Source organism: Magnolia sinica, chromosome 5 (assembly GCF_029962835.1).
Source record: "Magnolia sinica isolate HGM2019 chromosome 5, MsV1, whole genome shotgun sequence".
NCBI classification, from domain to species: Eukaryota; Viridiplantae; Streptophyta; class Magnoliopsida; order Magnoliales; family Magnoliaceae; genus Magnolia; species Magnolia sinica.
In genome coordinates, this window is record NC_080577.1 from 3516333 (window position 1) to 3588421 (window position 72089).

The 72089-nt window shown below is 39.6% G+C and overlaps 6 protein-coding genes across 8 annotated transcripts; 3 read left to right on the forward strand and 3 right to left on the reverse strand.

The window, feature by feature from the left end:
• Positions 1-6056: 6056 nt before the first annotated feature.
• Positions 6057-24186, forward strand: LOC131245150 (beclin-1-like protein). 3 transcript variants are annotated; one of them, XM_058244405.1, is made up of 10 exons: positions 6058-6424; positions 8848-9203; positions 9337-9507; positions 10048-10172; positions 10507-10555; positions 18437-18595; positions 18741-18826; positions 20942-21013; positions 21606-21755; positions 23766-24186. In XM_058244405.1, exons 1-10 carry the CDS (start codon positions 6259-6261, stop codon positions 24022-24024), a joined length of 1593 nt encoding a protein of 530 aa, XP_058100388.1. In that variant the 5' UTR covers positions 6058-6258; the 3' UTR covers positions 24025-24186. The 3 variants fall into 3 exon arrangements, with proteins under 3 accessions (XP_058100390.1, XP_058100388.1, XP_058100389.1); XM_058244406.1 differs by having other exon boundaries at positions 6285-6424; positions 8397-9203; XM_058244407.1 differs by lacking the exons at positions 10048-10172; positions 10507-10555 and having other exon boundaries at positions 6057-6424.
• Positions 24187-26331: 2145 nt separating this feature from the next.
• On the reverse strand, positions 26332-29944 carry LOC131245151 (rust resistance kinase Lr10-like). Its single transcript, XM_058244408.1, has 3 exons — positions 29133-29944; positions 27972-27998; positions 26332-27872 (listed from the first exon to the last, which is right to left on the reverse strand). The coding sequence occupies exons 1-3, from the start codon at positions 29803-29805 to the stop codon at positions 26734-26736; spliced, it is 1839 nt and encodes a 612-aa protein (XP_058100391.1). The 5' UTR covers positions 29806-29944; the 3' UTR covers positions 26332-26733.
• A 9289-nt stretch (positions 29945-39233) lies between these two features.
• LOC131246689 ((RS)-norcoclaurine 6-O-methyltransferase-like) lies at positions 39234-39608 on the reverse strand. Its single transcript, XM_058247041.1, has one exon. The coding sequence runs from the start codon at positions 39606-39608 to the stop codon at positions 39234-39236; it is 375 nt and encodes a 124-aa protein (XP_058103024.1).
• Positions 39609-39635: 27 nt separating this feature from the next.
• On the reverse strand, positions 39636-40004 carry LOC131246712 ((RS)-norcoclaurine 6-O-methyltransferase-like). The gene has a single exon (XM_058247062.1). It carries the CDS (start codon positions 40002-40004, stop codon positions 39636-39638), a length of 369 nt encoding a protein of 122 aa, XP_058103045.1.
• Positions 40005-60242: 20238 nt separating this feature from the next.
• LOC131245153 (uncharacterized) lies at positions 60243-61386 on the forward strand. Its single transcript, XM_058244410.1, has one exon. The coding sequence runs from the start codon at positions 60243-60245 to the stop codon at positions 60996-60998; it is 756 nt and encodes a 251-aa protein (XP_058100393.1). The 3' UTR covers positions 60999-61386.
• Positions 61387-61673: 287 nt separating this feature from the next.
• LOC131245152 (rust resistance kinase Lr10-like) lies at positions 61674-63283 on the forward strand. Its single transcript, XM_058244409.1, has 2 exons — positions 61674-61863; positions 62043-63283. Exons 1-2 carry the CDS (start codon positions 61680-61682, stop codon positions 63107-63109), a joined length of 1251 nt encoding a protein of 416 aa, XP_058100392.1. The 5' UTR covers positions 61674-61679; the 3' UTR covers positions 63110-63283.
• The last annotated feature ends 8806 nt before the right edge of the window (positions 63284-72089 follow it).

Genomic DNA, 72089 nt, shown 5'->3' on the forward strand with positions numbered 1-72089 from the left:
AAGTCGACCACAAAGTGGGGATTGAACTTTCACCATTAAAAACTTATTAGAGCCGGAGAAGTTTCGGATTAAGCTGATATTTGTGTTTTCACTTCATCCACGTCTACGTGACCTTATACATAGGTTTCATGGTAAAAAAACATCACGTTGACCCTTAGAAAGGTTTCAACTGTAGATCCCATTATCAGTGAAGGTTCCTTTAGTGTGGTTCACTTAAGCCCTGGACCTGCCCCATTTTTTGGTTCACATGTTAAATTTACGCGAGAAAAAATCATTAATTGGGGTGGATAAAACAATTATATCACGGTAGATCTCACATAGCTCTGCCCGGACAGATAGGCGTCGAGGCAACCCAAAAATGGAAACGAATTGGCTACTCCACCTGCCACCGACCAATGGCTGGTGATCGGTGCTCTGTGGGCCCCACCATGATGTATGTGTTTCATCCATACCATCCATCTATTTTTTTAGATCATTTTATGACATGAGACCAAAAATTCATTATATTCCACTCTCATGTGGACCACGTTACAGGAAACAGTGTTGAATGAACGTCAACCATAGAAAACTTTTTGGGCTATAAAAGTTTTCGGTCAAGCTGATATTTTCCTTCTCCCCTTCATCTGGGTCTGTATGTCCTAATCAATAGATTGTATGTCAAGTAAAAAGTACAGTGGGCCTTAAGAGGATTTTAATGATGGATATCCAATCACTATTGTTTTTCTGTGGTGTGGTCCACCTAAGATTTATATTCATCTAAGCTTTGGGAACAATACCTAAAATGATCTGTAAAAAATTGGATAAACGAAATGGATGAAACACATACATCATGTTGGAGCCCACAGACCACCAGCCACCAGCTGGTGGTAGGGAGTAGCCAAGCCATTTCCCCCAAAAATCACGGTGACCAAAATTCGCCACCAAAAGCAACGGATGCGAATTTGGTACTACTCCACCAATACGGAAGCAGATTGGGTGGTGTTACAGAGCTGGGCATCGGACCGAGTCGGACCGGATTGTGTCCTACTCGACCAGGACCGAAATATGGAGGGCCGAACCCGAACCCGATCAGATCCGAAGCCGAGTCGGGGTCATCTGACCCGAACAGATCCTAATCCCTCCTGGCCTGAGTCGATCCGAGTCCATTTCGGTCAAGACAACCGAGTCGGATCAGATTTGTCAGAGGTCGGATTGTCGTTCTTTTCAACGGTGTGAAAATCATTATTCATACTGTTTCGTATGATGTGATCTACTTAATTATTAGAAATATTTAAAATTTAGCATTAATCCTTAAAATCATCTGAAAAAACTAATGGACGGTTTGGATAAACCAAAAAATTCAAGATGGGCCACATAGTTTACTCGGCTAACACGGTACGAAATCTACTTTTAATTTTACAAGTACTCTTATATTGGCTATAACTATAGGCTATAGCTCTTGCTGTCCTGTCTTAGAGGATATAGCTCCTACCAGGCTAGTTACCAGCTATAAAGCTACTCTATGTACAGTGCGAACGGACTAGCTACTCCGGTCGATGATCTGTGGGCCCCACCAAGATGTACGTGTTTCATCCATACCGTTCATCAATTTTTACAGATCATTTTAGGGCTTGGTACAAAAAATGATAGGGATAAAAATCTTAAATGGGCCATACCACAAGATAAATATAATGAAGGGATATTCACAATTAAAATCCTCGTAAGGCCCACTGTACTGCTTATTTGACATACAATCTGTTGATTTGGTCATAAAGACCCAGATGAAGGGAAAAAATAAATATCAGCTTGATCCAAAACTTTTATGGCTACCAAAACATTTTTAACGGTCAAAATTCATTCAACACTGTTTCCTGTAATGTGGTCCACTTGATATTGAGATATAATTCATTTTTTTTATCATATCATAAAATGATATATAAAAATAGATGAACGGCATGGATGACACACATACATCATGGTGGGCCCCACAGAGCACCGACGACTAGCCATACAAAGTTTCTTCGAGAAGCTATTGCTATTGTAACCGGTGTAAAGCTTCTTCAAGAAGCTATCTACCAAGCTTCTCTAGGAATCAAAGGAGATCAAAGCTACATGGCCCACAGTTATGTATTTAGTAAATCTATACCATTCATCTGTTTTTAGAGTTCATTTTAGAGCACTATCCAAAAAATGAATCATATCCGAAGATCATCTGGACCACACCATAAATAAAAGCGGAGATAATGATTTTCACCGTTGAACAATTTGTATGGCCCACCATAGCGTTTATTTTCATCCAATCTGTTCGTAAGGTCACAAAGACCTCAGTGAAGAGGAAAAACAAATTTCATATTGATCCAAAACCCCTGTGAACCCAATAAGGGTTTCAATGGTGGACGTTCAATCCCCCACTACTTTCTGTAGTGTAGTCCACTTGATAGTTAGATATGTCTTAATTTTGGTCTCAAGCGTTAATACGATATTGCCAAATGAATAGACAGTTTGGATATAATACATACCTCGTAATCGGACCCACAGAGCTTGCTAACGTTACACCGGCAGATCCACTTTGTACACCAGCCAATATGCTTCCGAAAACCAGCAGCTAAATCACTGTATGCCAACCATGCCTGCTACTACTCTCTCTCTGTTTCCCTCTCCAGCGTAGAAATTGAGCCCCAAAACCCAACAGCTCTCCCTGTATATTTCTCTCCACCAGAGAAATCCTATAAAAATTCCAAAACCCACCGCAAGACATCTGGCTAACCTTCTTCTTACCTTCTTCTTCAACAAAAAGGGAGCGACAAAGAGACAGATATAAAGAGAGATAGAGAAATAGAGTTAGGGCTCAGGTGTACATTGGGCGGAGTTTTTTGGCGCCAAACAAAAAGCCAAAGATGCATGGAGAAAGAATTTTACAAAAATGAGGGATATTTATATCCCGGGTCGGGTCGGGTCGGCTCGGACCCTTTCGGTCCGGGTTTCGAATCGGTTCTGTTCGGATACACCCCTATCCGAATCCGATCAGCAAAATGACCGGACCTCGATGGACAGATTCGATCATGGCCGATCTAGACCATTGGTTCTGTTTGGAACGGTATCGAGTCGGGTCGGATCGGGTCGGATCCACCGGATCGGATCCAACTTGCCCACCTCTAGTGGTGTACCATACACCACAAGTTCTATGGCCCCACGGTGAGGTATGTGTTATATCTAAACCATCCATCAATTAAGCAACATCGTTGTAAGGTTTCAGCCAAAAAATAATAATGATATAGATCCAAAACTAAAATACCCACGGACTGCGTAAAGTAGTGGTGTCTATCGTTGAAACCTTTTTGAGTCATAGGAGTTTTGGATCATTCTATTTGTTTTTTTTCCCAACATCCAAGCTTATGTGACCTTATGGACAAGTTGGATGGAAAATAAATATTTTGGCGGGCCTTATGAATGTTTTAATGGTGAGAATCATTATCCACTGTTATTTGTGGTGTGGTTCACTTGAAATTAAGATATTACTCTTTTTTTTGGCTAATACTCTAAAATTATCTAACCAAATGGGCAGAGGGTGTGGATATAACAAAAACATCAGTGGAAAGCCATGAAAGTCTTAGATCAAGCCAATACGATATTCATGTTTTCATTTTCAATGGTAGGAGCTCAATTCCTATTCCCTAATGCGGTACACATGAGCTTTTTACTTCTCTAATCTATGCATTCTTTTTTAGTATCCTTACCGTTGTACCGACCTCCTTAAAGGTCGACTTGTCTTCAGATGTAGACGCCCCTCGTGGCCCAAACCTCATTGGGTTCATGCTGATTTGTAGAGTTGCTCCATTCCATAAGTTAACCTATTGACTTATTTATTTTTTCCCCAACAAGCCATAAGTTTTTTTATTAAATTAATACCTACGTGGTATCTTCATCCAGGTCTTTGTAACCTCATAAACTGGTTGGATGTAAAATTAATTTACCAGTGGCCCTAATAAGTTTTTAATGGGAGTGTTCAATGACCACGTTTTATGTGGCATGGCTTGCCTAAGATTTGAATTGCTTCAATTTTGAAATCATGTGTTAAAATAAGCTATTAGAATTGATGGACCACATGAATGTAAGGCACACACATCACAGTAGGCCCCATGATAAGGGATCCACTAAGGTCATGTCAATGGCTACCATTGTGAAACTCCTTCATTCTCTGGTTATGATAATTGTTTTCCGTAAGTGTGCAAATCCATCCCATCCATGATGTGGGGTTACCACGTGGATGCCGGGGCATGAAAATTAGGCCACTCAGGTCACCACGGGATGTGGGTCCAACCCATGACATACTTTGGCCCTGGACCATGTGCGTCTTTAAGTGGTCAATGGACACGCCGGTAACTTATGTCCCTTCATTCTGATAGTAAGAAATTGTACATGTCACATGCATGAACTCAAATTAAACTTATTAGACTGTGGAACTTAACATCGTTAGGCTATATTCCTAAAATTAGGTTGGTTGAACAATCTTAACTTCTGATTATGGCCCATTGAATGGTTTTCATCTATAACCCTTCAATAAATGCTCGCCTATCCAATAATCAGATAATTATACAAGTAGGATCCTTTGATTATGTCTACTCTTGGACCAATAATTGCAACAATTTATAATTTGAATTATTTGTATTCCACCTATGCATTTTCTAATTAATAATCATTTATGTACTGTCCATCATCTTCTACCAAAGCATGGATTTATCCATTGTGATGTGTGGATTTTATCTACATCGTCCATCCATTTTCACGTCTCATTTTAGGTCGTGAGCATAAAAATGAGGTAAATCCCGGGCTCAAGTGAGCTGCTCCATAAGTAATTGTGTTAGAAACTGCCATTGTAGAAATCTTCTTTTGAGTTTGGTGTGATATTTATTTGCCATCAAATCTCTTCATAAGGTCTTATATGACTAGGCCAACGAGAAACACACACATCGCTTGATACTGATGTGGGCCCAAGAAGTTTTCAATTGTAAGAAATCACTTGTTACCATAGATTTGGATGAATTTGGGGATTTTAAATCCCCTTATATGTTTGGCACCGTGAAGTAATTGGGGTTTCAAATCTAGGAGATTTCAAATCCTTTCAAATAAGGGGTTTGAATTCAATCTAAAAGTTAGGATTACATTTTAAAATGTTACAAGAATTGCACGTGCAATATGTGTGTCACTAGGCTACTAATTTATTGGGCACATGAGCCATTAAAGATATTCCAAAATTGTTTGATTACCAACTACATCACTAAAAATACTTTAATACGGCGACTCCATCCAAATATCATACATGTAAATCAAAGGTTAAATTGATTAGTCACTTGATATAAGCCTATGCTTGTGGCCATCCAAGACTTAGAATTTCATCATTTTTGCCCAAAGTGTATGTTCCATCCAAATTATTACAACCACCCTGTCAAACATGACATAAGTAAACTAATTAGAGATATTAAAGTTCATTTAGTAATTGAATTCAAACTCTTAGGTATTCCAAATCTAGGGAATTTTTAATCCACCGTGCTAAACAGGCCTAAGAGTTTGATCCCCACCGTGTGGTCCACTTAAACCATGGATTTGTCTCATTTTTTGGGCTCATAATCTATAATGACACGGCAAAGTGGACGGACGGTGGGGATAAAAACCCATAGATTACGGTGGCCCCTCAGAGCCAAGCCTGTCCCCATTTGTCCCTAGCTGGGGACAGGTGGGGCAGCGCCCAAGCCACGTCCGTCCGACAGCGGGGTTCCTCGTTGATTATATTCCTCTGGGCCCAAGTAGGACATTCACATCCACAAGATCTACCCCTTTATTCCCGCCCGCGTGCAACGTCTGTAGGAAATCCGATCCTTGTAATAGGTGGGCGCTATCATCAAGATCATTTTCCACAAAATCCAAAGCGATCCATTTATCAGGTGGGCCACACTCCTACATAAGTCATAGAGTCGGTTGTCTATTGCTTCCGATGTTATTTCCCCACCTGATGAATGAATCTGCCAAAAATTTGAAATAGCTGATCATCCCGGTGTCAGTTACTCTTTTTCACGGCTGTGATATTCTACACATATATTTGGCCGGAAAGAAAGGGTTGTATGTGGAAGTTCACCTGCAGGGGATGTATCTTCTTGCTGTAATTTCAGAAGTGATTGTCTTCCCCAATGGCAGTCTCTCTTCCCTTTCTCTCCCGTCTTCCCTCCAAAACCAGTTAGAAGAATAGGAGAGAGAGAGAGAGAGAGAGAGAGAGAGAGAGAGATGAAGACGGAGGATCCTTGTACTGCAGCAGATAAAGGCCGCGGCAGTTTTCCTGTAGACCCGAATCTCCCTCGATGGGTTTGCCAGAACTGTCGCCACTCCCTCTGCGTCGCTGGCGTTGATTCCTACGCGGACAAGTTCTTCAATGACTCCTCTTCTCGCTCCGGTTAGGGTTTCGATTCCCCTCTCTCTCTCTCTCTCTCTCTCGAATTTCTCGTTGCTTATCCGGTTAGGGTTTTGATTCCCCTCTTTCTTGAATTTCTCGTTGATTACACCCATTTTTATTAAAAATGTTGAATTGATGATCGCCTTCATCCAATGATCCACTTCAGACGATTTTTTCTTCCAAAGAAATGGATCCCTCGATCTTGTATATTGTCCTACTTCAATAGTTGGGTGCCGAATACTACTTTTTGCATGAGCGGTGGGGCTGTGGATCCAGACCATCGACGGCCATCAAAAGGATAGTGAAAATTTACACAGGCCCTTTGAACAACATAAGGGCCTGTTTGGTAGCCACTTAAAAAAATGAGTTCATCTCATTTTATTTAATATCAATTATGTATTAGAGATTATGTACATTGCCAGTTCTCAGGATTATTTTAATCCCTAGCAAAAAGAGAGATATCTAATACATTATCATGATTAACTAAAAATGAGTTGGAACTCATTTTTAAGTCAGTACACCTCATTTTTAAGTCACCACACGCCTGAAGATGGTTCATCTCAGTTTTGTTAACTATAATAATGTATTAGAGATCATGCTTTAAGATACATAATCATGATGAACTAAAATGAGAATAACCCATTTTCAGGCGTCTAACAACATGCCCTAAGTTGTTCAATCTAAATTATCTATTTAGATATCTTTGCAAGAACATCTCCGAATGGTGATCCCTGTGGATTGTGCCATTTAATAAGTGCACAATCATCTCACTGGGCATTTAATACACTATTGTTGATCACCATAATTGCGGAACAACCAACAAATGAAGTTTGAAATTACTGAATATGGAAATGTGAAGGGAAAAACTGAATTTCTATTCAATGGCTAAGAGGTTTAATCAAGGAATTACATCCTTTACGGAGGATAAGCCTAGTCAAAACATTCTTCCAGATTTTATGATCTTTCATCAAACTTTTTAGATTATCATCATAAAAGCCTTTAGATGAATCACTACAGTCAACAGCCACCACTCTACAACCAAACCCTTATTCGTTTCTCCATCCAAGAAATAGAACAAATAAACCTTGTGAAACAACTAAACCCTTGTTCTTTATCGATGTAGCACACATGGTGAGGCACATTTTTGTTACAAATGGGCACATCTGCAAGACGTGATAGGGCTTGATGTGTGTGATTTGGCAATGACACGTGGTTGGAAAATTAAAGACTCTAAAGAGAGTCAAGCCATTCTTCACTGTCCATATTCTCAATTTCTTCCATTTTCACCTTGGAATCCAAGTATCTTGGTTGAAATCCATTTCCATGTATCAAAGTCACCCATATACATGGATTTTCACTTATTTTATAGCTAATCTATTGAAAAAATGAATCCAGAAAAAAAGAAAGGAAAAGAAAAGAAAAGATTTTGCTCACATTTAGGGTTCTGGCCAGAAATCCCTCCCAGATAATGATTTTTCACCAAATTTATGTTTTGTATGGGAAACAACTCTAGTGGAGTTGTTAAAACACAATTATGGATGGGACTAAACAAAATATTTTGAAAAAAGAAAACTGTATTGGTGGTTAACTACCTCATCTCTTGTGTGTAAGGTATTAACTGAGTATTGAGCAAGTGGTTCAGGACAAGCACACTGGCTTATATCAAGTTTCACTTCTGAAGTTAATTCTCATATTTGTTTCAAATAAGCTTGCAACTCATTCAATCTTTATATGGCCACAACTAAGTGTGTGCATTAACACCACTAAGACTAAAAGTCAAACTATCTGTCACCTCCCACCATTTAAAGGCATCGGAGGGAATTTAATGAGCATTCATCAACCCTTTTTAAAATTTTGGAGGCAGACATGCACACGGTGCTTGCAAACATGTCCCCTTCTATTTTAGTTTCTGCTGTGAACATAGAATTCATATTACTTCATCATCATCATAATTATAACCTTGTTCCAACAGTTTGGGGTCAGATTGATTCTATCACAATTGCTTTAAAGAAGTTCAATGATTGGCTGCCTACTGAACATCAACCCTCTTTTACCCGGGATGGGGACCAGCCGGCATATCATCACCAGGCAAAGCTGTACATAGAATTCATATTATTTGAAGGAAAATTTTCAGATAGCAGTTTTCTATTTCAGCTTTGTACTGCATTATTTTTAATAATTTCTTTTGGGGTTTGTAAGTTGGAAATATTTAGAGCATATTGATCAATGCTGTTACAATTCCATCACTATTTTGTTGCAGAATTTTCATTTTCTTCTTTCGTTATTTCTTCTTATGTGGTATGTTCAGATCTTGAACATTTGAGAACATAAATGTTATTGGTTTCAATTTCTTTGAATTTTGTGCATGTTGCTATTGTTTTGTCTCTCTCACATGCATTAGCTATGGATGAGTATTTATGCAGGTATGCAGGCCTCCTCGGTACATGGGGCAGGAAGTGTGTTGGGTTCGACCCGGATGGACCATTCGTTTGTTGTGCTGCCGAAGCAAAGAAGTCAGCCTCATGGGGTCCCCCCTCGTCCTCGCACCGGAGCTGCACAGCCTGATGCTAGCCAGTCTGGGAAGACGATGGAAGAGTCATTTGTGGTATTGCCTCCTGCTGCTGCTTCCATGTACAAGCCTGCATCTGAAGGGGGTGGTACCCATTTACTGACTCCTGGCGGAAGCCCCAGTGGTCCTTTGCAGGCGAACAATTCTGGGTTCCACTCGAGTATAACTGTATTGAAGCGTGCATTCGATATCGCCACTGCCCAAACACAGGTGTGAATTGCTTCCAGGTTTCATCTGCAAATTTTAAAGGTCATTTTTTGGCATCCTTGCTTGGGCTGTAGATAAAATTTCAGCCTCTGAGCATTTTATGTTTATGCGCATGAGCTTGTGCATGTCTTTTCAGGTTGATCAACCTTTATGTTTGGAATGTATGCGTGTGTTGTCTGATAAACTCGATAAAGAGGTCGAAGACGTGAACAGGGACATTAAAGCATATGAAGCCTGTCTTCAACGACTTGAGCTGGAGTCCCGTGATGCTCTTAGCGAAGCTGATTTCCTTCGCGAAAAAAAGAAGGTGCCTGTTTGATGAATGCTGCTTTCATTTTATTTGAATTTGGTAAATGCTTGGTCATGGCTAGTTCATCATTAGAAACAAATGCTTTCCTTCTGTTATTAGTAGACAAGCTCATCTGTTTATTTGAAAATGCAACAGACTCCGTAATGAACAACTTGAGGCTACATACACCTTGATATTTTTATTAAGCTATGGGATTTGAAGGGAATATTTTATCCTTAACTCAGAGTGAAAAGATCTGCAGTTTCCTGATTATTGATGATTTCATTCCTCTGTCGTTGTTAGAAGCTCTGGAGTACCCCATCTGAACAACACTTGTAGAGATGTCATGGAAATCACATGCTTTTAGAAATTTACTTTTTGTGTATAGTTGTGGTCCATTGCTCTAACTATAACTAAATACTCAAACTTGAGTGAGAAAAACTGTATAAGATAGACATCTATTCTTCTCAACATCTTTGCCAAGTAACACGAGCTTAAGCATCTCTATGCACCCCCATTCCAAGATCTTTAGTTTATTTATTTTTTATGCTACTGAAGGTTGAAGAAGAAGAAAGGAGGCTTGAAGCAGCCATTGAAGAAGCTGAGAAACAGTGTGCATCAGTAGATACTGAGCGAATGGAATTAGAATTAAAATCAAAGCGCTTCAAAGAACTGGAGGAACGGTGGGTGCTCAACATTTTTATGGTTATGCATGAGTCATGCCTTTGCATTAACTGTTTCATGGACTTGATGACAATGAGCACTTCCAGTGACTGCAGATTTGTGGAACTTTTTACGTAAAGTGGATTAGAATGATCATCTTTTCACAACATTCTTCCTGTTTACAAATTTGCATATCGGAGGATACTTCATTATTGCTTTGTTTTAAAAGTACTTTTCATGGATTTCTTTTTCATTTTCTTTTAAAATTTGTGAACATGTATTTTGTTTTTATCAATCCATCATATGGAAGTCTTAGATGCTAAATAGTTACCTCTATGAGTTCAAATGTTGCAGGTACTGGCATGAATTCAACAATTTTCAGTTTCAGTTAACTTCACATCAGGTGTGTTTCTTATCATAGTTCCTCACCACCCCCCCTCTCTTTATACATTCCTTATTCACTTCCAAAAGTCTCTTGTAACTCCTTCAATTCATGGACCCAGCATTCTTCTTCCGGAACAGAGGATAAATTTGACAGAAATGCTATAAGTTTTGAGTCCTTACTGTTTCGGTTGGTGTATAGCATTTGTAGTATGTTGCTATACCTAAGATGTACATAATTTTGTGATAATTTTCCATGTTGTTTACGACCATTCTTGGAGGACGTGATAATCATCATAATCTAAGCCTTATCCCAACTAATTGGGGTTAGCTACTCGAATCCTGTAATTGCTATTCCACTCTATCACGGACCATATTCCCAGTTAAACCATGTCCCATAGTCTTTCTTACTACCTCCTTGCATCCTTTGGATTTTCCTCTTGCCCCTTTTGAGCCTTCAACTTCAACTCACTCCTAGCTGGTGCAGTTCTTGCCTCTCGATGTCTCCATCGCACATAGCCAAACCATCCAAGTCTACTTACATCATCTTATTACCTATTGGTGCTACTACTAGGTACCTTTAGCGCATTCATTTCTAATTGTACCCTTACTCGTTTTGCCACAAATCCATCTCAACATCGTCATTGCAGTTATGCTCATCCTATGAGCATGCTGTTCCTAACTGCGCAACATTCTGTCCCATAAAGCATGGCCGGTCTAATAGCTATCCTATAAGATTTCTCCTTAAGTTTGATTGGTACGTGACGATCACATAAAACTTCAGTTCGGAGGGCCTGATAATCATGAAAACAAAGACATTATGATGTGAATGCAAACATATGAGTGTGTGAGTATGGATATGTGGTTTGTGTGGCTTTATGCACTAGTGTAAGAATAAAACAATCTTAAGTAATTAAAACATGTACAGATTCCTTAATGAACCCCAAATGGGTGGGACAAGGTTATGATGATGACAATGAAGCAATAAAATGCTAACCAAAAACTTGATAATGGCTTTTACTAATTTCAAGCAGTGTTTAAATTGTCAGCGAAATTATTGAATTGTCGTCGATAATTTTGCTATTGTTGGCCCTTCAAAACCGAAAACTCCAAATTTCTCTCCCGGATATCGGCGAGATTTCGTCGATTTTTTCGAATTTCATGGATTTTTTTTTTCTTTCAAATTTTCGCCGATAAAATCGAGTGAGGGTAGAGCATAAATACTAGAAAAAAATAGAAATACCTCTTTTCGGAAGATGAGAAGTGATTGGATTGCGTGCCAGTCTTCTAAAGTATGAAATAACACCCAAAAAAAAAAATCCAGGAATTTCGGTGAGCTTTTCCTAAATTTGTTGGGGTTTTCCATCAAAACTTCCTCCCATGCAATATTCTCATTCATGGAAAGAATCGGCGTTGGGAAGATGCTTTCTAACGTGATTTGAGGGTGAAAAAAAATCAGGATTTTATTCCCCTTTTGTTTACGAACGCAAAACAAACTTTAGGGGTTAAAAGACATCTTGGGTTCCTACTTTCCCTTTGCACGGAACTTAAGTTGCGCTTCGTGATTGTGCGTGACTCTGTTGTGTCCACCTCAATGCATGCTTTTCATTTCTCCATGTCATTTTAGGGCATTGGACAAAAAACTAAAGTAGATCTAGGTTTTAGGTGGACCACACCACAAGAAACAATGGTCATTAAATACCCACAATTAAAAACATCCCAAGGTCCACCATAATGTTTATTTGCCATCTAAACTGTTCTCACAGTTTTCATTGCCTGATGGGAATTCTTCCGACAACGTTTGTTGGTCTTCCTTTATGCATTGGGAAACCCCAAAAATGCTTATGGGACAAAGTTATCGAGAGATTTGAGAAATACCTGGCCAGATGGAAGTGCAGATATTTATCCCTGGGAGGTCGTCTCACTTTGATAAAATCAGCATTGTCTAACCTCCCCTTGTATTTCATGTCCTTATTCAAATGTCTAGCGTCGATCTTGGTAACTCTCGAAAGATTAAGAAGAGATTTCTTGTGGCATGGAAAGTATGACAAGAAATTCCATTTGGTTGAATGGAAGGAGGTATGCAAGCAGTTTAAAGAAGGTGGTGCAAGGGTCAGAGATCTAAAAATTATGAACAGGGCCCTTCCAGGCAAATGGACGGGGAGGCTGGGAATAGAAAATGGGACTTTGCGGAACTCGCTTATCAAAAGCAAGTATGGTAGTTCAGAGGGAGGTTGGTGGCCTAAAGATTCCTCTGCTTACAAAGCTTCGGCTCTTTGGAGAGGTATTCTATCCTCAAAGAGGGAGGTTCTAAAGGGGATTGACATTGCAATTGGTAAAGGTAAAAAACTCGCTTCTGGAAAGATATATGGGTGGGGGACTCATCTCTTAAAGAAGACTTCCCAAATATGTATCGACTCATTCTGAACCTTTCCATCCTGGTGGCTGACTGCTACACTAAAGTTGGGGACGAAAATGTCTGAAACACCTTTTGCAGAAGAAATCTTCATGACTGGGAGATCGACGAATTTGTGGCCCTTCAACGTCGCATCACCACTTGTAAGCTAGGTCAGACGTGTGAAGATAGACTAGTTTGGAGGTGCGATAGATCAATTCCGTTCTCGGTCAAATCTCTTTACATATTTATAGATACAAACATCTCAGCGGTGGAAAAGTTCATGACAGGGAAAGTGTGGAAATTCAAAGTCCCCCCAAAAGTTTCGGTTTTCGCTTGGCTAGTTGGAAAGAAGAAAGTGTTGACTGTTGACAAGTTGAGGAAGAGGGGAATGCTAATCACAAACATCTGTCTCTGCTACATGGCCGAGGAGGAATCGATGGATCACCTATTCGTTCATTGTCCCTACACTGCTCGGGTGTGGACAACTATCCTGAGTTTCTTCAACATTTCCTGGTGTCTCCCGAACTCTTCTGATGGTCTGTTAAAAGCCTGGTATGGGCCTAATATAGGAAAACAAAGAACCACGATATGGAGAATGTGCTTGTTGGCTGGTTGGTGGTCAGTACGGGAAGAAAGAAATGGGAGATGCTTCAATGGCATTTCAAAACTGCCGGGATTAGCAATCCAGAAAGTTCAGCAATACTTAGCAGAGTGGGCTTCTAATTTGGTTAATATAAAGGATTGTAATTTGTTTTACTTCGGAGGTCTTCCCTCTCACTAGCTTAGCGGGAGGATCCTCTCTTTTTGTACTTCGTTTTCTATCAATATAGTTCCTGTTATCTTTTTTTTTTATAAAAAGGTCACATCAACTTGGATGAAGGGAAAACACAAATATCAACTTAATCCAAAACTTTTCTGGCCCACAAAATGTTCTTAATGGTCAACAACTATTGTTTCTGGTGGTATGGTCAATGGTCCACCTGAGATTAGGATTTGTTTCATTTTTTGACCCATACCTTAAAATGAGCTAGCAAAACAGATGGATGGTGCATATATACAACACATTTATTGAGGTGGGCCCCATGGCTAGGTCCCACCCACATCGCTGGTTAGGGGCGACTTGCGAAAGCCTTTGATAGGAACTTCTTGCGACAGGAAGCTAGGTGGGGCCGCGAGGGCCACCGTGATGTTTGTTAGAAATCCACCCCATTGGTTTGATTTTTCTAATGATGTTAGGACATGGGCCAAAAAAAGAGGCATATCCAAAACTCAAGTTGGCTGCATGACAGGAAAAAAGTGGGTAGTTAAATGGCTATTGTTGAAACCACCCTGGGCTCCATTGTGATGTTTATATGCCATCTAAACCATTCATAAGGTCATCTTTTTTGGGATCAACTAAAAACACAAAAATATTAGCCTGGTTGGATATACTTATGTGGCCCCACAAATGTTTCAACGATGGACATTCAATCATCACTATTTTCTATTGTTTGGCCACTTGAGTTTTGGATTTGCCTCATTTTTGGGCCCATCTCCTAACATGGTTTGGCAAAACGGATGGATGGAGTGGATATCTCACAAACATCATGATGAGCCCCATAGTTTCCTGTTGTAGGATGTTCGTGTCGCGTGTGCAAAACTTTAGGGTTGTGTAAGTCTAAGCGACAAGAACCAACGATTTCGGTGGGACCTCGATAGTAGGGCCCACCTCAATGTATGTATTGTATATCTACGCCATCCATATGGTTTGCTAGCTTATTTTAGGGAATGGTCCCAAAAATGAAGCAAACACAAATTTCAGGTGGACCACATGGTCCACATTGTAGGAAACAATGATTATTGACCATTCGAAACCTTTTGTGGGACACAAAAGTTTTGGATCAAGCTAATATTTGTTTTTTCCTTTCATTCAGGTCTGTGTAACCGTATCAACAGGTTGGGTGGTCAATAAACATTATGGTGGACCCTAAGAAGTTTTCAATGACAGGCGTTCAATGACCATTATTTCTTGTTGTGTGGTGCACCTGAAATTTGTATGTGCTTCATTTTTGAGACCATGCCCTAAAATAAGCTGGCAAAACATATGAACGGTGTGGATTGATGTGATGGTTGGATGGCTGTGATGGTTGGTTGGATGGATGGATAGATTAGATGGTTCAATGGATTGGCACGAGTAGAGGGGATGACTTGTGAACAATATTGCCACCATGGTAAGCAGTGCCAAACAGGTGTATATTTTAAATTTCATTTATTTTTACATGTCTTAGTTATTGTGTGATAGCTGCATTTATATTATATAATTCATTTTGGTTGCAATTGAAGTGATTTCATACGACATTACATGCTTTTAGCCCCCATTAAATGAAAAGCCATATGTATGCCTTCCTTTTGCAATTTTTTTTTCCTTTTAATTTTTAATTTCTTAAATATGCAAATATGTGTAGTTAGGCATCCGTTGAAGTTTCACTGAAAAATTCCATCATATTTCCATGTTTTCCTCTGTTTCTCTTGCACTTCCGGTTATTGGCGATAATGATGTTATATCTTTATCCCCGGACAGTGAAACTTGTAGCGATACCGGCAACTCAAACACTGATTTCAAGTATAACAAAATTGATATTGTGTCCTATAAAGGGGGTTTCTATGAATTGTTATGTGTATGCATCTTTTATTCTTATATTTTATTTTGGAAGCCCTGGAGTTTCTAATTCTTAATTATTAGCCATGTGTACTTTTGAATTAGGCAGTTGAGCACAGTATGGTATAAATTCTTGAGATCGGTATGATTCTACTTTTGACGGTTTGCGTTTCTTCCTGTTTTCATGTGTTCATCTTTGTCTGTTTGTGACACTTCCGTCAAACAGGTAGACTAATAATTTTGATTAGATGAATTGTCACATTTTTATCCCAGCACTTGATCTGTTTCGTAATATCTACGGCTTGATGTTTCAGTTGTGACTTCGGAATAGTTAGAGGATGATTTACCTCCACAGGAGTATCCTCTTGTGAGGTGTATGTTCTTTTATTCGAGTCATATAAATCTGATTTGACACAACTTGAAAGTAATGGACCAGGATAGGTTAGTTACTGATGTGAACAAGACAAGTATTTCTAGGCAATCCTACTTCTATTTCATGGCATAATAGGATGGGGCACTTATTCAATCAAAAGTCTCATAATATTCATTCGTAATAGTTCTGTACGTAGGCTGTGTATATCTAGCCTTCTCTTTGATGTTCCTTATTACATGTAAAAGGGCCTATAAAGACTTGAAATAATAAGGGAAATCAAATAATGGCTAAATGCTCCTCTTGTCCAACCGTATGGCCTTTGTAGCTTACATTGTTGTACATAACACCCCAAACTGCCACCCTCCATAGAGAAAGCCCTGAAAGAAACAGCTGATTAGATCTGTGGGTTCCACAGTCCAGCCGATTATTAATATGGCCATTCGATTAGATTTGTAGGTCTTGTAGTCCAATTGGACCTTTTATCTGAAATGACTGTCCGGAACTTTTGATCTGACCCATATAGTTATGTCAATCTGGCCTCGATGTGGCAGTTGGATGGTGCAGATGTTCGATCCAGACGTTGGATTGGCCCAATCCATATTTTGGATCCTTGGATGGATCTGATCTGTGCCTTACATGCAATCTGAACACTCAATTGAGCCTGATCACACAATTGGCCACATGTGGTCCTTGATCAGATGGCCTTAGTGCAGTAAAACATAAGGGTGGCAGTGGGATGGGTCAGGTTAGGCCCGTGCCTGGCCCGATGCTTAAGACCCAATGACTGAGCCCGCCACAGGCCTAGCACAGAAGGCCCAAGCTCGAGTGCAGAAATTGGTTTAACCTGGGCCATACCCAACCCATCTTGGCCTGAAAATGATGAAATCTCTGTGTCCCGCTTGAATGTTCCTAATCTAATCATTGGTCAACTGGGTCACATACATCATCATCTAAGCCTGATCCCAACTAATTGGGGTTGGCTACATGAATCCTTGTCTGCCATCCACTCTTGTCATTTGCATTGACATATTATTCGGATTCATGTTGGAAGTTATGCTATAAGTTTGGCGCGACTCCCAACCTTACACAACCCTGCTTCATTTGGGCCGGGGACTGACAATGAGAGCACACAACTCTACCACATGCACAATGTAATTGACTATTATGTAGGTTGATTACAAGCAAGCACAATCTAATAGTGTGTGTGTGTGTTTATATATATATATATATATATATATATATATATATATATATATATATATATATATATATATAGGGAAAAGGTACTATGCGCTCGACCTCACGATAAGCTCCCGTTAGGTCGAGCTGTGTGGGCCCCACCGTGATGCGTGTCGACCATCAACACCGTGCATTTGATGGTTCCCCTCTAAATTATGGGATATCCCAAAAATCAGCCGTATACGGAACTCAGGTGGGCCATACCATCTAAAATCATGTGAAGACACCGTTAAAACATATAAAAGCACTTGGTGGGGCCCACCTGAGTTTTGAATGCTGCTGAAACTTGGTCTGAACCCTCATGCAAGTGGGACACACATAATGGATGGGCTGGATTTGCAAAACACATCTCGGTGGGCCCAAATGGGATGGACTCGTGAGGTCGAGCGCATAGTACCTTTTCCCATATATATATATATATATATATATATATTTATGACAACAGGGTATCCCCACCCATTTTTAAGGGCAGACTAATCCCTGCGGATGCACACAATCACCCGCATACCACGTGCATTGGATAAATCAAGGGGAGGGGAATCAAAGTCGCATCTGTGGGGAGCAAACCCACGACGCTAGCCATTCACCCAAACCCCGGGCGGTTCTAATAGTCTATTACATAGGCTGATTACAATCAACAAGTTGATAACAATCAATGAGTTAAGTGGATCACATATGCGCAAAGAAATAAACATTTTAGAGGAATAAAACCAACAGTCTACATTAAGATGGATGGGTTGCCCAACTGAGGATTGGAATGGCATATTTGTAGGATATAACACATGCGCTGCGTCAGGCTAAAATGACTTGAGACCAAGCTCTGCCCGGCCCATGGGCCAAGTAGTAGGTCCAAGCCAGGCCCAAAGCCAGGTTAGGTGGGCTACCCCAGCCTGTTGCCACCCTTTAAAAAAAACATTTTTTTAAAAACCTATTGGGTGGTGGAATGAATCCTGCCTGACTTCCAATTTTCTTTTGCTTGACATAGCCAGAAGTGTTATTTCAATTTATTTGAAAGTTTATAAATGTCAAGAAGAGTGGCAGTTGTCAGTATTATTGTTTCGAAACTGTGCAGCTTGTGCTTGACCAAGCTGCTGCCAGGATGTTGCTTCCCCAATGCAGTGTGCAGGGATTCTCGGCTGGGCACTGCATGGAAATGCCTTTTGATGCGCACCTGATTTTGACTCCCAAATGCCATTTTGCTGCAAAATCTGCATGAAGCCACAAGTTATAATGAAGAATTTTCTCTGATTAATAGGAAGAAAGAGATGCAATCTTGTCCAAGATAGAAGTTTTACAAGCACATCTGGAATTGTTGAAGCGCACCAATGTTCTGAATGATGCCTTTCCAATTTGGCATGATGGAGAATTCGGAACCATTAACAATTTTCGACTTGGCCGTCTTCCTAAGATACCGGTATGCTCAGTGTCAAAACTAGCCCTACGCAGATGAATAAACTTGCTATTTGTTTGCAAAGCTCTAGTGTCACTATTGCTCATTCTTTTTCCATTTTTCGATTGGGTTTGGATTCTCACATATGATTTGGCATCTCTCTCTTTAGGTTGAGTGGGATGAGGTAAATGCTGCTTGGGGTCAGGCATGCCTTCTCCTCCACACGATGGCTCAATATTTCCGGCCAAAGTTCCCGTATCCTTTGTAGCTTTATACCTTGTTCCTTGCTTTGGTACTTTGCCTTAATTTTGTTTCTTCAAAGGACTCCTTACTGATTAGTCTGTGCATTTACTCTTCAGCCGAATAACCTCAAATAAGTTGTGAATAAGTACACCTTGGCTCGAGCACTAACAACCTTGCTTTACACAATGATTTAAAAGTATTCACTCTTCAAACTGGTTACACGGTTCCATGTATCATATATTTTAAGAATACAACCTTACATTGAAGCAATGTGTATGGTGTTTCACAAAGCTAATGCTTCACATGAACGGGCTAATCACTGATAATTTTTTATGGAAGAGTTTTTCTTTTCATTATGCATTTGCATTTTTGTCTCAATGAGAAATTTACCCCACAATTGACCAGGAAATGTAAAAATCAGAAAGATTTTGGTCTTTCAACAAAAAATCTTCCCATAATTGACAAAGAAGAATCACTACTCCAAAAGCTGTGATCTGTTGGAAATGAATCAAAATGTGGTGGAACTTCTTTATGTGAAATCTGTAGATATAATGTTTTAAGAATTTTGGCATTGACGGAAATTTCTATGTTTTTTAGGGTACATGAAAATGTAATTTTCCAGCATTCTTTAGGAGAATAGTCGCTTGTTTGCACTTGCAGTCAGATCTAAGTCAAGCTTTTCCAATGGTCATAGTTTTGTGCTTCATATTGCTGGTTTTCCATTTAATTTTTGAGATACTTTTGTCATTATTTTTTCATGACTGTTGCAATTTTGAAACAAAATCAGCTGTCTTTTCAGCTTATCTGATCTGATATGTTGGATTTGAGTCTTTTAACACCAATCAAGATCCTATAGGGTTTTCCAGGCTGGAAAACTCACTGTAACTGCAGTTTGATTTCCGGCCGGCAGTGTTTTCCGTATCGATATCGATGATGTATCGCACCCTGGGGATATGGAAACATGTCGGGTATCGCATGGGAAATATTGGATGTCTCACATAATGTTTCGTTGTTTTTGCAAACATTGTGAACTTGGTCAAAAATTTTAATGAAACTTTAGGGGATGTTAACAAGCCATCAAATACACACTTAGAAATCAAAAGATCACAAAAAACAAGTGCACATAATAAGTTTCCTTTGTACAGGGTCCTAAACTAGATAGAAGTGATGCAACTATATTCAAAATCAATATCATTTAAACTAAGAAGACGTATGGAAATACAAGCAATTTCCCCCATTTTCCCCAAATCCCCAAATCATAGGTTGAAATCCATGATTAAGCATGCAAAACATGTAAAATCATGGATTTCCATCTTATTTCTACTGATTCCAAGTGGTTAAAAAAAGAAAAAGAAAAAAAAGTATTAAAAAAAAAAAACACACCATTTCAAAATCCGGCCCACTCATTGTCTGATCTTGATTTTTGCAAAAAAAAATAAAAAAAATCTGGTTTCTCCTCCAAATAATCAAAAGGACTTGGTTGGAGTCACCCAAGGAAGGGATTAGAATAGAAGAACTAAGAAAAACCGTGAATGTTTTTTTTTTTTTAAAGAAACAAGAGGAAGAAGGATTGATATCGCTTTCTGTATTGAGAATATTGATGATACATACCGATACATTTGAATGTATTATTGATAGAAGCTTATATATGTTGACAATATTTTGAAAATATCACATCGTATCGATGGTATTGTTGTTAAAATGCGATATATCGCAATACTATCATGGACATGCTGAAAGAGACGTATTTCAGTGGTGTTTCATATCACTGGAATGCGATATTGATGATATCAGCCGATATACCACAAACACTGTCATTTAGAAACCAATATTCTGCTCCACACCCCTGGAAATCTCATTCTTCTTTTTCTGTCATGAACATTGTTGTCCAGTAGAAAAATGCTCTTGCAAAGGTAATCATATACCTTTCACTTGAAAGGCTATTTCTGTCCTGTCCACAAACTGTTGCTAATCATTTCTCCTTCATATGAAGTGCTGCTGTTATGATAGTCTGCATTTGTATTTGTGCATATGAAGTCTGTTAATAATTTCTGCAGGAATCATCCTTAATTGCAACCATTATTTCTGTATGAAGTGGTCATTGGAAATTCCTATACTTTATTTAAGGTATCGAATAAAGATTCTTCCAATGGGAAGTTACCCCCGCATTATGGACAGCAATAACAATACATATGAGCTGTGAGCAACCTTTTCATTTTCTTTTGAAATCTTTTACTTTGAGAAAAGTTCACCATTGTTGTAGTACAAGCGTTCTTCTTTCTAACAACTCTATCCATTGTGGGATGTCCATTCCAAAGTTATTGTAACTTGTTACTTTGGCATGTAAATTGTAAAAACCTTCTGTTATGGTGTACATTCATTTTTATGTATCGGATTTTTTTTTTTTTTTTTAAACCTTGAAAATACAGTAGTACCTAAGAAACAAAATTCTGAGTTTTTTTAAACCTTAGCCGGCATGCTAATTTTTGTTATCCTAAAGCTTACATGTTTTTCTAGTATATGTTTTATCTTTCATTTTCAACAAGATAATGCTTCATTTCTATCATTTGGCTTTTGTGCTTCTCGAACTCTCCACATTCTTTAAACTTTCCCTACTTTTGGTAATGGTAAAAAAAGGAACCGGTTATTGGTAATATGGTTCTTTCTGTTATATGGATGTCTCATCTCATGTTGTCACAAGGTCTTACCAAGGTGGATTATTATTATTTTTCCATGGAAATAGATTATGTTTTATATGACATAGAAGCATAAGAACCATCTTGTGTTTCAGATTTGGTCCTGTGAATTTATTTTGGAGCACTCGCTATGACAAAGCAATGACCCTGTTCTTGGCATGCCTCAAGGACTTTGCCGAGTTTGCAAATTCCAGGGATCAAGAAAACAACATACCACCAGAAAAATGTTTCAAGCTCCCTTACAAGTGAGTTTTTTCTTCTTCCCTCTGTTTTGTTGGTGGTCGTTCTCAATAGTATCTGAGGATCTGTTATGATCACAAGGTCCACAACTCGATTAAGCAACACTAAGGATCATCTACTTCCATTACCTTTCAAGAACTTGTGTTGATGTCGCTATAACATCCTGCCACTGATTCTATTATCAATCTTCGTGTAAATCTAGAATCTTGCTATTTTGACACCCTTCTTGATTTAAGCATAGCGTGGATATATTGCCTTTAGGTATGATGCCTGTATACTGCTATCGGGCTGAGGTATTTGTGCATGTATGATATTTAGGTTCACTAATCCCATATCGTGTACAGACCCCCTTGCACACCTCCATGACCATGCGGCACTGGTGCAGAACATCTGAGCCATCTATCAAGCAATCTCACGATGTAGATGCCCAGGCTCAAAATCAGTGTGGTCCATTCCCCAGGTGGACCATATTGTACAAAATAAATGGATTGTGGAAAAAACTTGATTTGGCTGTAGCTCATGTGCTCTCACTGAATGCACGCCTCTTTTGACTTGGTCTGGCACAAAAACAGGGTCAGCTTTAGCAAGTCATGGTTCAACTTGTCGACTTGGCTAACCTTGGTCCACAGCTTATTGCCAATATGAAAAAAGAAAGAAAAAAAAGAAGGAAATGAAAAAGAAAAGAAAGAATCCAAATTATAGAACTGCTTGTGAATTAATTTGGGATCATCAGTTGCACCATTTCTCAATGATTGCTTTTTATCTTGGCGATCTGTTTGAGATTTCTTTCTCCCATGAATGGGAATTAGGTTGACTTTGGGAAAAGTTTGGTACTCCATGAAAACTGTAATCCTTACTGTGCTGTTGGTGGCAGTCATATTTACCACGTGAAAAGTGATGAGACCCTTGATATTTCGTGTGGCCTCCTATTTCCTATTTCCTTAGCCAATGGGCAGCCATAGAGGCAGGGACTGTAGTTCTCTTCGATCACTGAACGAGGTGTCAACTTATTCCATGTTTTTTTCCTATCCATTCCCAGATGGAGCTTTTGCCCTCACCAACTTGTACTCGTAGTAGCTTCCTGATTTTCTTGAGAAGAGAAACCATCTTCTTCTTCTTCTTCCCCCCCTCAATTTATTGCATACCTCTGCACACGTTTCACTCTCATCTTACTGTAGCCTAATTGTACTTTCTCAACTTTTATGAGCTGGGTTTGGCCCGATGCATCACAAAGATTACTGACACCACATTGAAGTTGCAAGCCTCCACTACCGCTTTCGACCAATGTATTGTTCAAAGCGTAGTTGGCAGGAAATTCATTTAATGCCACAAATTAGATATTCTTCTTGCTTCCCTATTCATGCATTTTTTTCATGCCTTCAAACTGCTACAATAAAATTCTGTAAGATGCGTCATTTCTTGAATTGTTTCCCACACCTGTTTCTTGTAAGGCAGCTGTTGGCTTAAAGTAGTAGAGGTTATTTACTGACTTCATTAACCAAGGACTGTAGACTTGGAAATTTGCTAAGCCCTCACTTCCCCATTCACATGCAAGTACACATGCCAATATAGCACATATGCGCAAGATCTGAGCTTTCCTTTAGGTGGGCCACACTATTTATCCTTTCTTTGATAAAATGAGGCCGTTTCACTCAGGTGGGGCCACAAGGTACAAACAAATGGATGGCTAAAAGACTTGTTTTATCTGTCCATTTGTTGTACATCAACCCACATGAGTAAAATGGCCTGTTTTCCATCTCTGATGGAAAGCTGGAATCTCATGCACAGGCCATTTGCCATGTGTGCTTGCATGTGGATGGGTAGGGCTGCATGCGTTCAAAACAAAAAAAAAAAAGCAACTCCAAATGCATAGAGTTATAGATCAAATATTCTCATGCATTTCTCTAAATGAATGCCAATGAACTAAGCGCAGAGATGCTTTCTCCATTTGTTCATGAGCATGATTCAATATGCATATCTATTTCTAAAACATTGTTTTTGCACGGATTTTGTAGGATTGAGAACGACAGGGTGGAGAATTACACCATCACACAGAGCTTCAACAGGCAGGAGAATTGGACAAAGGCTCTGAAGTATATGCTCTGTGATCTGAAGTGGGCACTGTTCTGGTTTGTTGGTAACACCAACTTTCAGCCACTTCCTGCAGCAGTTTCTTCTCAGAGCGAAATCTCCCTGCCCGTAAGTTCTGTGTCTGTGAAACAACACAGCACGGATTCCAAGACCCAATCTAGAAGAAGCCCGCCCAAGACCTGACATGGTGGTAGGATGCTCACTCCCCCCTGTATAAACGGAGGCCAGACATCATCTTTATAGCAATGAAAATGCAGGTATCAATATCACATAATGTTTATATTATATTGATATCTTGTTATTGATGTAATAAGCACTGACAAGTTCATCGAGCGTGATTGTTTATTGGGTGGCTTTGCATTTGCAGATGAATAATTATAGGATCCCTGACTGGTTTTCAGGGGCTCATGGTTCAGTAATCCAGACCATTGGTCTGCTGCATCCAACTGGAGAGACCACGCCCCAAAACTTCCTGGTTGGAAAAACCTAGCCATCAATCATGGCCCTTTTTCAATTGAATGTGGACTTTTGGTCTATTTCTCTTTTCAACCGTCCATTACTGGGCCAAAATTAGAAAGCGTATAATTATCCTATTGATGATTTTTTGAGGCATAGTCCATTATCAATGGCCTGGATCACTGAACCGTAGACCCATCTCATCAGAAATGAAAACCCCGTCTCTAGGATCCTATAATTCGTTTCCTTTTTTCCTGTTTGTTACCAACTTTGCTTTTTGGCATGAAAAGGAAGAGAGCAGTTAATGGACAATAATGCTGTAAGTGAAAGGGTGTCTTGCAGGGAAAAAAAAGTGTGTTGGATGATACGTTGGCACTTCAAAATTGCATACGTGGAATACTGATTCAAATTTAACTGTCCAAAATTATGGGTACCAGTTCAGCTGTATTATTAACCAAAATTTAGGGCTATGGTAAATGACGATTGATCAGGTACAGCCCGGAGCACTGAAAATTATCATCCAACCAGGCCATTCCTGTCAACATGACACCTCTGTTGAAAGGCAATGCCATGCAAACAGTAGGCCCACCACCAAATCAGCTGAGTCTTCTCATCTGTCGTTCCATAGTTCATTATTCACACAGTTTGGCCCACCTGATGGGTGGACCGGTTAATTTTTTTTATTTTTTTGCCAGTTGATCTTCATGGTGGGGTCTAGTGGTTGCATGGTTTGGATTTCTCACACAGCTGGCATGTTTACAGGGGAACCTGCTTGGACGATAAGTCACGGTATTTCCAGCTGTACGTTATCTCAAGCTACAGATGGCATCATTCGGTGGCACTCAGTACCCGAGTTCGGCCTATTCAACCCTGACTTAGGTCCCGACTCGAATGCTGAATGAGTGCGTCCGAGTAACCAAGTTTTTGAACCATGTTTATACAATCCCAGTTTCGGTTTTCAAATTCCTACAAGGCCCACTGTTCAGTGATCCAAACCGTTGAACAAATTTTCGAGGGCGTGGCTCATGGACTCACATAAACAGAGTTGGAGGGTCAGACAGCAATCTGCTGCAACACCTGCTTGATGCAGTGCATCAAACACCCAAGTTTTTGGTGCTAACCATGTTGTAAATGTAAGATCCACTGCTATCAGGATCTCTCCTCGATGTTAGGCCCTTAGGTAATAAAAAAAGAAGAAGAGTTCAGCTTGATAAAAAAACTCAAGCGGGCCACACCGGTAATTAGCAATTTTGGGAGCAATTTTATATTGTCTCATTGCGGCCCATGCGAGTTCTTTATCAAATTCTCCTTTATTTTTTTATTTTTGGGTTTTTAATACGTGCTGTTCAAATTGTGATTTCCATATGATGGACGGAGTAGACAACTCCAGTCCGTTATCCATCTCATCAGCTACATTTATGGGCAACACGATAATGAAATAATCCATAAATGTAGCTGAAATAGTACATTAAACAGACTAGCTACACCATTTTTCCCATTAATCAAATATATAAAGCCCATCTCACGTGTGCATTTTTCATTCACATAGTAATACTAGCATCATCAAAGGTTAAGATGGTCCACACCGTAGGCTTTATTGTGATTCTCTGGATGGTTGGTGGGCCATGACCAAAATCCGATCCTGAGATATGTGAGAAGGTAGTGAATGTGCTGCCCCCATGGCTATTCATGATTCCACCACCACGGTGTTGCCATGGGATAGACAGACCATACACGATATATGACAAAAGGTTCCCTTGAACCCTAAAAATGGCCGGTTCGGCCAATGGACTCTTAGACACCGCTTGAGTCCAGCCCGATTAATAATCAGGCTTTAGTGTTTTGGTCCGGACTGGCCCACAGGCATTCGACATTAGTCCAAGCTCTTTCAGAAAGCCCAGACGGTAAAGCTCTGTCCAATGACAGCTCTAGGGCCATGACCTCATGTTGAAACTCCAAGACATGAGTAAGGACCCAATTTCCTCTATCTTTCTCAATGTATTAACTTACTCATGAAAAATAATCTTTCCTTCATGAAGCACACAATAATAATTTCTATTTGCATGTAGAACTTCGTTCGTAACAAAGATTATCTTCTACACGTTTGCTAAGCCAGTATCCGTGTCTAAGGCATCCCATCTAGAAACCACCACATGTGCCAGCATGGCAGACGGGCATGAGATCCAAGCCATGCATCCAGTAAGGTGAGTCCCTGAGCCTGATGGCAAAGTCCCTATCCAATAACATTATACATGAATTGGACCGAACAAGCCTATCCTGTTGGACCGCCCAAATAGTTATTTTTCCGAAGTACTACTAAGCACCATCTGAAAATTACAAATTACAAATTAGCTTAATTCCTCATAGCATCATCTAATGCCATTATCATATTTCAAGTGAGTATTTTCACCGTCAAGGTGACCAGATTGTACGCTCTTACTCTATTTCGGAAATCACCGTTAAAACCGATTGATGAGGGTTTTCATGGGAAGGTGTGGTCGTCTTTGGTGGTGGAGGTGGAGCATTGGAAGGAAAAGGGTTGGGCGGCATGTTCAAGCTCCCTAGGCCACCTTCCAACATTTGGATCACATTCTTCATAGAAGGGCGATCTACAGGATACCACTGTATGCACCAGAGCGCCACAACCGTTAGTTTCTTTGCTATCTCAACATCACCCTCTACTTCTACTCTAATCCCCATTTCTTCTCCTTGGATTAGACGATTATAGATCCATTCTGGGAAATACACTTGGCTAGCGTTTTCCACCTGAGCATCAATGTTCTTCCTTCCTCCAACCATTTCAAGCAACAACATCCCAAAACTATAAACATCTGATTTATAAGAGACGTTTCCAAAGTTCCTTGAAAACACTTCGGGCGCAATGTAACCCATTGTCCCTCTGGCTGCAGTCATGGACACAACACTTTCTACCTTGGAGCATAACTTGGCTAGGCCGAAATCGGAAATCTTGGGATTGAAGTTATCATCCAGCAAAATGTTGTGGGGCTTGATATCAAAATGAAGGATGCGTTGGTCGCATCCCTGATGAAGATATTCAATTCCTCTACCAATGCCAATAGCAATGTCACAAAGCTTCTCCCAACCAAGCAACACCCTTGTATTTTCCACCACCGAGAAAATGAATTTATCGAGCGATCTGTTTGGCATGAATTCGTAGACCAGGGCTCTGTTGGATCCCTCCGCACAGAAGCCGAGAAGGCTAACCACATTGATGTGGTGAATTTTACCAATGGTACTCACCTCATTAATGAAGTCTTCTCCATTGCCCTTGTACTTCTCAAGTACCTTAACTGCAACCAAAGTTCCGTTCCGAAGTTTCCCTTTGAAAACGCTACCAAAACCTCCTCGACCTAATTTTCTCTTGAATTGTTTAGTCATCCTTTTAATATCCGCATAAGTATATCTCGTGGGCTTGAGATATTTGTACTCTTTTAAGAACTTTTCAATCTTGATTTGATTTTCTTTTTCCCTCTTTAGATCTGTTTTCCACATACTGTAGACCTTAATAGTTGCAACTGCTGCTGCTAGGATAACAAAACCTCCTATGCATACACCTGGAAATATTACAAAGTTATAGACCAAAAATCCCTAATAAATTAATGATAGATAAAGCGTCTATATTAGTAAATTAATGATAGTGTTGAGAGCTTTACCAATAATTAACGGCTTTAGCCACCCACCTGAAAAAATAAAAATAAAATAATCATGTAAAGGAAAGATAGGCAACCTTTCGGTATAAAAGAAGTACTTAAACAACACAACCACCCACACACGCCAGTAGTGGGATTTCACCACCTATGGGTGTCAAACCCAAGACCCTATGTTGAAACTCCTCAGAGTCTATCACTGATGTAAGGACTTGAACCCTATTTAACAACTTTATATATATATATATATATATATATATATATATATATATATATATATATATATATATATATATATATATAGCAGGACAGTTGGTATCCTCCACATCAAATTTGCATCAAAGAAGCGGCTTCTTTCACTTAACTGAAATCAAGCGCCGTGCTTCCATATTGGGAATTTGGACATGGAGGTTATGGGCCCATAATGATATTTTGGTAGATCTTTAACCAAATGGAACCTTAACGATTGCCTCTCAATATTGTAAAGTTCATTCCACTTATTAAGAAATCTTAAATACTTGATGATTTTTTATGTATTAATAATAGTATTATTATTTTCATATTGGTGCCTCCAATCTCCTATCTCAAGCTTTTTTGTTTTGTTTTGTTTTGTTTTGTTTTGTTTTGTTTTTTTTAAAATTTTTTTTTTCAGAGTAATGTGGGCTGTTGTTGTATTTTTCTTTGTAATTGTTTACATATCTGCTGTGGATCAAATAAGGTTAGGATTGTTTACATATCTACACTGGTTGGCATCCACGGACAGGGTCCGCTTGATGGATGGTCTGTCTCGGAACGCCCCATTCTGATCTAGCTATGCTGTAGAGCGCAGAGCAGAGGCACAAGGTAGGAGTTTGTTTTGCCTCTGTTAGGATTCAGGGTCCGGCGTGATAGACACACACTGGAGCGGACATGCTGAGTGCTCCGCCGATCAGAGCAGTTCATGTCGCGTGACAGATGCCATAAGAAACTTACGGTGAATGGATGATTGCGACCATCACCATGTGTAGATGAATCTAAAACTTTGAAAAATAAAATTTTAACAGCTGGTGTGATTATGGGACAGTATCCTACTTCTATGGTTGTAAAGAACTATGGACAGTTAAGAATCTGGATCTTGAGTCGCGAGAGAGCGGCAAAAACAAAGTTGAAAGGTAAAGAGAAGATTACCTTTGGGTGGCCAGACGTAGCATTCTGTTTCATTACTGGTTCCACTGCTTTTGAATCTGCATCGACGGTTCTGAAATTCACACTCTCTGCATCTGGGTATATCGTTCCGTGACACCCATGTCAAACCTAAATACGGAATATCAAATGCAATGGTTCCAGTGTTATTGCAAGACAGATTGAGCATCTGTCCCATTGTATTCCAATCATTAATGGCGTAAACATAGTGGCCAGGGCTATTCAGGCAAGAGACTGTATAGACCATTTGGTTAATTGAATGTGGTGATGGACAGTTCATGATCGTGTAATAATAGTTACTTGAACCGTAGAAAATAGAAGAAGAGAGGTTGAGAGGGCGAGAGAGAAGGCGCCTTGCAAGGCAGCCATCTGGGTCTTCGATGTATAGCACCCCGAATTCGTAATCGATGCTGTTCAGGTAGAACTCTCCCGAGTATGGAAGGTCGAGGACGGTATGATTTCCCTTGCAAGAGAGCTCGAACCCTGGATAGCCACAGTGCTGGGGCTGGCTTTTTAGCCGGAAGGGGAACCTTATCTCAGGGCCTGAGTCGCTGCACTTGGAATTCAAGCAATCGCCTTTGCTGGCTTCCGCGGCGTCTATGGAAATAAGGAGGATGAAGAAGAAGAGGAGAAATGTTTCTTTTTCTAGTCTAGCCATCCCCAGTAGTTAGAGAGATTGGTCCTGGGCTAATCTAACTAAAGGAAGAAGAAGAAGAAGAGGATGAAAAGCTTATAACGGTTGATAGGCCGGCAGGAACGCGGTTTCGCTGGTGACCCGAAGACCAGTCAGTTGGCCGGTGTCAAAGCTCTGTGGGCCCCAGGCTATCTATCCATTTTACCAGCTCGTTTTAGGGCCTGAGCCCATAAACAGGCAGATCCAAAGCACAAGTAGACCACACACAGTGGGGATAATGATGTCCACCGTCAAGTCCTTACTTAGGGCCCACATTGATGTTTATTTGTCATCCAGAAGAATACATGTGGGCATGTGCGTACTCATAACTATGATCATAGTCAGGTGAAAATTTTGAAACACTAGTTTATTTTAAAAATAACTTAAAAATACAACATATGAAATGGTAGAATTATTACCACCTTCAACTGCATCACTTATGCGCCAAATATGTAATTTTTAAGTTATGTCCGAGTGCCTATGTGTCAACCATTGCACAAACTGGCATGTGTCACAACATCGCCCATAGCCACAGTCACAGATATCCAGATAGTCATAACCATCTTCTTGCTCACGCTATTTGCAGAGCACTCTGCTCGTGTAACTCCCCTGTGCCTACCACTTACGAAGGACCACGTTGTGGGCGATGTGCTTGAGATTCACAAGAAAAAAAGGAAAAAGAAAAAAGAGAGACTGATCAAGAACCCAGGTAGGCAACAATGGAGGGAACGGTTAAGATGAGACGCATACCTTGTGCATTGGCCACCATGGTGTTTATATGCCATCAAATCCACACATTTGTCATGCCACACCTGAATAAATGTATTTTCTGAGACTCGTATGTGCAACACCACGTGGATTTAGAGGTTTTATGCATGATTTTCATCGTTTCCTATAACCTTGCTTGCCTATTTCATACAAATCTATGGTGGAAATGTTGTTGATAGACGTCTTGATGTCATTGAGCAGACCTTGATGTCATTGAAGTCGGCTCGATGCCATTAGATTTTTCATACTTCCTTTGGTTGGTTGTTGAATATATTGGGTGCTTTTTCGATGACATCGAAGATCAAAGTTTGATGCTATCGAAGGTGGTTCAATGCAATTGAGAAAATTCGATTTTCATGTTTGGTCGCCAGAACGTTTTGGTATTAGTTTGATGCCATCGCAGTGTTGTCGATGTCAATGAATGTTAAGTTTCGTTGTCATTGAAGTATGTTTGATGTCATCGAACGATTTTATGCAGATTTACATAGAGTTGCAAATTTACGGGATTTGTTTCTTATTTCGATTGTGATTCTTCCAAAGGTTATATATTTGAGTGTAATCGGGATTAGGAGGTATCTAAGGCTTTTTAATTTATTCCTAGGGTTTCAAGGGCTTGGAATGGAGATTTGAGGCTTGTTCGATTGGATATTCTCTCCATCTCTTATAATTTTCTACTTTCACGATGTTTATTGTCGCTTTATGCCATAATTTTTTTGGCAAGAGTTTTTCCACGTTAAATTGGGTGTGTTTGCATTTGGTGTGATTAAATTACTCATCTTGATTCATTTCTGTGTGCTTTTGCAGTCTCCCAACAAATGTAATAGGCGCATCCGATGAACTGTGCGATCCGATTCACATTCTCCTGGTGAGGCGCTCGGTTAGTTGTCGGCACCCCTCTGTATGAATTAACCTAGTGAGTTTAGGGAGTCCATTCCTCTGGTCAAGTTTTCTACTTTCGCTTCATTTCTTTATCAACCTTTAGTTCTCAGTGATAGAATCGCTGTGCAAGGGCATCTCTATCTTATAGGGTTTCGAAGAATCCCCATCTAAGGTGGTACACATCAGATCAACCGTGTAAATCAGTGAACTGTACTTAGCGCATTCCAACAAATCGTCATTCTTAGCCATTAGCCATAAACCGATATCCACGTGACGTTGGCCCTGCAGAGCTACTCGTTAGACGGGCTGCTTGTTGCAGGAAACTGACGTCCCTTTCCTCCGGCCAGAGAATCTCGTTGATAGCAAACACGGACGGAAGCTACCTTGCACCTTCCTCCAGGTCTCAGCAAGTCAAGCACGCTTCGTTCTGGAAGTTCTACGGTCTAGCTGGTGCGCCATCTTGACCGGACCACCGTGATGTAACTGCAAAGACCGGACCACCCAAACGGACTTCGGTTTCTTGTTACACCTGTTACAGGGACCTAAAGCTGCACATGGCCTACTTACGTGAAATCCAATACTTTCATCAGTTTCAGAAGCTCGTGTTATGTTGAGAGCCTAAATACAAAGTAGATTCAAGACTCAAATGAGCCACACTTTCAGAAAAAGTGGGGATTTAATGTTCACCATTGAAACCTTCCCATAGACTTACATATATTTTGGATCAGCCTTATATTTGTGTTTTCAAATCATCCTCTTGGGAATAACCTTACCAAGGGTTGGGTAGCATACAAACATTAGGTGAATTCCAGAAAAGTCCAAATAACAAGTATTTACGTACTCACCCTTTCCTGTGGTTCAACCTACTTGACACAAGTGGGCTCTCACTCAACTCGCGAGAAATTTGCGACTGTGGACCCCACCTTTTATCCAGCCTGTTTTTTGAAGCAATACATACTTAACTTGGGAACATAGACCTTCTCGTACGGACAGCGAATTTGAGAACGGAAATACCCCTCCCTTCCTTTCGAAGACTAGCGCTGACGCTCCTCCAACTGAGTATGAACGGCTCAAAAGAGAACAAAGTTACATGGCCCCACAACTATGTATTTATTATATCCACAACGTTCATCCATATTTCGAGATCATATCGGTGCATTATCCAAAAGAAAAAAAATCATATCCAAAGATCAATTGGACCACACCACAAAGAGCAGCGGGAAAACTGATTTTCACCGTTAAAACTTCTGTAGGGCTCACCATAACATTTATTTTCCATCCAATCTATTCATAAGGTCACAAAGGCCTGGATGAAGAGGGAAAAAATAAATAAATTCTTAATGATCCAAAACTTCTGTAACCCCTAAAAGGGTTTCAATGGTAGACGTTCAATTCCCCACCGCCTTTTACAGTGTGGTCCACTTGATAGTTAGAAATGTCTTATTTTTGGTCTCAAGCTTAATATGAGCTCTCCAAATAGATAGACGGTTTGGATATAACACAGAGCTCATGATGGGACCCACAAAAGGCGGTGGGGATTACATTAGCAAAAAAGTAATAATAATAAATAAAAAAGGTATCTATAGCTATGGTGCTTTTTATGGCTACGAATTATAACCGTAGCCATAGCCACAGGCCCTACTTTTTCGGTATGTCCTTTGATATGTATTGAAGGTCTTTCGATATGTACTTTGATATGTATTGAAAGTCTTTTGATATGATTAAAAAAGGTTCAGAACTGTCCAACGAGTTTGCCTTAAAAATCCTGCAATTTTCGATACGTATCGAAGAGTATTTGATATTTATCGAAGGTATTTTTACCTATAGCTACGGATTATAACCGTAGCCATAACTGTATGCCGTGCCAGTCTATGCAATTTTTTATAAATTTTATTTTTTTACATGGAGAACTTTATTCTACCAACAATTTTCTCTAATACATATTTATATAAATATGTATATGTAAGCATATAATTTTTTTTTTTATCTCTTTTAATTTATTTCTTTGTCTATTTATTCAACAAGTATATCTCCTAAACTAGAATGATTTACTTAACGTACCACATATGATTTTGGGGTAGGAGAAGCTAATTTATTCAAAAAACCTAGTTATTTTCCAAGATTCCATCGGGTCGATGGTTGAAAATCCATTTCATTCACTTCGTGGTTAATTTCAATCACTTCACGGTCAAACTGGAAATTTAGTTGGGCAAAAATGAAATTGAGCGAGGCAAACATGAAACTAGAAATTGATCGGGGCAAACATGAAATTCAGCGGGGCAAACATGAAATTGAGCGAGCGGGGCAAACATGAAATTAAGCGGGGCAAACTAGAAATTGAACAGGACAAACATGAAATTGAGCAGGGCAAACATGAGGTCTGTGTTAGGGACCAAATGCATTTTATATAGGGGAGTGACTATGGGAGAGAGTCCACCCATTGTAGAACTTGAATCAGTGATTAAATCTTAATTTATTGAAATGCGTATGCCAACTTAATATTTGTACTCACACTGAACATGAGCATCCTGCAATACAATTATCAAATAGGGTTTACAAATAATATTTGACGATTACAGATCATCTTCCTTTAAAAGAACCTTAGTGTATGCTCATTTGCACTGCATTACCGATTCGAAGACCCATGCGAAAAACCGTATCTTTTTCTTTCTTCAAAAATCCTTTCAAACCCTCCTCTTTTTGTTTTGGGGCAAACATGAAATTCAGTTCTCCATCGAAGGTATTTTTACCTATAGCTACGGATTATAACCGTAGCCATAACTGTAGGCCGTGCCAGTCTATGCAATTTTTTATAAATTTTATTTTTTTACATGGAGAACTTTATTCTACCAACAATTTTCTCTAATACATATTTATATAAATATGTATATGTAAGCATATAAATTTTTTTTTATCTCTTTTAATTTATTTCTTTGTTTATTTATTCAACAAGCATATCTCCTAAACTAGAATGTTTTACTTAACGTACCACATATGATTTTGGGGTAGGAGAAGCTAATTTACCCAAAAAATCTAGTTACTTTCTAAGATTCCATCGGGTCGATGGTTGAAAATCCATTTCATTCACTTCGTGGCTAATTTCAATCACTTCACGATCAAACTAGAAATTTAGTTGGGCAAAAATGAAATTGAGCGAGGCAAACATGAAACTAGAAATTGATCGGGGCAAACATGAAATTGAGCGGGGCAAACATGAAATTGAGCGAGCGGGGCAAACATGAAATTGAGCAGGGCAAACTAGAAATTGAACGGGGCAAACAAGAAATTGAGCAGGGCAAACATGAGGTCTGTGTTAGGGACCAAATGCAATTTATATAGGGGAGTGACTATGGGAGAGAGTCCACCCATTGTAGAACTTGAATCAGCGGTTAAATCTTAATTTACTGAAATGCGTATGCTAACTTAATAGTTGTACTCGCATTGAACATGAGCATCCTGCGATACAATTATCAGATAGGGTTTACAAATAATATTTGACGATTACAGATCATCTTTCTTTAAAAGAACCTTAGTGTATGCTCATTTACACTGCATTACCGATTCGAAGACTCATGCGAAAAATCCTATCTTTTTCTTTCTTCAAAAATCCTTTCAAACCCTCCTCTTTTTGTTTTGGGGGGGGGGGGTTTAGCTTGTTAAAACAATCCACTGTCAATGCACACTCCACTATTAGCCACCCCTACTAGGAAATCAATACCAAGACCTCAATGTTGAAATGGGGTATCTTCACTTAGTCTACCACTTAAGATATGGTCCAGGGTGTAATCATTTCAAACCTTTAAGCATGTCTAGCAGTAATCCTATTATCGATTACACCAGTATGTATAATCAAAACTAGAAATAGAAACAAATTGCATAAAAACACTCAAAACTGTGTAACCTATCTATCCATCGAGTCAATCGGTCGAAACGCTTTGATTGATCGGGTCGACATGTTAACTAAAGTTTTCGATATGTCGAAAACTCCAAAAATTGTCTAAATTTTTTTGTCAAAAATTTAAATTTCTTTGATAACCTTCAACCTTCATGTTTTCCCCACTGAATTTCGTGTTTGCCCCGCTGAATTTCATGTCTACCCCACTAAATTTCTAGTTTGCCCTGCTGAATTTCATGTTTGCCCTGCTCAATTTCTAGTTTGTCCTGCTGAATTTCTAGTTTGCCCCACTCAATTCATTTTTGCCTCACTGAATTTTTAGTTTGCCCCCGCTGAATTTCTAGTTTGCCCCGCTCAATTTCTATTTGACCATGAAATGAAGGGAATTGATTGTGAAATGCACGGAATTGACTGTGAAGTGAAGGGAATTGACCGTGAAATGCATGGAATTGACCGTGAAGTGAAGGGGAATCACCAGGATTGACCATGAAATGCATGGAATTGATCGCAAAGTAAATTAAATGAATGAAATTGACCGCGAACTGATTGAAATTGATCGAATTTTCGACCATCGACCTGATGGAATCTTTAAAAATAACGAGGTTGGTTGGCTAAAGTTAGCTTCTCCTACCCCAAAATCATATAGGATACGACAAGTAACTAATTTTGGTTTAGAAGATATTCTTGTCAAATGAATAAAGAAAGAAATGAAAAAAAGAGAGAAAAAAATTTATATGCCTATATATATATATTTATATAAATATGTATTAGAGAAAATTGTAGGTAGAATAAAGTTCTCATGTAAAAAAATAAATAAAAATAATAATAATATTTGCATAGACTGGCACGGACAACAGTTATGGCTACGGTTATAATCTGTAGCTATAGGTAAAATACCTTCAATACATATCGAATACTCTTCTATATGTATTAAAATTGCAGGATTTTTGAGGCAAACTCGCTGGACAGTTTTGGACCTTTTTCGATTATATCAAAAGACCTTCGATACATATCGAAATACCTTTGATATATATCAAAGGACATATCAAAAAAGTACGGGCTATCGATTATAGCTAAGGTTATAATCCGTAGCAATAGGGAACCAGCTTTCAGAAGTCACATTTCTTTTGTGGGTCCCATCATGAGGTCTGTGTTATATCCAAACCGTCCATATATTTGGTGAGCTCATATTAAGGTTGAGATGAAAAATAAGATAATTCTATCTATCAAGTAGACCACACTGTAAAAGGCAATGGGGAATTGAATGTCTACCATTGAAACCCTTTTAGGAGTTATAGAAGTTTTGGATCATTATGAAATTTGTTTTTCCTCTTCATCCAGGTCTTTGTTACCCTATGAAAGAATTTAGATAGGGAGGATTTCTCACAACCATCACAGTGGGCCCCCAAAAAGTTTTTAATGGTTGACACTCATTCAACACTGTTTCCTATAATGTGGTACACTTGAGATTTGGACATACTTCATTTTTGGTCTCGTACCGTAAAATGATGTGGAAAAATATATGGACGGCATGGATGAAAAGCATACATCATGGTGGGGCCCACAGACCACCGATCCACCGTTGGCTGGTGGCAGGGAAGTACCCAATCCGTTTCCGTGAAAGGAGGGGTATTTTCGTCCTCAAATTCGCTGTCCGTACGAGCAGTTCTAAGTTCCATAAAAGGTGGGGTCCACAGTCGCAAATTTCTTCTCAACCCACGTTAGCTGGAGAAATTGCCAGGAAAAGTGGATATCGTACGATATACAGTATTTAAAAGGAAACGCGCTTCGCGCCATGCTTTCACGCTGATTGACTTCAAAGACTTCCCCCTTTTGAATATGGGACAGTGCTCGGGCGAACTTTGATACTCATCCATAGTGTGTGATGTAGCGGTGGACCGGTGTTTCATCGGACGCGGATTAGTGATACTCATTGCTGACTGACTATGATGTAAGTGTTGTATCCACACTGTCCGTCTATTTTTAGAGATTATTGTAGGACGTAAGTCCGAGTATGAGGTAAATCCAAAGCTCAAGTAGAACCCACCATTAAAAACAGCGAGGAGAGTTATGCCCACCATTAAAACCTTCCTATGTTTGTCATGATGTTTATTTGATATCGAACATGTTCATAAGTTAACATAGACATGAAGAAGGGAAAACACAAATATCAACTTCTATAGCCCTTGAAAGTTTTCAAAGATAGGCGTTCAATTCTCACAGTTTTCTATGATGGGTCTACTCTAAGTTTGGATCTGACTTATTCTTTTGCTAATGCGTTAAAATAATCTTTCTAAAAAGATGAACAGTGTGGATACAATAAATACATCATGGAGGGCTCACTTCAATAGGAAGTATGGCTACTCAACATGTAGCTAATGTGTGTTTGGTTCATCTGAGTGGGGGTTGATTATGTGTTACGCAGAAAATACCTTACCCATACTGTGTGGGTTTCCCTCAATCCAAGTGTGATTGGCCTCCCCAATAGGTTAGAGATGGTAAATAAACACTATAGTGGGATCTAGGATGCGTTTATTAGCGAGGGTTCAAATACCACTGTTTCCTGTGGTGTGGTCCACTTTAAATTTGGATCTACTTAAATTTTTGTATCACGTCTCACAATGAATTGAAAAAAAATGAACGGACAGCATGATATGTTGCAAAAATATTGATTTTTATAAAATATATTTTAATAATAAAAAATAATATATGATATATAAAGTTGTTTTGAAAAAACACCGTTTTGTGGGTTTTTAGGAATAGTCTTATATGAGAAAGGGAAGAGAAGAAAAAATAGTTTAAATAAAAATAGTGGAGTATTATAATATTTACTCACCTAGTCCAAGGACTATGGGCCTTGCGCACTGGAACACCCACGCTCGCGCTCGGGCTCAGTCTCGGTCACGGGCTCGTTGCGAGGGCGTGGGCATGTAAGGCAGTGTAGCTATAGAGGCGCTAGTGGCACACTTTGCACTTCGCACATGCACATCGTGTCGTAGAATGTCGCTCCCTTCGTGAGACGTGTGCGAGTCGCGGTGCGACTAAGTGGCTAAGACGGGTGACTGGTTGACAGAGAGACTAGAGGACCGGGAGAGAAATCCCTCAGTATATATAAAGGGACTGAAAAGAGCTGTTGCAGCAAAAACTGTAACAACTATGCCATTAGTGCAGAGACCAGCTGTAACTGTTGTATGGCTAGCCCAACAGCTAGAAAACGGCTAGCTGCTGTCTCACAACAGTCAGCACGCAGCAGATTAATGGCCATACACAATAGTAAAAAAACGGCCATAAAACGGCTAGTTTTCTAACAGTCAGAAATGACTTAATGGAATTTATGTCTCTGGACCATAACCCCCTAGCTACCATAGCCTATAAAATGAGGGCCTGGATGGGTTTCCAAACCATCTTACAACCCAATCCAGCACTACCATACGAATTGAGACAACTCACTACTCCTCTCTCTATACTCCAATAATTCCAGCAAGATAGCAACGGTTGAACATTTGCAAGAAGAACAGACCAGCGGTGTGGTCTAGAACGGTTCAACTAAACCAGTGACTGAAGACTTGACCAGTGCAGTGGTCTAAATCACAATTTTCTTTTTCTTTCTTTTGGGATTTTTCTTTTATTGTAGTTCTGCCAGACTGAGTGTAATAGAGTTCCAATAGGTGGGCCTTCGTGTTTGCTGAACGCAGACCCACACCAGGTTCGTCGTATCTTAGAAGCGATTTGCCTGTAACCCATCAACATACTCAATTCACTTGAGTAGGGGTGAATAATGCTTTAAGGACAGTATTTCAGACGTGCTTCAGCCTATCCATGTTTCAGATTTATTTGCAATTTTTGGTTTCCACATTATATAGAAATTATATTAATTTGTATAATTTCCAACAACGTCGGCCTTGGGTATGAAAGAGAACATGTCTCCGGCAACAAACTCCACTTCTGGACAGCTGGGTGCTGTCTCTACCACATGAGGAAGATCTAGTACGGTACAGTTGATGTGGGGAAATGCCTTGGCGATGGACTGTAAGGTCGTGCCAATACCGCCTCCAATATCCACCAAAGACGTTAACCCTTGGAACACATCCCCATAGCCGTCGATCAAGGCTCGAACCACTGATCGGGCCCCACCAGCCACTGCGTTATTGAAGATGCCGTTGAGCTCAGGTTGTTTAGAAGCATAGGTCCACATTCTCTCTCCATACAGCCTCTCGAAGGCAGATATACCGGCCTTCCCTTGCATGCAAGAGCCTAATGTATGCCATGCAGATTAGCATTTCTCGTGCATCTGGAATCTGAACAATGGTACTATGCTCTTCTCCTTGTTGATCAGGATGAATTTAGTGGCCGAGGTTGACCTGTATGATTCCTCCCCATCATCGGACCCTTCATTTTGGCCGGTGAAGAGCTGCATGTGCACCAAGTATCGCATGATCCGCCGGAGGATGTCGAGGTTGGTGGAAGGCGTCGGAAGTGAAGCCCCAAGTTGAGAAAGTTTTATGGGCCGCCCGTGGCCGTGGATCACCTCAGCTATTCCGGTTTCGACGGCACATTTGAGGACGAAGGAATCAATGGCTCCCAATGAATGGTTCCACGCAATTGCTTGGCCCACCAGCTCTTCTCTCTTAACATTCTCCATTTCTTAATTCCCCCTCCCGTTGGTGTACCGTACTTACATGGAAAAAGAAACAGGCAAGATTGGAACTCAACCTACCCAACCTATAGTTCTGAAACTCAGTTACTCGACTCAAAATTCGATTGAGTCAACTTCAAAGGACCAGAAATCGAGCCAAGTCACTGTGAAACTCGGTAGCGAGCTTTGACATGGTTCAAAGTTCAAACTCTGCATGCAACCGCATGTACCAGTATGGTAGCAAATGTGTACAAGATCTGAGCCTTTCATCAGGTCAGCCTCGCTGGTTAAATATTCTGGCCACTGCTTATATCCTCAGGTGGGCCACATTGTATTGAAATTTTTGTTTTGTACAGCGTGGCCCACCTGAGGAGTGAAACGACCGGAAATTTGGATCTAAGCAGTGTACCCACCTGATGGAAAGATGGACCTTAAAGATATGTTTATGCTGCCATGTGTTCCTGTAAAATAATATAAAGAGGTTTTCTCGAATCCATCCCAATATACAGCAGTAAAATAAATCTTGAGTGATCTAGCCATTAGATTTGGTTTCTTTCAATGACCCAAACCGATTATTTGGTACGGCTCAGATGGGGATGCCCACTAAAACTCACAGATACAACCCTTCAAATACCCTTCAATCTCTCACACAGGTTATTGGGACCTTTCACGTTTAAAACAAAATAGCCAAATTATCATACGGTTGAAATTAATCCAATTGAGAGTTTTTTTTTTTTTTTAATGACTTTCAACTTTATCATCAAAAGTGAGCCTAGTCAATATATAGGATTTGGATCATTAGAAGATGATCGAGATTCAAAGGCTAAAGTCCCAACCTATCATATTGCAATGGGCAAGTGGGATGTATTTCACATCATCGGCTCAATCGCAATCGCAATCACAATAGCCAATATCAATAGTAATAGCAATACGTAAGTGAGATGCATTCGAGCCAACCTATCTATATCAAAGAGTGCAGATCCTCTGCCTCCCGGAGGCAGGAACTCCCTGCCTCCAGCGTTTTCATTGGTCAACGTCACTGCAAGTGCCACCTCATTAATTTTTTAAATATATTAGAAAAAGTACATTTAATAAAAACTATAACGGAGACGTTAAACGAAGCTGTTTGCATGCTGAGTACGGTAAGCGTAACGAGTACAGTCTGTGGAGCCCACCGTCAATGTCATTCTAGCATTGTATAAACTCCATCCATCCCTTTTATCATCTAATTTTAGGATTTTACAACAAAAATTAATCATATCCAAAGATCAAGTAGACCACACTACCTGAAACAGTATGAATTGAATTCTACCGTTGAAAAGTTTTTGGGGCCCACGGAAGTTTTATATTAAGATGATATTTGTTTTTGCCATTCATCCATGTCTTTGTGACCGTATGAACAGTTTGAATGAAAAATAAGAATCATTAGGGGCTAAGAAACACTTCAATGGTGAAAATCAATACTTCTATTATTTCCTTTGGTATGGTCTAGTTGAGCTTTTGATATACTTCAGTTTTAGGCTCAACTCCTAAAATGATCTGAAAAAACAGATGGACGGCGTGGATAAACCACATGAATTCACAGTAGGCCCAATAGAGTTTACTTAGTACAAAATTACTCGGTATGCAATCCGATTTCATGTTAGACACGGATTTCTGTGAAAGTACAGTAAGATCCTACGCAAGGATTCCGAATGGGCCCACTGCGACGTTTGTGATAAATCCAACCCGTTCATGCATTTTTAGATATCATTTTAGGACATCATACCAAAACTAATGAATATACAAAACTCAAATGGGCCACATGAGAGGAAACAGTGGGGATTTAGTGTCCACCGTTGAAATATTTATATGGCCACAAAAGTTTTGCACCGGTCTAATATTTTAGTGTTTTCACTTCATCCTAGTAAAAATGACCTTATAAATAGTTTGGATGGCATATAAACATCAAGAGGCCCAGGAAGGTTTCAACAGTAGGAATTTCTTTCCCCATTGTTTCATCTTGTATGGCCCAGTTGAGTTTTTGATTATCCTAATTTTTTGTTACATGTCTTAAAATGAGCTCTAAAAATGGATGAATGGATTGGAATTCTTATAAACATCACGGTGGACCCCACCATACATCCCAGCGCTGGAACTTCATGCAAAAGGCTTTCCCCAGTGAATCCGCGTCCACGATTTCCATTGGAAACGTATTGGCTACTCCGCTGCCACTTGGTGCTATGTGGGCCCACCATGATGTATGTGTTTCATCCATGCTGTCCATCTATTTTTCTAGATCATTTTATGGTCTGAGACAAAAAATGAGGTATAACCCAATCTCAAGTGGACCACATTACATGAAACAGTGTTAAATGAACGTTAACCATTAAAAACTTTTTGGGGACCATTAAAGTTTTGGATCAAGCTGATCTTTGTTTTTTCCCTTCACCTGGGTCTTTATGACCAAACCAACAGATTGGATGTCAAATAAACAGTACGGTGGGCCTTAGGAGGACTTTAATGATGGATATCCAATCACCATTGTTTTCCTGTGGTGTGGTCCATATGAGATTTATATCCCTCTCATTTTTGGGATCAACCCCTAAAATTATATGTAAAAATAGATTAACGGAATGGATGAAACACATACATCATGGTGGGGAAGTGATGTCACCCATTTATATGGGTCCAACTATGATGTATGTTTTGTATCCACACCGTCCATCCATTTGGAGAGATCATTTTAGGGCATGAGCCAAAGAATGAATCAGATCCAAAACTCGAGTGAACCCCATCACAGAAAATAGTGGAGAGAGTCACACCTACCATTTATTACAACTGAATCCAATCCAAACTTTGTTACTTTGTCTACTGAACCCTGTCACTTTGTACTGTAATCCCGTCACTTTGTCTACTGAACCTCGTCACTTTGTACTGCAATTCCGTCACTTTGTCTACTGAACCACGTCACTTTGTATTGCAACCCCGTCACTTTGTCTACTGAACTCCGTCACTTTGTACTGCAACATCGTCATGTTGTCTACTGTACCCCATCACTTTGTGTTGCAATCTCGTTACTTTGTCTAGTGAACCCCATCATTTTGTACTGCAACCTCGTCACTTTGTCTACTGAACCCCGCCACTTTGTCTAGTGAACCATGTCACTGTCTAGTGAACCTCGTCACTGTCTAGTGAACCCCATCACTTTGTACTGCAACCCCGTCACTTTGTCTACTGAACCCCATCACTTAGTACTGCAACATCGTCACTTTGTCTACTGTACCTAGTCACTTTGTGCAACAACCTCGTCACTTTGTCTACTTTACCTCGTCACTTTGTGAAGTATCCCGTCACTTTGTGATGGGGTTTTACTAGACACAGTGATGGGGTTAAGTAGAGTTATTGGACAAAGTGATGGGGTTAAGTATGGTTACTGGACAAAGTGACGGGGTACAGTAGACAAAGTGACTGGGTACAGTAGACAAAGTGACGACGTTGAAGTACAAAGTGATGGGGTTCAGTAGTCAAAGTGACGGGGTTACAGTACAAAGTGATGGGGTTCACTAGACAGTGACGGGGTTGCAGTACAAAGTGACAGGGTTCACTAAACAAATTAATAGGGTTCAGTAGACAACGTGACAGGGTTGCAGTACAAAGTGACGGAGTACAGTAGACAAAGTGACGAGGTTGCAGTACAAAATAATGGGGTTCAGTAGATAAAGTGATGAGGTTGCAGTACAAAGTGACGACGTCACTAGACAAAGTGATGAGATTGCAACACAAAGTGACGGGGTACAGTAGACAAAGTGACGGAGTATAATAGACAAAGTGACGATGTTGTAGTACAAAATGACGGAGTTTAGTACATAAAGTGACGGGATTGCAGTACAAAGTGACGGGGTTTATTAGACAAAGTGACAAGGTTGCAATACAAAGTGACGGGGTTCAGTAGACAAAGTGACGGGGTTGTAGTTCAAAGTGACGGGGTTCAGTAGACAAAGTGACGCGGTTTGGATTGGATTCAGTCGTAATAAATGGTGGGCGTGACTCTCTCCACAGTTTTCTATGGTGGGGTCCACTCGAGTTTTGGATTTGATTCATTTTTTGGCTCATGCCCTAAAATGATCTCTCCAAATGGATGGATGGTGTGGATACAAAACATACATCATAGTGGGACCCAGATAAATGGGTGACATCACTTCTCCACTATGATGTATGTGTTTCATCCATTCCGTTAATATATTTTTACATATAATTTTAGGGTTGATCCCAAAATTGAGAGGGATATAAATCTCATATGGACCACACTACAGGAAAACAATGGTGATTGGATATCCATCATTAAAGTCCTCCTAAGGCCCACCGTACTGTTCATTTGACATCCAATCTGTTAGTTTGGTCATAAAGACCCAAGTGAAGGGAAAAATCAAAGATCAGCTTGATTCAAAACTTTTATGGTCCCCAAAAAGTTTTTAATGGTTAACGTTCATTCAACACTGTTTCATGTAATGTGGTCCACTTGAGATTGGGTTATACCTCATTTTTGGTCTCAGACCATAAAATGATTTAGAAAAATAGATGGACGGCATGGATGAAACGCATACATCATGGTGGGCCCACATAGCACCAAGTGGCAGGGGAGTGGCCAATAAGTTTTCAATGGAAACCATGGATGTGGATTTACTGGGAAAAGCGTTTTGCATGAAGTTCTAGCGCTGGATGTATGGTGGGGTCCACCGTGATGTTTATAAGAATTTCAATCCATTCATTCATTTTTAGAGCTCATTTTAAGACATGTAACCAAAAATTAGGATGATCAAAAACTCAACTGGGACATACAAGATGAAACAGTGGAGAAAGAAATTCCTACCGTTGAAACCTTTCTGGGCCTCTTGATGTTTATATGCCATCCAAACTGTTTATAAGGTTATTTTTACTAAGATGAAGTGAAAACACCAAAATATTAGATCGATGCAAAACTTTTGTGGCCATATAAATATTTCAACGGTGGACACTAAATCCCCACTGTTTCCTCTTGTGTGGCCCATTTAAGTTTTGTATATTCATTAGTTTTGGTATGACTTCCTAAAATGATATCTAAAAAGGGATGAACGGGTTGGATTTATCACAAACGTCGCAGTGGGCCTATCTGGAATCCTTGCACAGAATCTTTATTGCAATAGGCTTTGGCAGGAAATTCGCGTCTAAAACGTGAAATCGGATTGCGTACCGAGTCTTATCGTACTGAGTAAACTCTATTAGGCCATTGTGAATTCATGTGGTTTATCCACGCCATCCATCCGTATTTTCAGATCATTTTAGGAGTTGAGCCCAAAATTGAAGTATATCAAAAGCTCAAGTATACCATATCAAAGGAAACAGTGGAAGTATTGATTTTCACCATTGAAGTGTTTCTAAGCCCCCAATGGTTTTTATTTTTCATCCAAACCCTTCGTAGGAACACAAAGACATAGGTGAATGGAAAAAACAAATATCATCTTGATATAAAACTTTCATGTGCCCCAAAAACTATTCAATGGTAGAATTCAATTCACACTGTTTCAGCTGGTGTGGTCCACTTGATCTTTGGATATGATTAATTTTTGTGGTTTTAGATGATAAAAGAGATGGATGGAGTTGCACGAATGAGAATAACGGTGGGCTCCACAGACTTTACTCACTACGCATACCGTACTGAGGTACTCAGCGCGCAAACCGCTTTCGTTTAACGTCTCCGTTTTAGTTTTTATTGAATGTACTTTTTCTAATATATTTAAAAAATGACGAGGTGGCACTGACAGTGACGTTGACCAATGAAAACGCTGGAGGCAGGGAGTTCCTGCCTCCGGGAGGCCGAGGATCCACACTCAGAAATCATTTGTCTAATCATAATTTATGGTCCACCCAGCAAGTTACTTCCAACCTTTCATATGAGTGTGACATTCAACTTATCTAATTGGGGTCACCTTGTGCAAAAATGAGTCACATCTACCCATGGCATGGTCTCATTTGTGTTTCATTATCTATGGATGGCTAATTTTTGTTTTCTAGGGTGTGGCTCACCTGATGAGTTGATGGGTTTGATTTTTACAGAAAGTGGTCATCGCGGTGAGACCAATTAGGGTTGGATGTTGCACGTACATAATAAGTTGAAAGTGTTCTATGGGCAGATATCAAACTACGGTTCAAAAGAACTTACAAATGTTGCCATCAATCCCACGTCATGGCATACGTCTGCCATCAATCCCACGTCATGGCATACGTCTTCCACTATTTAAACTTTCTTGGCAACAACCAACGCCATTAAAAAGCCAGTCAAACTAAAACAGCGACGGATATCAACCACCCTCTTCTATTTAATAATAAGGAACTATTCGATGGGATTATTAGATACTCTGGCAGAGTCTGATGCCTAATGCACGGGCAATCAAAAATTGTAGATGTGGCAAAAGTTAGCTCAAATTACACCAAGTCTTGGAAACCACTGTGACTCATTAACAGTTCCAAATTCAGTTTGGTTGGGCGATCCTGACCTCTGAAATGTGGACGCTTGTTTGTTGAAATATGATTATGGGATAGTTTTTTCATTTTTAGCCGTCCAATATTTAGATACCTATGTAAGTGTAATTTTTTGTTCGTGATACATACAAATGCATACAAAAATTTGAATAGTTTAATTTGAATTACTTGTACCCAGTATATGCAGTTTTCAATTAATTTCTTAGGGCCTGTTGTATACCACCAAATAAGTTGCTTTTTAACTTGTTTTAAGTCATTATATTACTTTATTCACTTAAATTAGTTTGATAAATATCATTATAAAAGTAACTTGAGTGTCCAAAGCTACTCTTCTCCGTAAGAAGTAATGTGGAGCGGGTCGCGGACAGTTTCACGGCAAGATGGATCAGAAAAGGCCCGGTCGACGATAGAAGTGATCCGGACCGTCAGACCTTAGATCGGGCGTATCTCGCAATCCAGAATGAGTTATCTGACGTAAAATATATAATTTTGGGGTAGAACGAGCTACTTTAGCCAACCAACCCAGCTACGCCCGGTTACGCAGTTCGGAATTGCAAAAAACCCCTGGATCGACGGTTGTTTTCCTGTTTTAATTTCATTTTTACTATAAATAGTAAGTTTTAGTTTGGTTATAACTCTTCATCCGTCAGGCTTTAGGAGTTGCGCCCAATGTGAAAAGAGCTTAGAATAATTAGGAAAACAATTTGGTGAAGTCAAATAGGACACTATTTTTGGCCGAAAACCTTGCGCACTAGTAGACATCATGACCGTCTATAAATAATAAGTTTACTATTTATAGTAAGTCGCGGATTCTATGAGTTTGAGTTGTAGTTTGATTCTTATTTCTTTCCCATTGCTTAGTACCCCTATTTAAAGGGTTGTGAACTCGTTTTTATTTATCAATTAATCAATTTCGAATTTATTAGAGTTTGTTTTTATTTTTTGCTTTCTTTCCTTATCAATTAATCAATTTCGAATTTATTAGAGTTTGTTTTTATTTTTTGCTTTCTTTCCTCGTGGATTCGAGAGGTCTCTGCGAGGAGTCCAGAGAAGCTCCGTGAATTCGGAGTAGTTATCCTCATCATGTTCATCCCTGTGTCAATATATTTTTTTCTTTTTCTTTTTTCTTTTGCTTTTTTCAATAGTTTTTCTACTTCTATCTCTCTCATGCTCTATGTCAAGGACCCACATGATGGACGGCGTGCATCACAGGTGGGTCCCACATGATGAATGATCCCATATTAACATAGGCCCACATAATAGATGGTCCACATCAAAGGTTGCCCCTCTAATGATAGATAGAGTACATCAAAAGCGTGCCGATATGATGGACAACCCACTTCAAAGGTGGGGCCTACATGATGGACAATGCACATTAAAGGTGGGATCCACATGATGGGCAATGGACATTGAAGTGAGGCTCCATATGATGGATGTCCCACATCGAGGTGGGGCCCACATGATGAATGACCAACATCCAAGGTGAGCATGTATGATGAGCAACCCACATCGGGGCCCACATGATGGACAATCCATATCAAAGGTGGGCTTCATGGACGCGGGTTGCGTCCTATCCTTGCCTGTCTCTAGCCACAAACAAGCAGTTCTGTGGGCGGTCCCACCGTGATGTATCTGTTTATCCACATCGTCCATCTCTTCTCTCATATCATTTTAAGGTATGTCAAAAAAAAAGAAAAAAAAAAGAGGCAGATCCAACGCTCAAGTGGACCGCACTAAAGATGACTCTTGCATTTAATGCTTTATGCATTTAATGCAACCTAAACTTATCATTTGGTGTGGTACACTTGAGCGTTTGATCTACCTCATTTTTGTGCACATACCTTGAAATGATATGAGATAAGGGGTGGATGGCATGGATAAACAGATACATCACATCACAATGGGCTTGCCCACAAAACTACCTATTCATGGCTAGAGACGGGCGGGGTTAGGATACAATCCGCGTCCAGGCTTCATATGATGGATGACTCACATCAAGGTGCACCCCACATGATAGCGGTCCACATCAAAGGTCAGCCCTAATGGTGAGTGGCTCACATCCAAGGCAGACCACACATGGTAGATGACCCACATTGAAGGTGGGGCCCACATGATTGACAGTCCATATTGTGGATGTTGAATCGCATGCGGAGTCATCACTAGCTAATTATTTAGATTTTCACATTCGGCTAAACCTTGTAAAAAAAATTTAAATAAGGAATCAGAGGATCTCTATCCTAAAATGATTCTTGATCTACTACCGAAAATTATGGATAAGAGACCACGATGATAAAAAGGGAATGTGTTAGGCACTCTCTCTGCCCGAACAAGCATACGATCTACACTTTACATGAAAAGACAAAATAGCAGGGATTAAGTCAATTCTTGTTCAGAAATAATGAAAGTATGTGTAATACATTGTGGCGATGTGATGCCTATAACAAGCGATGGACTGAGTCAGACAAGTCTGTGAGACTCACCCACTTGGAGAAGTAGTCGAAGCCTAGTTAGTTTGAGTTTTTTATGAGAAAGATTTGGTCTATCAGTGAGTCATAGAGCATACACTTGTACTGCTAGACCAGTGGGTGAGTTGGAGTTAAGAGGATGATGCACGATACTAATGCAAGTATGAATGAAGTTGATAAGAGTTGAATGGGTAGTGGGTGAATGAGTTTATTGTAAAGGTTGCCTTGAGTGTATTGGATCGGCCTCTCGGCTGCTTGGATGGTTAAAATTAGGACTTGATTTATGCTAGAAGGGCTTCCTCTCTTACACTCTCCCTCTCCTTGGTAGATGGATGAGCCAGATCCCACTCTCATTCTGTCACTCTTCTCTTTCTTAGGCTCTCTTGGTAAATGGTGAGTGTTAAAAGATAATTTGAAAATAAAATGGGAAGGGCTATTTATATGATTTTGGAATGGATTTTTGCTCATTTTTGAGAAGTTTAGGGGTGAAAAGGCTCTCTAAGGACTAGGATTAGCAGCATGAATGAGAGCACCATGTGGCATAACATGTATGGTTTGATAAGGTGACAAAAGGGTGTAATTTTGAATAAAAGTGACGGTGGGGTCATTCCACCCTAGTGAGTTGCTCCATGCATGCTTGCTAAAGTCACCTTCCCACCTAACCCCACAATAAAATGATGTGGGGTTCCATGTGGTGAGCAGCACTTCATATGCTACCCATTACGTGGGTGGGTCGTACTACCCATTACGTGGATGGGGCCGTATTTTTTGCAGGGGTCTTCTATGGGATGGTATTTCTCCACTAGTCTAGTTGAATTTTTCTTATTATAGTTTTAAATCAAGTGGAGGATTGTTGCAAAAATAATGATTTTTATAAAATATATTTTAATAATAAAAAATAATATATGATATATAAAGTTGTTTTGGAAAAACACCATTTTGTGAGTTTTTAGAAATAGTCCCACATGGGAAAGGGAAGAGAAGAAAAAATGGTTTAAATGAAAATAGTGGAGTATTATAATATTTACTCACATAGTTCAAGGACTATGGACCTTGCATGTTCCAGTGCGTAGCACTGGAACACCTGTGCTCACACTCAGACTCAGACTCAGACTCAGACTCAGACTCAGACTCGGTTACGGTCACGGTCACGGGCTCGGGCTTGGTGCGAGGGCGTGGGCATATGAGGCAGTGTGGCTGTAGAGGTGCTAGTGGTGCACTTTTCACTTCGCACGTCTGCATCGTGTCGCAGAGGGTCACTCCTTCGTAACCTTGAGTGAACGTGTGCGAGTCACGATGCGACTAAGTGGCTAAGACGGGTGACTGGTTGACAGAAAGACTAGAGGACTGGGAGAGATATCCCTCAGTATATATAGAGGGACTGAAAAGAGTTGTTGCAGCAGAAACTGTAACAGCTGTGCCATTAGTGTAGAGACTAGCTGTAACTGCTGCATGGCTAGCCCAACAGCTAGAAAACGGCTAACTGTTGTCTCACAATAGTCAGCATGCAGCAGATTAATGGCCATGCATAACAGTAAAAAAACGGCCATAAAACAGCTAGTTTTTCAACAGTCAGAAATGGCTTAATGGATCTGGACCATAACCCCTTAGCCACCATAGCTTATAAAAGGAGAGTCTGGATGGGTTTTCAAACCATCTCTCAACCCACTCCAGCAGACCCATACGAATTGAGACACAGCTCACTACTTCTCTCCAATACTCCACTGGTTCCAGCAAGACAGCAAGGGTTGAACCTTTGCTAGAAGAACAGACCAACGGTGTGGTCTAGAATGGTTCATCGTAACCAGTGGCTGAAGAACTAACCAGTGCAGTGGTCTAAATCAAAAGGAATTTCTTCTCTTTCTTTCTTATTTGGGATTTTTTCTATATTGTATTTCTGTCAGATAGTGTATACAAGAGTTTCATTTGGTAGGCCTTCGTGTTTGCTGAACGTAGACCCACACCAGGCTCATTGTATCGTAGAAGTGATTTGCCTGTAACCTATCAGCATACTCAATCCATTTGAGTAGGGGCAAATAACGCTTTAAGGACAACGTTTTCAGACGAGCTTTAACATGTCCTTATTTAAGCTAATTTTACTTTTCGGTTTCCATATTATACAGAAATTATATTAATCTGTATAATCTCAACAATCTTAAAGCGTTATTTTGTAATGGAAGCCGACAGTGTTTCATCCTTCAAGGTGATGAATCAGGACTTGATACGTCTTGATCGGTTCGATGGAATCAATTTTACAAGATGGCAAGACAAGTTAAAATTTTTCCTGACGGCGCTGAAGATCTATTACATATTAGATCCAAATCTGCAAGCACTACCTGAAGCATCCGACAAATACACACCTGAACAGGTGACTACCCGCACCAAAAGAACCGAAGACGAACTCTTGTGTCGAGGACACATTCTGAACGCTTTCTCCGACCACCTGTATGATCTGTACCAACAGACGTCATCAACAAAGGAGATCTGGGCCACTCTAGAATTCAAATACAAGGTTGAAGAAGAAGATATCAACAAGTTTTTCATCGTCAGGTATTTTGACTTCATCATGGTAGATAATAAACCGCTGCTGCCCCAAATCCAAGAACAACAGCTAATAGTAAACAAAATCAAAGTGATAAAAATCGATCTTCTTGAATCATTCCAAGTTGGGGCTATAATTGCCAAATTGCCACCGATGTGGAAAGACTAAAGAAAGAAGTTACTGCATAAAATTGAGGACTACACATTGGAATAAATTCAGAAACACATCATAATTGAGGAAGAATCCCGTAACCACGACAGAAAGAATGATAATGGGAATGCCTCGTCCAAGATACATGCAGTAGAGAATACTAATAACAAACATCTCGAGAAGGACATTCCCTGAAACCCAATAAAGGAAAATTCAAGAAAAACACTGAAAAGAAAAACAGAAAGTTCAAAGGCCCATGCCATGTCTGTGAAAAAATCGAGTACTATGCTCGAGTATGTCAATATCACAAATCTAAAAAAGAGGCAAGTGCAATAGAAGAAGGCAATATGTAGCTATGATCACTAAGGTGAATACCATCCAAGGCAAAGTTCCAGGGTGGTGGTATGATACTACTGTTACAATAAATGTGTACTACGACAAATCAGCCTTCAAAACTTATGAGGAACTGACTGATGGTCAAGAAGTTCAAATGGGTAATGAATCCCGATCGAAGGTTGTCGGCAAAGGAACTGTCGAACTAATATTCACCTCTAGAAAGAAAGTGATTCTGACTAATGTACTGCACGTCCCAGACATGAGGCGAAACTTAGTTTCTGGTGATCTTCTGGGAAAACCAGGCATACGAGTGGTGTACGAGTCAGGTAAACTGATTCTGTCCAAGAATGAGAATTTTGTCGGAAAGGGATATGCTTGTAATGAGATGGTTAAGTTTTCTCTGGATGAAAGTAGTACTTCTGCGTATATAGTTGAATCTGCTGGACTGTGGCATGATAGGCTGGCCCATATAGGGTATAGTACCTTGAAGTTCATGGCTAAGAATGATTTAATCTTATATATAGATAATGAAACCGATAAATGTGAAGTGTGCATAAGATAAAAAATGATGAAGAAAACTTTTTCAAGTATTGAAAGATCGTCTCAAGTATTGGATCTTGTGCATAGTGATATCTGTGAGTTAAATGGCATTCTTACTCATGGAGGTAAACGGTACTTCATAACCTTTATAGATTATTGCTCTCTATATATATATGTATGTTTATCTGTTAAAGAGCAAAGATGAAGCATTAAACATGTTTAAAATATATAAAGCAGAAGTAGAGAATCAACTAAATAAGAAGGTAAAAATTCTCTGTAGCGATAGAAGAGGATAATACTTCTCCAATGAATTCGATAACTTCTGTGAAGAACATGGACTGATACATTAATGTACAACGCCATACACACATCAACAAAATAGAATAGCTGAAAGGAAGAATAGAATATTTATAGAAATGGTCAACACAATGCTGATAAGAGCAAAGTTGTCACTAAGTCTATGGGGTGAAGCATTGCTTGCAGCATGCCATATAATAAACAGAATTTCATCTAAAAAAATATAAAATATCTCCATATAAAATATGGAGAGGTAGAAAACCTAACCTAGGATATCTAAAAGTGTGAGGGTGTCTTGCGTATTGCAGAACCCCTGATCCAAAAAGAACTAAGTTAGGACCAAGAGCTATTAAGTGCGCCTTCGTAGGGTATGCACAAAATAGTAAAGCTTATAGACTTCTAGACATAGAGTCTAATATAATAATAGAATCAAGAGATGTTGAGTTCTTTGATAACTCATTAACCTTGGAGTCAAAGGATAATGAAATTCAAACTCCCAATAGAGAATTATATAGCACAGCTCCACAAATAGTAGAAGCTCCTGTTGAACCTCGTAGGAGTCAAAGGACAAGAATAGAAAAGAGTCTAGGAGATGACTACATAGACTCACAACGCATCATTTTTCATCTTCTAGAATGAGATAGAGAAAATGTTATAAGAAAAATACCTATAGTGATGACTATAGAAGATGATCCTAAAATATATAAAGAGACTGTATTCTCTAAAGACTCGGCTTTCTTAAAAGAAGCTATAAATGATGAAATGGAATCCATATTGTCAAATTAAACATAGGAACTAGTAAACTTACCTCCAGGTTCTAGACCCATAGGTTGTAAGTGGGTATTTAGGAAGAAATATCACACTGATGGGACTATCCAAACCTTTAAAGCTCGACTAGTAGCTAAGAGTTTTAGACAAAAAGAAGGGATATATTACTTTGACACATACTATCCTGTAGTTACGATAACATCCATTAGGATATTATTTGTGCTAACTTCCATACATCATCTTTACATCCACCAAATGAATGTAAAAACCGCATTTCTGAATGGTAACCTCAATGAAGAGGTATACATGGAATAACCTGAAGGTTTTGTTCTACCAGGAAATCAAAATAAAGTATGTAGATTAGTCAAATCTTTGTATGGATTAAAACAAGCACCAAAACAGTGGCATGAGAAGTTTGATTCCAAAATACTATCTCATGGTTTCATGCATAATGTAGCTGGCAAATGCATATATTCTAAAGTAGATTGTAGTTATATTGTTATTATTTGTCTGTATATTGATGACATGTTAATAATAAGTAATAAAATGGAAGGTGTGACTGAAACAAAGATGTTTCTATCTTCCGTATTCAAAATGAAGGATCTTGGACAAGTTGATACCATCCTAGGTATCAAAGTTAAAAAATATTGTGGGGGTTATGCTTTGTGTCAATCTCATTATATTAAAAAGATACTAAACAAAATTTAACCATCTAAATATAAAGGAAGCAAAAACTCCATTCGATCCAAGTATCAAGCTAAAAGAAAATACTGGAAGAACAATTGCACAATTAGAATATGCGAGTGCTATAGGAAGTCTTATATATGCTATGCAATACACTAGACCTAATGTCGCATATGCTGTGAGTAAACTTAGTAGGTTTACTAATAACCTCAATACTGAACACTGGAATGCAATCAGTAGAGTCCTTGGTTACTTAAAAGCAACCAAAGACTTATGATTATTTTATTTATAATTTCTTACCGTATTGGAAGGATATACCGATGTGAGCTAGATATCGAGTGCAAGGGACAACAAGTTTACTACAGGGTGGGTATTCACCCTAGGAGGTGCAGCTGTATCTTGGGGATCCAAGAAACAGACTTGCATAACGCATTCGACTATGAAGTCTGAATTTATAACATTGGCTGCAACAGGCAAAGAGGCTGAGTTGCTAAGGGATCTTCTATTAGAAATTTCTTTCTGTGTAAAGCCTATATCGACTGTGTCACTACATTGTGATAGTGAAGCCACATTAGCTAGAGCCTATAGCGGCACTTATAATGGTAAGTTTAGACATATCAGTCTTCGACATGATTATGTCAGACAATTAATTCGAGATGGAATCATTATTATTTCTTATGTGAAATTAAGCAATAACCTGGCAGATCCTTTCACTAAACCTCTACCGAGAGAGGCAGTAAAAACTACATCTAGAGGGATGCTGTTGAAACTCTTCAACCAAAGTTCCATTAATGATGGTAATCCAACCTAAAGTCAGAAAATCTCTAATTTTGGGTTTAATGGGTAAGAACAAGTCACTGATATGTGGAAAGTTTTTAGCACTAAATTATATAACATCATCCATAATAAATAAGTGTTAAGCGTTACGAAAGAGGGTTGAGTCTTAGAACTTTTAATGAAATCCAGTCTATAAGGACAAGTGTCTTATAGTAACGGAGACACTGGAAGCTGAGCAAGATTATGGAAACTCTAACAAACACATAGCGAATACGTGTGTGATTTTTTCGACTCTGTTATTTAGGAATAACTGGTTCAACGCTACGGTTACCAGTCATTTCGACAGAGTTTTGAGATACTTACACTAAGGAAATATTAAAATCAAAAGATATCTTTCTTTACGCATATAAGCTAATTATTCTGGCAGAATTGTTTAACCAAGAAAATATATGTTATAAAAAATCAAGTGGGAGATTGTTGCAAAAATATTAATTTTTATAAAATATATTTTAATAATAAAAAATAATATATTATATATAAAGTTGTTTTGAAAAAATACTATTTTGTGGGTTTTTAGGAATAGTCCCACATGGGAAAGGGAAGAGAAGAAAAAATGGTTTAAAGGAAAACAGTGGAGTATTATAATATTTACTCACCTAATCCAAGGACTATGAACCTTGCGTGTTCAAGTGTGTAGCACTGGAACACCCGCGTGCGCGCTCACACTGGCGCTCGGACTCGGTCACGATCACGGGATCGGGATCGGGCTCGGTGCGAGGGCGTGGGCATGTGAGGCAGTGTGGCTGTAGAGGTGCTAGTGGCGCACTTTGCACTTCGCACGTCCGCATCGTGTCGCAGAGGGTCGCTCCTTCGCGACCTTGAGCGAACCGGAGCGAGACGTGTGCGAGTCGCGGTGCGACTAAGTGGCTAAGACGGGTGACTGGTTGGCAGAGAGACTAGAGGACTGGGAGAGATATCCCTCAGTATATATAGAGGGACTGAAAAGAGCTGTTGTAACAGAAACTGTAACAGCTGTGCCATTAGTGCAGAGACCAGCTGTAACTGCTGCATGGCTAGCCCAACAGCTAGAAAACGGCTAGCTGCTGTCTCACAACAGTCAGCATGCAGCAGATTAATGGCCATGCACAACAGTAAAAAACGGCCATAAAATGGCTAGTTTTCCAACAGCCAGAAATGGCTTAATGAAATTTATGTCTCTGGACCATAACCCCCTAGCCACCATAGCCTATAAAAGGAGGGTCTGGATGGGTTTCCAAACCATCTCTCAACCCACTCCAACAAACCCATACGAATTGAGACACAGCTCACTACTTCTCTCCAATACTCTAGTGGTTCCAGCAAGACAGCAAGGGTTGAACCTTTGCTAGAAGAACAGACCAACGGTGTGGTCTAGAACGGTTCATCTGAACCAGTGGTTGAAGAACTGACCAGTGCAGTGGTCTAAATCAAAAGGAATTTCTTCTCTTTCTTTCTTATTGGAGATTTTTTCTATATTGTATTTCTGCCAAATAGTGTATACAAGAGTTCCATTTGGTGAGCCTTCGTGTTTGCTGAACGCAGACTCACACCAAGCTCGTCGTATCCTAGAAGCGATTTGCCCGTAACCTATCAGTATACTCAATCCATTTGAATAAGGGCAAATAACGCTTTAAGGACAGTATTTTCAGACGTGCTTCAGTCTGTCCTTATTCAAGCTAATTATACTTTTCGGTTTCCATATTATACAGAAATTGTATAATCTCAACATGATATACAACAAATCATTAAGGTGGCCCCCACGGTTAGGCTAACACCTAATCCACTTCAGTGCGTTTGCACACATGCACCATACACATGGCAAACATGCACCTATGGGACGCCGATTTCCTGTGCCCCGGCCACGGATAGTTCCTGTGGCTGGAAGCTATGTGACGCCCACAGAGATGACCGTCACAGCTCCAACTCCGCTACGTACCTTCATCAGTTTCTAAAGGGCGCAACTAGACAGGAATCTAAAAATTAACCGGAAGTTTTATTTGAGGATGATATTTCTGTACTCAGTGTTTTGTGTGGTGTGACCCACCTTAGTTTTGGATATGCTTGATTTTTGAATTCATGTCTACTGTGACTTTTAGAAACTGATGGACGGAGTAGATTTGTCACAAGCATCTATATTCCCACACAGCTTCCGACTACAGGAACAGGAGCTACTTGCTATGCTATGACACGGTGCAGCCCAAAAATGATTACACAGCTTCTGGTGGCCGCCGCGGCACAGACAATTCTGATCCGTAGGTGCGGACGGGGATGGCTTACTGACACTGCCAGGAGCTACTTGCTATGCTATGACACGGTGTAGCCCAAAAATGAGGCAGATTCAAATATGATGTAGACCACACCGCGTAAAACAGTGGTGACTGAACACCCATCATTTTAAAAAAAATAAAAAAATAAAAAATAAAAAAATCTCCCATCATTAAAAACTTTTTACAACTCACTGTAATGCTTATTTTCCATCCAACCTGTTGATTAGGTCAAGGAGACCTAGATAAAAGCAAAATACAAATGTCAGCTTAAGAAATAAAAAACTTTTATGGGCCCCAGAAGTTTTTAATGGTAGGCATTCATCAACAATGTTTGCTGTAGTGTGGTCCATCTGATATTTTGATCTGCCTCTTTTTTGAGCTCATGGTCTAAAACTAGTTAGTAAAATGGATGGGCAGCATGGATATAACGCATATCACGATGGGTTCACTGAGCACCGTCAGCATAGAGTGGACAGCTAATCCACATCCCATAATTAAACATTTAAAAAGGACTATCCCATTAGACAGGTGGTAATGAAAATAAACGTGTAGGGGCGCTCCCCTGCCAAAACAGGGAGCTTTATTTGGCTCGAGGGCAGAGGTGGCTCAAAGGGGCAGGCAGGTGAGGGAATCGCCTAAGGCTCCCTAATTATGAAGGCCCTATATTGTAGCAAAATTAAAAAAAATTAATTATGAAGGTCTTATATTATAGTAAAATTAAAATTAAAAAGAAAAAAAAACTTAAATTTTTTGAAATAAAACTTATTGAAAGGCTTACAACATAGGAACATCTAAAAATTAGTTTACAAATTTGAAATTGAAAATAAAAAACAAATCCTAGAAACTAGCACTATCAATAATAACAGTGTAACTCTATTGTTTCTTTTCAAAATAATAGCATCATTCCCAATAAATTCTTCTCCAAAAACTTAGGACCACAACTACCTACTTTATTGCTAATTAAGTCTTCAAAAAATTAAATTCTAACGTCATTTTTCTAAATTAAATTCTAACTTCATTTTGCATCTAAAAAGGCAAGAAGCAAATTTATGGTTTAATTTCGAATTTATTAAATTTTTTTATTTTTTAAACTAAAAAGCCTCATTTTTATGACTTGCCTAAGGCCCCCAAAAATGTTGAGCTGCCCTTGCTCGAGGGGCACCCAGGGTGCCACCGGCCATGTGGTGGCTCCCTGCCTTTTTGGAAGGGGAAGATGCAATGTATGTGAAGTCCCTCTTTTGAGATATGTAATCATGTGGAGAACCAAAAAGACTCTAGTACCCTCTCTTATCCCATTCCCCTCTCATTTCAACTATTGCAGGGCATGCAGAGAATCCCATAAAATATAAAAGCCTCCACAACATCCTTTGAACTCTTCTTCTAATCCATCACATCCCTTTACCAAGGAGAGTGACAGTAGCATGAAAGAGTCTAACTTAAGTCTAGCCTAATCTAACTACGTCCCTAACCTCTTGAGCCACTCAAGCCTTAATTCAAGCTTGATCTAATTCTTGTGATACTACCGTCGAACCCTAACATGATTTACTTGAGTCTTGGATGTAGATCATTTTTCAGATAATGCTCTGGATTTATTTGGAAAAATTGATGGACAATGTATATTTAACAAAAAAATTATGGTGGGACCCAGAAAGTTACACATGTTAAAAGTTTGTGTTGTGTGGTTAGCAATCTATTTGCGAGAGAGCTCGAGTCATTGGAAATGACGTGGACTAATGAGAAGTTGATGACTCGGACCAATGAGAAGTGACCGCATTGGAATTTCATGTGCCGTCAACACACGCGATCCATGCTCTTGTTATTATAAAATTTTTTTTTTCACAATGTGCCCTTGGACCTTCTTTTATATTTCTGTAACTTCTTTTATCATTACTCCCCTTCAAACCCCTCAAGCATGTTCCAATTGATTGAGCAAGAAGATGTTTAGCCACTAGTGAAGGATCTCGGCATCCCCCACCAACCATGATTCAACAAAGTACAATTTGGAATCCAGCAATGATGTTAGATTCTCTTCTTAGCTTTAATTATGGCATTTTGCTCTTCAAGCTCTTCTCATTTGCAGACAAGTGCAACCGACTTTTCGTGGGTGCTCGAAGTTTGAGAGTTGTTGTTCATGGTTTTGCGATGTTGGTTCTCTCTTTGGGAATGGCTGGATCGTGCTCTAACGCAGGGAAGGACGTGTTGAGGTCGAGCGCCGTCTTCTTAAGGGGGATAACTACTTTAAATCCATGGAGCTTCTCTTAACTCCTTATGGAGATATCTCAAATCCAAGAGAAAAATAAAAAAATAGAAATAATTTTCTAAAAATTCAAAATAAATTAATTGCTAATTAAAAATGAGTTTGCAACCCCTTAAATAGTGATACATAGGCTACGAAGAAGTTTTAGAATCAAACTACAACTAAAACTCCCTAAAATCGTGACTTACTAGTAAACATACTATTTTATAGATGGCCATGGTTTCCACTAGACCTCATGGTTTTCAGCCAAAAATAGTAAGCGTCCTATTTGGACTAACCACTTCGTTCTCCTAATTTTTAAAAGAAATTTTCGTGTTGTACACAACTCCTAAAGCTAGGTAACTGCATCGAATAATTAACTCCGGTTTACGAGATATGCCTGTTTTAAGCTTATGATGGTCCGGATCACTCCCGCCTCCAATCGGGCCTTCTCTGGTCCATCTAGGCTGTGAAATTGTCCAAGACCAGCTCTACATCAAGCTCACGCAGGGCTTGGGCTGGACTATTCTGTCACGGGTCTAGTCCCGGTTTGGTCATATTTTAAAGGATATGAGGCGGGTTCGAAGCAGCTTCTCCCGGACCTAAACTGCCTGTTGACACCCCAAGAGAGGAGGTTCTCACATGTCAGTGCTGGGTTTCTCTCTCAAAAAAATCAAGAAAATGAAGAGAAACGTTGCAGCAGAGGTGGTGTCCGTTCTTCTCCTCTTCTTTCTAGCTTCCTTAGCTAAGGTAGAAATATATAGCTACCCTTCTCGATGTGGAGATGGAGATGTCATCACCATCAAATACCCTTTCCGTTTCAAAGACGATCCTCAGGGACAAGGCAATCCTCGATATGAACTCGGATGCGAAGCCAATCGTACCATTCTACTATTGGATTCCAAGGTATTCTATGTCAAAGCGATTTCGTACGAGAACAAAACAATTCGAATCGTCGAACCGGGTCTAAGTGACAACAACTGTTCTTCTCTGCCTCGCAATCCATTCCTAGATCCTGACAAGTTGGTGAAATATCCGTACTACTGGTCTAGAAAGCGGCTTCTTGTATTTTTGAAATGTCAGAATTCGGTGGATGATAGTTGGTATATCGATGCCAGCCCTTGCACCAACGGTTCGGATTTTTCATCCTCGTCCTGGCAAGGCCATACTTATGTTCGCTTGCAATATGGTTCGTCAATTGGGAAACTGCCTGTTCCCTGCAATCCTATTGCGATGATTCCGACGGATCTGCGGGAAGATATCAACCGTTCGATAATTGACATCCACATGGAGTTGATGATGGGGTTTGAGATTGCATGGTCAAAACCCCTGAATTGCAACGAAGACCCCTTTTGTGCGGAGACACAATCCGGTAAGTTTTTTATTTTTATCTCTTGAGATTTTTCAACACAACCCCAGGAATATTTCATCTCTGCCACCATCATCATATTTTTACATATGCTGACCTTTATATTTTTTTGCATACTCAAACCATTTATATTTTTAATGTTCAATAAAAGTTGGAATATTTGTTAAATTAGCTATCAGTCGTTCAAATTCCACATGAAAAAACAGAATCCAAAGACAGTCTAGTTTGATTATTTGATCCAGTTCCATCTGACGAATGGGTAGCCACTGATGTATTAAGCCGCATCCAGTAACCCATTTTAAAAGGGTCCAAAACACTTAAATGTTTTTTATTTTTATTTTATTTTTTAATTTCCATGACACTGTATTTGGTTTCCATACTAAATTCAAGTTGTTGTTTATATGGATTCAGGTCCGCCTACAGGTTTTAATCCAACCATACGAAGAACAACACCCAGTAAGGCCTTCAAACGCACCCTTCAATTTTTCTTCCAAGTGGTATTGATAAAATGCTAGCTGCCTGCATAACAGCTACCAAATAGGGCCTTGTTCCCACTATTTAAAAGCATCTACTTTAGAGATTTGGGTCAATCGCTAATCAATCATATCATACTTGTATGTGAAAATAGACGGTTTGAAAATTTTCAACAGTCTAAATTCAACGTACACGTGTGGCTTATTTGAAGAATATTTCACCCTAGTTTTTCTTATATGGCGTGTTACAGAATGCGCCAACTGATCTATGGTGGGAACCAATCCCAAGTTGGTAGAAGTAAGGTGGAGCACGAGTTCTATCAAAACCCCTTCCATGACCTAGATATGCTCATCTCTTTCTTTTTTGACTATTGTGTTTTATCTGTAATTTCTGTGACAGGATTTGGTCCAATCATCGTAGGTAAGAGCTTCTATTATCTACAAGAATACGCTAAAAAAAGGTTCTTTAATTTCATGAGTTGTGTGAGGATTGTAGAAATTCCCTTGCTATCTATCATCCATTGGGATTTTGAAACTAACCATAATTCCATGTGTTGTATGTGATTTTAACACGGTTTGAAATGAACTTCTCCCTTGCAGGAAGTACCATGGCAGTGAGAGTTTTCTGTGGGATAATATTTATGTTTGCAGCTTTGATCTATAAACTCCAAAGGAGACGCTTAGCATTGGATGATAGAATTGAAGAATTCTTACGCGATTATAAGAGCATCACGCCCACAAGGTACTCTTATTCGGATGTTAAGAAGATAACTAGCGGTTTCAAAGAAAAGCTAGGGCAAGGCGGCTTTGGCTCGGTCTTTAAAGGAAAGCTCGTAAATGGTCATCTTGTCGCGGTAAAGATGTTAGAGAAATCTAAAGGCAATGGACAAGATTTCATCAATGAAGTCGCTACCATAGGAATGATCCACCATATCAATGTGGTGCAACTGATTGGATTCTGCTCCAATAGATCGAAAAGGGCTCTTATCTATGACTTCATGCCCAATGGGTCTCTTGATAAGTATATCTTCTCTCAAGAAGATAAAAGTAGCCCTTTGAGTTGGGAGAAAATGTACAAGATTGCATTAGGCGTGGCACATGGGATTGAGTATCTTCATCGAGGTTGTGCAATGAAAATTCTACATTTTGATATCAAGCCTCATAACATTCTTCTCGATGAGAACTTCATTCCAAAAATTTCAGATTTTGGACTGGCAAAGTTCTATCCAACAGAAAAGAGTATTGTGTCGGTCACTGCTGCAAGAGGTACAGTTGGATACATGGCCCCTGAATTATTCTATAGAAACATTGGAGGTGTCTCATACAAGTCTGATGTTTATAGTTACGGTATGTTGTTGATGGAGATGGCTGGGAGAAGGAAGAACATAGATGCAATGGTAGAAAATTTGAGCCAAATTTACTTCCCGTCATGGATTTACGATCAGCTCAGTGGTGGAGGGGAAATGGAAATGGGGAGTGCCATGTATGATGAGAAGGAAATGGCAAAGAAACTTGCTATAGTTGGACTATGGTGCATACAAATGAAGCCTATTGATCGTCCTTCGATGAGCAGAGTTGTAGGGATGCTAGAAGGGGCTCTCGATCTTCTCCAAATCCCGCCCAAGCCTTTTCTATCTCCACCAGTCCACTCAAGATCATGCAATTAGCAGTGATAACATTATATTGGAAGGGTCATTTGTATAAATATTTTGTAAAATACCGCATGAATGGTTTTACCTTCTATTTCTTTCTTTTCCCTCCAAAAATCTCTCTTGATTTCTCTCTAAGACAACGAATCAAAGCTCTCAATTGAAGTATTTCAACTATTGATAATTTGGCTCTTTTGCTTTGAACTTAAACAGTCATCATAACCTTTATACTCAAACAAGTATGAATTTTATAACATCATCCATCTATAATGAAGCCTGCTACTTGGACAGTTTAAATTGATGGCTTATGTTTACAAATTCACACTTATAAGACAATCCTATTCATTACTCACAATCACTTACCTCATAGAATGTTGATCGCTGGCTATTTGTGTATCAATCTCCATTTAGAGAAGGGAAATTGGACAGACGGCATGAGAATTCTGATCGCAGGATCCAAATAGCATTAAAAATAGGTGGTAACTTCTTTTTGCCTCACATCAAGTGGGAATTCGGGTGACCCAATACGCCTGATTTTTTAGGCCCTGGCCAATATATGATAGGGAAGGAAAATGAGCTACTTGGATCTGGGCCCATACATATTCCACATGTTCCCATAAGAAAAATGGTCTGGAAAACCATGCAATAGGCCCGTGGACTGGAATGGACCTCATTTTCAAGAAAATGAATGGGCCAGATGCAGGCCTTTTTCTTATGGTATTTCTAGATACAGAAACCGCCAGGCCCATTTATGGTTGTCACGGTCTATGATTGGGCCTATTTCAGACCTACATCTAGAACCACATCTAAATTTTCAACCCCAGAGATAAATGCACCACACCATGGATGAGCCACCTTGGAGGCACCAACGGGAAGGCCCTGATATGGGCTTGGGCTTCGTCCAAGAGCCCGTCAGCCCAGCCTCATTTATCATTTCAATAGCATTTTGGTCAATATCTTGTTGGGGTTGTACACCGAGTTGAGCTGAGGCCAGCTCAACTCGGCTTGGCTCGGTCCTCGAGCCTGATTAGCCAGCTTGGCTCGGTTCGGTTAGCAGGGCCAGTTCGAGTCAATTTCGAGCCAAAATTGAGCCTCTGTGGCATTTTCACAAACACATGCTGTGCATTTTCAATTTCTCACGGTATGTAAATATAATGCTCCGGATTTCGGGGGCCGAGTAAATACTCGACTACCGATATCTCTGGTGTCATTTATGCCTTGCGGAAGTGAGTGATTTGGGTTTATTTAGTTGGTGCATGAACATTAAAGGAATTAAATGGATCATGTAAGAATGCAGAATTATTATAACATAAATCTAAACATTTAAGTAACAAAATGATAGGTATTCAATCAGCTCACGGGACTGCATCCTGGTAAGGATACACATGGTCCAATATACAAAAAAATAAACCTGCCCTACAGCCCTAACGCTGGCCCTAAGGAACAACAGTGGCCCACACAGGAGCTGAAAATAGGAGAGCTCCTCCTCCGAATCTATGGACGCTTCGTCCAGCGCGACAGACTCTATGGTACCTGCATCTAAGATGGGGTCTGGTTAATGCTTTAAAACATTGTCCCAGAGTGAGAGTGAATGATCAACTCAGTGATTCCATTAACATTAAATTATACAAACTATCAGATCCACATCCACAATTAATGAAAAATAAAATAAACATACAGTCCTTAGACACTCTTGTTAATGCACGTGCATGCCATTATGATATGATGCATGCATTCCCCATCTAACACTCCTTCAGATCGACTCTATCTTACGTTCGCAAATGACCAACACTCCCTCATAAGGCAACCTTGACTGTCGAGTCGCAAACTTAGCAATGCAATACTATGAATATTCATATTAACCGAGTATTTAATTAAGTTCATTCATCTAGCAAGATTAGAGAAGCTGAAACGCCTCCATTTAATCAATGACTTTATCCAGATCACTTGGCCCAGGGCGGCCGTAAGGCTTTGAGCCTACGATCCATGGTCCAAATTTAGGTATTACTCAGTTATCTCACAAATCAATAATTCCAAAGATAACACATGATACCCAAAGGTATGAGGATCAACTCAGTATGGGTCGTTACTTAAACACCGAGTATGATCACTTAGTTTCGAGGTAAGAGCTTGTCACATAACTAAATCACCACAAGGAAAAGGGCTCGTCACCTAATTCCATTCATGTACAGGTCGTTCGAATGATACTCTGGCACGGAACCATCGGCCGAGTAATTTGACGGAGCTCATTTGAACAAGGATCTATCACCTCCTGTGCTCGTTGGTCACTACGGGAAGGCTCATCACCTCAGCGTAGGCCGAAAATACCAACACAATGTCCTATACCACCATGACTAGCTCCCGAGACTTAGGGATCGTACCACTAACAATTAATAGTAGGCTTCTTAAAGGTATGGGGTGCTTCAAATTCAAGCAGGCGTGAACATACATGGTGAACACACGATAGGCCGACTAGTGGACTAATTCAGTTGACTTAGGCGAACTACAGCGCAACCGGCACAATGTGCAAGCATCCCATGTAGTCTAACTACTGTCGGTTGTTCATCTTCGGCCTAAATAAGTCGGATTAGCTCAAGGAAGCCGCTTCAATAAGGCTGCCCTTGTGAGTTTTTCCGCTTGCTGGCCAACTCAATTGACTAATAGGCTGAAATTTAATAGTATACCACAAACATTTTTATTTCAGGAATAAGCAAACATACATGTCAGAAAATTAGGATATCTTAATTAATATGAGCAATCAATTGGTAATGCAAGAGCATTATTCAATCATTGCAAAATTCTCAACATTAAAGTATTTGGGTGCATGTGTCGGGAAAAAGTGTAGAGCATATAGGCATGTAATTTTCAGTAGAGACATCTATTCTAATATGCATTCAATGATAATTTATTTTAGGCAAGCTACAAGTCATGGAGGATGTTCCAACTACAAACTTCTCATTTGTTTAGCATGTAAATTTCAAATTTCACTACGCAATTATCAATTGTTACATAGGTTCGATAATTAGCAACCTAAAGGTAAACGTCTGCACCTAGGAGTAGTCCGTTGGATTTCTAACGCCGCCACTAGGATTCGAGGTCTATGGATGAGTGTATCGAAGCCCTGCGCCGATGGGATTAGTTTGTAAAGGCACATGCAAACAACCTACAAGGATGAAATTTAAAAAGGGCTAGAGGATTTCCTTTCTATTATCGGTGGGCTGTTCTCTATGGTGAGGTGCAATTGTGGGGTCTATTGTGGGTAGCGGCAAGAGAGATTTTTTCTAAATCAGCTCCCCCAAGGAGCTCATTCTTCCACTTCTCCCCACTCCCTCTCTCTCTTGCAAATAAAAATTCGTATGAGAGTGAGGGAGTGAATTTTCAGGCCTTATTTAGTCAAGAAATTGTGTCTAAATGACCCTGAGGGTCATTTTTCTAACATGCAAGCCCCTAGTGGGCTAAATTTTGATTTGCAGGCCCCTATGGGGGTCCGTTGGCTCATCCGCGCCATGGGGTAGGTGCCCCATCATAGGATGAGCGATTGGTCTAAATTGGGTGGAGATCAGATGCCTCAATTGACCACGAGGGTCCCACTTGCAATGGACGGTCGTCGGTGATCGGGGCCATAGTTATACGGATATGAGTAAGAAAATATCCTTAACGTACGCATCGAGTTTGGTTGTGAACTAATGGTCAAAAATTCACAACTTTGCGAAAGAACGAAAGGTCTATTTCACTTAAGTTTTCAGATTTTAACTTAGGAGATTCGCACGTTTCAAGCACTTGGCTTCTGGCCCAAGTTGAGCAATTCTGGGCACTCTCTTGGTTCGCCACTCACAATAGACGTCAAGCCTAATGAGATGGACATTATTTTATAATTTCAAAACTAGTGGCCCACTAACGAGCGGTCTAAAACTTGTTCGGATAATCGAGGTATTTTTCGCATGAATTGGGTAGGGAGATTTCTTAGCGTAGTAGTTAGGGTTTATATTAACTATATTCATATTGTGGCCTATTCGTAATTAACAGAAATAACAATTCAGTCATAATCACTCTAAATCATTGGTTCGTAGGCTAAATGAGTAACCTGGTCGATTTGGTTTATTAATTAAGATCTAACCCATAGTCATCTCAGCTTTAGGTAGGTCTTTATTTGGTTATGGTTGTCTCGATTGGTCAAATGTTTGATGAAATGTCTGTGTAACGCCCCAAATTTTTTGCCATATCGGTCAAATTCATTGACTTTTTACGGTTGATCAATCTTATTTGTACAGTTCTTTATCGATACCGCCAGCGTATAAGCTCATTTCGAGCATCAAACATTAGTAAGTGATGACGTAGGCTAGTTATATAAAAAAATATTTAAGAATTTTTAGAAATCCAAAATGGCAAAAAGTCATGATGTTTCAGTAAAACAGTAGCAACTGTTTACAAGTATTTCATCAAACACCTTGTAGGCAACATCAAAATTAAGATAAATGATATTTGTTTCATATACATACATTCCTTGCCACTAGCCAACACTTCGTTGAGTCATTTCATCAAACACTCGGTGAGCAACATCAATATCAAAGTTACCGAGTCACCGAACTAGTTCGATTCAAGTTCGATTCGAGTTGGGGTTCAACGAGTCGAGTCAAGCTCGGTTCGAAATTTTTTCAAGCTCAAAAAATCAGCTTGACTCGGCTCGAACTCAACTTGTACATTGAGTTATAAATTAACCCAAGTTGAAGGGTACTATTTATGGCTTAATAGTAGACATTGTTTTCAACATTGAGGTCATGGATTCAAGTGCCCATGTAGTGTGTGTGGGTGTAAGTGTGTGTAAACTGATGTAGGGATGAACGTGATAAGGTTGATCACCGTATTCCTCAAGGGGATAACTACTTTGAATCTACAGAGCTTCTCTGGATTCCGCATAGAAATACCTCGAATCCATGAAAAGGAAAATAAGAAAATAAAAATAAATTCTAGAAGTTTGAAATTTCATTATAAATAATAAATTTACTATTTATAGTAAGTGTCCTATCAGACTTAACCACGTTATTCTCCTAATTTTCTAAGCACTTTTCATGTTGGACACAACTCCTATAGATCAAAGGATTAAGAGTTATATTCAAACTAATACTTACTATAAATAGTAAAAACAGAAACAAAATATATTTTCGACCGTCGAATTCGGCATAGGTAGCCCAGCTTAGCCGAGTTGGTTGGCTAAAGCAGCCTCTCCTACCCCAAATCATATATGGTACATCAAGTAACTCATTTCGATTTGTAAGATATGCGTGTTTTAAGGTTTTGACAATCTTGATGACTTCGGCCTCCAATCAGGACTTCTCTAGTCCATCTTGGACTTGAAAGTGTCTGCAACCGCTCTACATCCTAAACCTAGAAGAACTTTTAAAAAAAAAAAAAAACTCAAGTTGAACCGTTCAAACTGTATGACCCATTGTTATGAGTCACCATCTAGGAGTTATCAATGAAGATGTGAATCTTACACCAAGTCATTAATTAACTCAAGTTAATCTGTTCAAATTGTGGGACTCTTTGTAGATAGGTGGATACCATCTAGAAGATTGATTTATTGATGAAGATGGGAATCTCACATCACCCATTGTAGATGAGTCACCATCCAAACCGTTTGATTTATCAATGAAGATGAGAATCTTACACCAAGTCATTAATTAAGTCGAGTCAAATTGTCCAAATTGTGGGAGTCATTGTAGATAAGTCACCATCTAAAAGTTGGATGTATGAAGATGAGAATCTTACACCAAATCATAAAGCAATTCAAGGCAAACTGTCCAAATTGTGGGACCCATTGTAGATATGTCACCATCTAGAAGTTGGATTTATTATGCCAAGTCTTAAGTTAATCATCCACGTTGGGAGACCCATTGTAGATAGGTCACCCTAAAAATTTTGGATTTATCATGAAGATGGAAATACTATACAAAGTTGGGAATTAACCTGAGTTAAACTATACAAATTCTGCAATCCTACCCTCTACCTTTGATCATATCAACAGGAAGAAAGCGCTAGATGTGGACGTCACATGCTGATGCCGTACCTCATAGGGTTAGACCGTGTGGGATGTTAAATTTTGTGTTTGGTATGCTAACAAGCTATGCTCATAACAAAGTTAGCAAAATAGCAACACACTGCTTTGTCATATTTGAATAGGAAAAATCTCAAAATAAATAAATAATAATAATAATAATAACAAAGAACAAGAAAAGGTGTAATGTATGTAAATGAAAGATTAAAAGGGTCCTCATTGCATGGGAAGCATGAAGTAGGTGTCCAGTTGGGGTGAAGCTCGGGCATGTAATAGAGGGCTATGGATCACGTGGGCTTGATTTTGGAGACTGAGCCCAAAACAACCCTGTAGGTGATGATACTGCAGGGAATATGGCAAAACCATAATCATATATTACACGTGATAGGATTATCTTCCGATCAAGATTATCCATCTAGTGGGACCCACTGTATAAAAGTTTAAATTGATCATACATGTATAAATGTATAAATTGGATAATCATAGCCATCTAAACAGCAACTTTCATTTCTTTTTTTCACACGCACTCACACATCCACACATTCACACACCACAGTGGCTTTTTATACAACAATGGGTACTCGCACCCATGACCTCGTGTTGAAACTCTTGAGAGTCTGCAGCTAAGGCATGAGTAAGGACCCAACAACCTTCAAATTGATCAAAAGCAGGAAAGTAAAGTGATGGTATACCACAACAAGTATGAATTTCAAAACGTCGTCGTTCTGTAATGAAGCCTGCTAGTCGGACGGTTCAAATTGATGGCCTATGTTTACAAATTCACACATATAAGACAATCCTATTCATCACTCACATTTGCTTAGCTCCACTGAATGTTGCTTGTTGGCTATTTTTGCATCAATCTCCATTCAGAGAACATGAAACTGGATAGATGGCATGAGTATTTCAATCTGAGAATCTTAACTACAATATTGGAAGAGGGACAAAAATAGGTGGTAATTTCTTTTTGGCTCACATCAAGTGGCTAGGACTTGAGAATTAGGGTGATCCACTGGGCCTTATTTTTTAGGCCCTGGCCCATATATGATGGGAAAGGATAATGAGCTATTCGGATCTAGGTCCATAGATATGCCAGATGTTCCCATAAGAAAAATGGGCTGGAAAACCATGCAAGAGGCCGATAGACTGGAGTGGACCTGATTTTTCCTATGGCAATTCTAAATATGAAAACCACCAAAATCTAGACCCACTTATCCTTCAAGGCTAGGATCGGGCGTATTTAAGACCTACATCTGGGCCCACATCTAAATTTCAGCCCCAAAGATAAATGGACGGGGATCAAGCAGACCATAGCCTCACTAGAGTTAGGCCTTTCCAAAGGGAGTTTCTCTGCTCTAAGTTTGACACCTCGGTCCATGTCTAAATTTTCGCCCCAAAAATAAGTAGATGATGATCAGGCAGGCTTTAACTCTACATAGGCCCATCAATTGCAGCCCCAATCAAGGTGAAAGGAAATTTTATTTAGTGTTGTGCCCAACTCTCAACTGGTGGTAACCTAATCTAGCCTCGTAAATGGGCATGCCCCAAAACATTTATGTCTCGTGTGCCTTATTCAAGAATGACCGGCAACTTAATGTATGTCATGGTCTGTATAAGACCAGATATTTTACTGGAAGGCAGTGAAATAGTTACTTCGATATTTCAAGGTACACAGAGCTACGTCCTTCGATGAGCAGAGTTGCAGAGATGCAAGAAGGGACCGTTGATCTTCTCCAAATCCCGCCCAAGCCTTTTCTATCTCCACCACAGTCCACTCAAGATCATGCAATTAGCAGTGATACCATTATATTGGAAGGGTCATTAGTGTAAATAATTTGTAGAATATCGCATGGATGGGTTGACCTTCTATTTCTTGCTTTCCCCTCCAAAAATCTCCCTTGATTTCTCTCTAAGACAACGAATCAAAGCTCTCAATTGAAGTATTTCAACTATTGATAAATTGGCTATTTTGCTTTGAACATAAACAATCATCATAACCTTTGTAATCTAACAAGTATGAATTTCATAACATCATCCATCTATAATGAAGCCTGCTAGTTGGACAATTTAAATTAATGATGGCTTATGTTTACAAATTCACACATATAAGACAATCCTATTCATTACTCACATTCACCTGGCCTTCCGAATGTTGATCGTTGGCTATTTTTCCATCAATCTCCATTTAGAGAAGGGAAATTGGACAGAGGGCATGAGTATTCAGATCCGAGGATCCAAACAGCATTAAAAACCAGTGGTAACTTCTTTTTGCCTCTCATCAAGAGGCTAGAACTGGGAACTTAAAAGTGACCCACTACGCCTGATTTTTTAGGCCCTGGCCAATATATGATGGGGAAGGAAAATGAGCCATTTGGATCTGGGCCCATACATATTCCACATGTTCCCATAAGAAAAATGGTCTGGAAAACCATACAATAGGCCCGTTGACTGGAATCGACCTGGGCCGGATGCAGGCCTTTTTCTTATGGCATTTCTAGATACAGAAACTGTGCCAGGCCCATTTATGATTGTCACGGTCCATGATTGGGCCTATTTCAGACCTACATCTAGACCCACATCTAAATTTTCAGCCCCAGATATAGATGGACCGGGACCAAGCAGACAGCCTCACTAGTGTTAGGCCTTTCAACATCGTTCCTTTCCAAAGGGAGTATCTCGGTTCTAAGTTCTACGTCTGGGCCCATGTCTAAAACTTTCACTCCAAAGTTAAACACGCCTATGATCAGGCAGGCTTTATCTCTCCACAAGCCCATCAACGGCCATCCAATCAAGGTGAAAAGAAATTTTATTTATTGCCGTGCCCAACTCGCGAATGGTTGCAACCTAATCTAGCCTTGTAAATGGACATGCCGTCTAGCTGGAGGACCACACCATGGTTGAGCCACCTTAAGAGGCATCAACGGGTAGGCCCTGAGATGGGCT

Excerpts from the sequence above, each read along its gene's own strand:
- LOC131245152 (XM_058244409.1), top strand. The coding sequence starts at position 61,680 with ATGGCGTGTTACAGAATGCGCCAACTGATCTATGGTGGGAACCAATCC. Across the intron at positions 61,864-62,042 it reads ATTTGGTCCAATCATCGTAG|GAAGTACCATGGCAGTGAGA; the intron begins GTAAGAGCTTCT and ends TCTCCCTTGCAG.
- LOC131245151 (XM_058244408.1), bottom strand. The coding sequence starts at position 29,805 with ATGGCTAGACTAGAAAAAGAAACATTTCTCCTCTTCTTCTTCATCCTC. Across the intron at positions 27,999-29,132 it reads CTACGTCTGGCCACCCAAAG|GTGGGTGGCTAAAGCCGTTA; the intron begins GTAATCTTCTCT and ends TTATTTTTTCAG. Across the intron at positions 27,873-27,971 it reads GCTAAAGCCGTTAATTATTG|GTGTATGCATAGGAGGTTTT; the intron begins GTAAAGCTCTCA and ends TAATATTTCCAG.
- LOC131245153 (XM_058244410.1), top strand. The coding sequence starts at position 60,243 with ATGTCAGTGCTGGGTTTCTCTCTCAAAAAAATCAAGAAAATGAAGAGA.
- LOC131246712 (XM_058247062.1), bottom strand. The coding sequence starts at position 40,004 with ATGGAGAATGTTAAGAGAGAAGAGCTGGTGGGCCAAGCAATTGCGTGG.
- LOC131246689 (XM_058247041.1), bottom strand. The coding sequence starts at position 39,608 with ATGCAAGGGAAGGCCGGTATATCTGCCTTCGAGAGGCTGTATGGAGAG.
- LOC131245150 (XM_058244405.1), top strand. The coding sequence starts at position 6,259 with ATGAAGACGGAGGATCCTTGTACTGCAGCAGATAAAGGCCGCGGCAGT. Across the intron at positions 18,596-18,740 it reads GCCGTCTTCCTAAGATACCG|GTTGAGTGGGATGAGGTAAA; the intron begins GTATGCTCAGTG and ends CTCTCTCTTTAG. Across the intron at positions 21,756-23,765 it reads TGTTTCAAGCTCCCTTACAA|GATTGAGAACGACAGGGTGG; the intron begins GTGAGTTTTTTC and ends CGGATTTTGTAG.